This window comes from Rosa rugosa, chromosome 2 (genome assembly GCF_958449725.1).
Source record: "Rosa rugosa chromosome 2, drRosRugo1.1, whole genome shotgun sequence".
Taxonomy (NCBI): Eukaryota; Viridiplantae; Streptophyta; class Magnoliopsida; order Rosales; family Rosaceae; genus Rosa; species Rosa rugosa.
Window position 1 is genome coordinate 36,860,397 of NC_084821.1, and position 58,586 is coordinate 36,918,982.

Consider the following 58,586-nt stretch of genomic DNA (forward strand, 5'->3'; position numbering starts at 1 on the left):
CTGTGGAGATCAATAGGTCACGGGGGTGACCATGGCATCTATTAGTGAACCACGCCCTTGTACCGGGTAGGTGGAAACTAATAGCATTAAATCGTGAACCACGCCCTCGCGCCGGGTAGGTGGAAACGATCAGTTAGAGCTCTAGTCTGTCTGCCAAATGTTGAGTGACCTTATGAGGGTAACGGGGAGTGACTCATAAGTGTATAATATTTATATATATATATATATATATATATATATATATATTTATATATATATGAGAGTGAGAAAGTGAAGTGGTTTTGTGGTGATCATTGTAATTGTGATGTTTCTACATTTCTATACTTGAGTTAAAGGAAATGTATTTTATTAAATCAACAGTTCTTCTTGTTTACTCATACTGGCTGTAAAAAGCTTACCGGGTTTTGTGTTGTTGCAACTCCCGGTACACTATTCAAATTGTGTAGCGGGTAATCCTACAGGACAGGAGAACCAGGACGGTGATCGTGCGGTTAGAGCAATTGTTAGAGTTTTACAGCAATTGTACGTTGTGAGGTGTGTTATGCTCATTTGAGCTTTACAATATTGCTTGTGAGGGTGAATTGTAATAATGAACTCGAAGTTTCGAGATTTGGATTTTGTAATTGTAATTATTCATGTTTCGGATTTGAATTTATTATTCAAAATTCGGGGCGTGACAGAATCAATCTAAAGAAAAAGAAAGATAGAAAGAAGCATCCCACACACTTGTAACCAAAAGCTGGTCACTTGGTGGTTTGTTGGCTTTGCTTCAATTGCTAAGTCTGCGAGGTCCCAATATATATTGACTAGCATCAAAAGCAACAGCAAACACTTGTAACCAAGAAAAACAAAGAAGTATCTTACACACTGACAGATCTTTTGGCCACTAGTGACTGATATGAGCACCATCAACACTAGGCAATGTATATATTATTAGAGATTGAAGAAGAAGAGCAGGACAACACACCAGCAAAAAAATCATGACTTTGGAATCGACGCGTGGTCGTTCCTGACAAACCAATATTAAAGATGTAAGAAGAAGAGCAACATGAGTGTCCTCAGAATCTCTCCTCTGACGAGGATTTCTCCTATCTTATCGCTCTTGCAGGTCTTTCGTCTCCAAGGCCATGACAAATCTAGAAACCGAACCTCGACGACGGCGCGGAGGGGAGAGATAGAGGAGAGAGAAAGAGAGACGGCGCCGAGCCTCGACAAAGAGAGGAGAGAGACAGTGCTGAGGAATCAGAATCGAGTTTGAAGTTTCTGAAAGCTATCCGAAGGACGAAGTCCAAAAAGTTCGAGAGAGTTGCTTCGGCGAAGCTAAAAAGGTCGGACAAATCGGAGAAGGATGAGAGGAAGGGGGGAGAGAGAGATCTGAAGGAGATATGAAGGGGTTTATTTATTTTGGTTAAGGACAAAATTGTCATTTGGCTTTATATTGGGTAAGTGGGAATGAAAATTTGTTGCTGGGGTAAGTGAGATAATTTTAGCTGATTTTGGTGCTTTGGGTCAATAACCCTTTTTTTTGTTGTTGTTGTTGTTTTAGGTATTAAGAAAAATGTAGAATTTACTCCTTTCTCTGGGCCCACTTGCTGAGATTGTGGCTGCCAGGTCACCCTTAACGTCCAATTTGGATGTCTCAGAAAAATTAGGTCACGGCTGATTAAAATTGAGAGCTTGGGGGTGTTGCTGATCAAATTGAAAGGGGATTGACTAATATGATGTTAAGTGTAAACCACAGGGTGATAAACTGAAATTTGTTCTAAAAGTTAAGGGTACAACTAAATTATTTTTGTTTCTTATCCAATATGTGTGTAAGTGGAGTAAATGGCCTTTGAAACATTAATAATTTTGATGTTTAATGTACTTTCATTCAGCAAAATATATATGCATTTTCCTTTCCTTCCAGTTTTCTGATGAAATATATCTATTGATCAGGTACCCAGACGATGTCATTGATCGTCCCTGGTATCGTTGTTATGAAGATGGTTGGAAACAACTAAGTACTTCGTCCGTCATCGACATGGATGCGGTTTACCAACTCCCATCTCGTGTCATGAGTACCGCTGCCACGCCAAACGATATTTCAAGCAAATATCTGAATTTTTCCTTTACGCCTGTCATCGGTAAAAATGCATCATATTATATATATATATATATATATATATATATATATATATGCACTTTGTAGAAGTTGAAGAGTACAGCGCCAGCTAGTCTAGAGAGCTCACTATAACCATGAATGGAAAGCCTATTTCTAGTCCATTCGATCATCATTACTGAGCACAACAACGAGAACCACCACATTTGTTGCGGAAGGAGGAAAGTATTATTTTTCAATATCCACTCCGGGGACAACGTATCAACCGATCCTGAACGCCTTTGAGATTTATATGGCAAAAGAAATTCTAGTATCAGAAACAAACCAGCAAGACGGTACATAATTCTTCCCCGCACAATCTTTAATTTCGGTGTTTACGGTGAAGGATGTCATCGATGGTGCATGTCATCGATGAACACTAAAATACTCGCGTGAGATCATCCAATTGTCAAATGATATTCACTTTTTATTTTTATTTTTGACAAATTTGATTCTAAAATGATATTTCAAAATTAGACCAGTTTGGATCATTGGAACATATTGTTTGTCACGCAAACACTGCTAGAATCTCTTTTACTTCATTTATCAAAAGGGTAGAGATCATCTTAAGGGGGGTGTATTGTATTTGGATTTGTGTAGACTTTTTTTAAATGACAGACGTTTTGAAAAGTCCACAGACTCTTTAAAAAGTTGATAGACTGCTATTGATTTCTTAAAACCATTGATTTTAGCAACAGACTTTTTATTGATTCTTGAAAATCTATATACTTTATTATGAATGACTTCTATAGATTTTATAGTAAATAAAAGTAAAAAACAAAAAACACAACCAATGCAGTCCAAATGCAAAGCAAGATAATAACTCGTTGCCTCTTCAATGGTCAAGTATCTTCTAGTAGAACTTGACTCAAATGAATGATTATTACTCTGTCTAGCTAGTTTGTTCTCATTTCTAATCTCTCAATCAACTTAAAGATACAATATAGATCACTTGATGTTTATGGTTAATTATTCTCATCAATTTTGTTTTCACCTATTAACATATATCATAAAAATATTTATCAATGTCTTGATCTATAATCAATCAATCGAAATTCAATTGTTCAAGCTTTCCTTGAACCATGATATAAATTCAAATCTATGAGAATAATTAATAAGACAAAACGCAGTATTTCATAGCAACACTATTCAAGGTTTTAGGGGTAGACCACAATATTTGGGTCTTAGGGTTTCATAAATCATTTTTTATTGCTATTAGGGTTCCAAGTATCACAATTGAACAAAAAAAAAAATCACATTCAACAACTACAATGAACATGTTGGGTATCAAAAAATATTGATATCATGAAAGATTAGAGAAAAGATAAGAAGAAACAAGAAAGAGATAGATAACCAACCTCTTTGAGCACAGAGAGAAAACTTTGATAGATTTAAAAAAAAAAAAGAAAAAAAAAATCTTTGATAGACTTTTTCAAATCTTTGGTCTGGTGGCTAGAAAATTATTGGAATTTGATACGTACAGTTAACACTACAAAGTCCATGATTATCCTTGATTTTCTAATTCCATAAGTATGAATGAAATTTTGAATACCTCTGAACTTTTATTCATTTTTAAAAGTCCTAATTGAATACCCCTAGATTTTGGTGGAATTCATAAAGTCTTTAAAAATCCTAATCGAATACCCCAAGACTTTCATGGACTGCTGAAAGTCTATATTGAATACACCTAAACTTTTAAATTTCCATAGATTTCTTAAAAAGTTTCACTAATTCCATATACAATACACCCCCCTAAGAAAGGCTTTTACCACTTTTCACAGATACAATGTTTGTATGCGCGTGGTAGTTTACTTCCTTAATTACTCCCTATGGATATATATATAGTTTTATGATATCCTTGTATTTGTATCTAAAAATATTAGTTGAAGCAATTACGAACCTCAATTCAACTTAATTATAAAATCATTAAGAATTGGCAAGGAGATCCGTGCAACCCTCAAATTTACTTGTGGGAAGGTGTGAAGTGTAGCTATTCTGACAATGACTCACTATGCCAAAAAAGCAATCAGACGACAGAGGAGATCTGTCGTCTGATTAAAAAAATTTCTGTTGTCTAGTACGGTGCCGTCTCTTGGGGCATCAGACGACAGATTTCCTCTGTCGTCTTATTTATCAGACGACAGAAGGTTTTCAAGTCATCTGTTGTCTGTTAGACAATTCAGACAACAGTTATCTGTTATTTATAATGACTTACAACAACAGTTTTCTGTTGTTTGTTTCGTATTCTAATAACAATTAACTGTTATTTAAACTACCAACACAAAACAATTATTTGTTGTTGTACATTCATTTAAGATACAATTATATGTTGTTGTTTTTGTCTTGTGTCAACGAAAATTTATATATTTTTGTCGTTGTTTTTATTGTAAGGCCACAGTTTTCTGTTGTTTGAGTGGGAAAATAACTAACAATTAACTGTTAGTTAAACTACTAACACAAAACAATTATTTGTTGTTGTACATTCATTTAAAATACAATTATATGTCGTTGTTTTTATTTTGAGTCAACAGAAGTTTATATATTTTTGTCTTTGTTTTGATTGTGAGACCACAATTTTCTGTTGTTTGAGTGGGAATATAACAATAGATTTTTCCTAAATTCTGTTGTTCTTAAGTAGCTCCAACAACATATTTTGACTTTGATTTAGTGGTTGCATGGTATTTCAAATGTCACATTTATATTCCTATTAGGCAAAATGCCCGCGCGGTGCTGCGGGTATACTATTGATATGGTTGAATTTACATCGAAATTACGTTATAGATACATTAGATATAGTAAAACTACATTATACATTGTTCTACTTGTCTCAAAAATCTGGTGCCTTTGCCATACGAATCTGGATTAGCAGCGACATCATAAAAGGAATGGATGCTGCCACTATCTTGGTTTCCAGCCCAAAACTGGTTTTGGAAGTTGTCCTTTGCTCCAGCAGACATATCCTAGCATGAAATTGAAAAACCATTACCAAAAAATAAAAAATTCAAAGGCACTCAATGAAACACTTTTCTTCTCTCAAGCAAATGCATTTCTTTTGGTTACTTTGTCTAAGCCGGTAGAATGAATCTTCTGGAAAAGCTTTTCACTTTTGGTAGCAAAAGTAGCGAGGGAAATTGTACATTTGATTAAAAAAATGTTGCTCTTTGGTTTATGAAGTGACAAAATGTTCTGTATGCATATATATAGACCAGTACAAAATAATTTACTCTTCACACACTCATTCTCAATTTACACTATTCTAAGTAAACAAAAAGCATTAGTCAAAAAAAGTTCAATGCAATTACATCAGTTCATGGAGATGAGATGAATGACTTAAATACATACTTTTTTTCACAATGAGAACTAAGATTGATGAAAAGACAAAGCAAGCAATACATTAACTAAAGATAACAGGAAAAGAAACTATCCATACCTTCAGGCTGGGATTGGACACCTGCTTCTGATATCATATATATAGTAGAGTAGTCCTTATGCACCGCAGTCAGCAAACCTGTACACTGCAGTGGAAAAAACTTAAGATGATGTATAATGGGTCTATGGTTCAAAGACTATTGCAGTACATTTGTCTTAATCTATTTTTTTTTTTTCTTTTTCATCTGATGCACTTGCAAGAAAATTGAAAGGCTGAGAAATAAAAGAATAAAAGGAGTGTTTGACCAGGTTGCAAGACCAAGTAAGGTCATTTTAAATTGCAAGACCGATTTAGTTTAATCAATCCGTTTCAGTGACTCATGAAAAGAAATTCAAACAAATGTAACTAATCACAATACAAAAGCAAATGGCTAAGTCCAAGCAAATGTAACTACTGATTCATCTGCTGATTTATTTATCAAGAAATAGAATTAAAAAAAACAAAGGAAATACAATTGATAACTGCATATTGAGAGGGTATATATCCAAAACAGCATTGTAAATTTGTAATCCCAACAAAATGAATTTCAGCCAGATTATGACTGCAGTATCACTGACATTTTGTTTTACATTCCTTATATCACTATATTATCAGTTTATCATATACTTCAATCAAAATTTATGTTCTCTCTTTCATGCTTAAATGCATCTTCATACACAATTTGGAATGAACAACTAATAAAAAAACAAAAAGATCAAATTGCAATTTTGATCAGCTATCTAGTCACTTGGTCACAACTGCCATACAACTAAATTTAAATTCAGACACTGTACTAATTTCAAATTCAGACTACATAGCTACATAGTAAGTCATGATCATTAGTCTTTGATAACCACACAACTTGGGCAAGTTCAAACTAAATTGCTCAATGACGTAGACCCAAACTCAATTAGAACGAAACCTTGTGGTTTTCTAAACTCACCCCATCATTAACCAGAGCACTCTGCCGCATTCTTTCCATATGGTTTTGAATCGAACGGTTCAAAACGCAAGCCCTTCTGTTCTACCCATGCACCCAATTCATAACCAAATCAGAACCAAAACACATCCAATACCCAAAAGCCAAAACTCAAATCCAAATCTCACCAAAAACAGAGCAAGTAAACTCAATGTCCACATATTCTTAATTCTTCATTGAATGGTGCATGACAGGCCTAGAGCCATATGGGGCCGAGCAACTATCAACTTATTTAACTCTAAGAAATGCTTAAAGCCACAGAGCTCAGCTCTCGTTCATTTGTACTGGAAAACAACATTTTTCATTAGTTAAGATAGACTTCGGTCCCGTTTGAAATTGTTTTCGCTTTTAAAAAAATCTATTTTTGTCTAAAACTTTAAAGGGGCTTGATATCATTAGTGAATGAAGAAGTTTTGAAACAAAAGAGACATAACTCAATAACTGCCACCCCTATTGATGAATGCAGAGATCAGTTGTACCGAGAGTTTCACAGGTTATAAACAAAGAGTGGTATAAAAAACATTTTAGCCTATAAACAAAGTCATAGACCTCAATAAGTTGAAGGAGAGTGACATTCACACAATTCCTGACCCTCATCCAGCTTAATATGCAGATTGACAAAGATATTAAGAAAATGAAATAAAGCTTACCTTCTTTCAGCCAAATTGGAGGACACCACTGGCATCACACCAATGTCTTCATATCATCTGCAAGAGCATAAAAAACTGAAGTATAAAAGCCAGCACATAACCCCCCAAACTCAATATAAATCAGAGATGATAAATTCTTCCACATGAAGGTAGAGAAATTGTAAGTATCCAAGTAGTTCCTATGGAAGAAAACAGCTTTGGAAAGAAGCTTAGAGAACATATTGAAACTCAGGTGTTAAAGTGTGGCCCGATATAACATATTGAAACTCAGGTGTTAATATGTATGTACTCAGTTAGACTCTTTAGCTTCTAGATCATGTAACGCAGATATTGTACCATCTTCCTCATCATCTGTTCAGAAGTAAATAGCATATAAATGTATTATGGTGATTTTCTTTATCTGTAATCACATGACTCATACTAAAGAAGAATAAAATTGAAGGACGTAATAAAAAACCAAACTATATTACTTGCAGTAAGACACAATAATCAAGAAAACATTTTGACAACTGCAATGGGAATATGGAATAAGGTTAACATATATAACATACATTTCTTCAAACAGTCCAGCATATCAAGCTTGAACTGCATTATATGAAAGAATGAAAGATCAAATACCATGTTTAGATCTCAAGTTCTCAACTTGAATCCATCTGTTACCAAAATATAGGGATTTCATGTTCATGTTTACCAACCTACGATCAATAACTATATTAAGACTAAAATCAGATTGTGGAAGAATATATATAGAAGAGGCAATAACAAATATATTTACCTGGCCGGTAATTTTACTTTCTGGAGATCAAACCGGTCAATATCAAGTTCGAGACCCTGTAAACATGCAATTGTACATAAGACTATAAAAAAGTTTTCGTATTTTGTAATTTTCACTTCTCAGCACCCAAGTAGCATACAATATAGCTTCATATATACCTGATAAATTTTAAGCCCCTGAAAACTTCACCAGCAAGCCAATAGACACCAAGCTTATATGCTCAAACCTGAATTGCAAAGCCCCATGATAAATTGAGTTCGTCACTCCTGAGACATGTCAAAACATACATGTAAGCAAGAATGCTTCTTAAATGAATACATATAACTAATTCAAGCAATATATACTTAATTGTTAACGATAAAGAAGAAAACAAAACCCTCAACAAAGAACCAAAAGGGAAAAAGAAAAAAAAAACAGCCTTAGCAAACAAATAAAGAGGAAGTAGAATCACATCTATAATTATAACACTGTAAACAGCAAGTTCACATAGTGAGATGGCAACGGATCAATTCCTAAAACCTGGAATCAGAATTCAATAAAAAAAAAAATAAAAAATATATATATATATATATATATATATATAAAATAAAAAAACCAAAATCAATTGCTAAACCAATAATTGAAATTATCAAAGTAACAATCACCTTCTTGCAGTGATGTTGTTCTAGTGAGAAATCCAAACCTACAATCATGAAGACGTCAAGTTAAAGAGAGATCATTTATGTTAACCAAAGAAAGAGGTTTAATATATATATATATATATATATATATATATATATATATATATATATATATATATATATATATATATATATATATATAGAATCTATTTCCTACATTTCTATAGTACTTCAATTCCTGTCAGACATTAATTTGACATAGCTAGCGAGCTCATCGCTCAATCTCCTTGTTTCCAAGTCATTCCAACTCAATAGAAGAAACTCTCATCGAGCTTATTCGCTTTCTGTTTTCCTCTGATTTAAAGAACAAAAGATTCATCAATAATCAGAAAACAAAACTTAAATACCTGATTCACAGCAGCACAATCAAGTAAAACCAACTAACAACACCAAAAGAACAAGCCAAATACTCCTTTGCATAAAACCTACACAATAAGAACAAAATAATCATCACCATTCAAACAACAAAACACCCAAACATCTATAAAAACTGACAATCCAAACCTCAACAAAAACCACCCACTGAAAACCACAAAACCATACCCAAACACATAGAAACCAAAATCATTACCTCAACAAAACATAAAAGGGAAAAACTCACAAACAGTACCTGAACTTCAAGCCACTAATAACTTTCGTACCTCAAGTTCAAAAAATATCAAATTGGTACCTGAACTTCTGACCCCGACCCAATATCAGTATCTGGGAATAGTAAAATCGTTAACGGAGTTAATTTTTGAAGGGTAAATCTGCCATTTCACTGTTCATCATCTCCAAAACTCTACCCTCTCTCTGCAAACCCAGATTTTTCATTATCTTCTTCATACCTCACACACACAAACCCAAATCGACCAAATGAGAGGTGAGAGGTGAGAGGTGAGAGGAGTTGGTGGTGGATGAGACGGTGGCTATTGAAGAAGTGAAAGGTTGGTTGATAGTGGTGATGAGGTATGAAGAAGAAATCTGGTATTGCAGAGAGAGGGGAGAGTTTCGGAGATGATGAACAGTGAAATGACAGATTTACCATTCAAAAATTAACCCCGTTAACGATTTTACTGTTCCCAGGTACTGATATTGGGTCGGGGTCAGAAGTTCAGGTACCAATATGATATTTCTTGAACTTGAGGTACGAAAGTTATTAGTGGCCGATAGGTTAGGTACTGTTTGTGAGATTTTCCCAACATAAAAACCAAGATCAATTGAAACCCAACCACAACAAAATCCACCGATTCAAAACCACAAAACCACAAAACTACAAACATCAATAAAACATCACCTCCGATGAAAAACCTCTTCTCCTCCGATGCTTTTCTCTTATCTATAGATTTGGCACGGTAAACATCTAGAAGTCATGGAACTTCTGGAAGGGTCAGTGGAGGCTAAAAACAGAGCAAGTACACGGGTGGGTTACGATTCTCTGCTCTACGGATTTCTAGACTTTCTGTGGCAACCCGAAAAGAGATGTGTCGCTGCCCGTCATGCAACCGCCGTCGATCATCGATTCGTCAAGGAGATTAGGAGAGAAATCTGGGTGAGAGAGGACTGGGTTTCAGAAATTAGATTTGATTTGAGAGAGGGCCGATTTTTGAGAGGTATAGAGTTTCTGGTTGGCGGAAGAGAGTTTTAGACATAGAGGTTTGTGGGAATGAAAAACACGAAGCTGCTATGTTTTGTGTTATGTCAAAACAGATCGACTTCAAATAAAAAAAGTCAAACACTCCTTATTCAAACAACAGAATTTCTTAGCTCTGTTGTCTGAATAGTTTTACATTTACTGGTCACCGATAGGGTTTGGGCAATTAGGAGGGAAAAGACTTAATCTTGTTGGAGGGAAATCTAAACTTTTTGCTAAAAAAATTTTCATCTTTTCAGACGACATTTAAGTGTCGTCTGAGTCTGACCATATCTTCAAAATGAAACAAGCATGGTTTCTCATTGTATTCAGACAACACATTTAATTTATGTGTCGTCTGAATTTAGTCTGAAACACTCAGACGACAGAAAATGACTATTCTGTCGTCTGAACTCTGTTGTCTGATAGCTTTTTTGGCATAGTGACTCCGCACGAATAATATCCCTGTGAGTGTAGAGATATATATATACACACAAACACACACACACACACACACACACACACACACACACATATATATATATATATATATATTGTTTGCTCAGTTAAATCACTTACCGAAATAAGCTGCACGTACAACATGCCATCTGCAGGGATTTGTCATTGAGTGGATTAATTGGAGGGATATAGCTGCTTCTATAGCTAATCTTGTTAGATTCAATATGAAACATAAATATATAACTCAAGTATACTATCTCAAATGTTAGATCAATAAAATCATAAAACTAACTTGGTGGATTGCTGCCGTTATCCATTGATGATCTGCTGCCGTTATCTATTTGATCTTCTCCTAGATACACACCGTATCTCTCTTTATTGCTTGATGGGACAAACTCAATGAGAGCGTGTTTATGTTCTAGAAGGGATCAAATACAAATTCCACTTTATTTATAAAGCTGTTCGACACAGCAGTTACATGGCAGTTCCTTCCATCAAGGAACTGTCAAAATAACTTCCTAATAGATTTGTCTGGATAACCACACAATTGAATTTGAAATTCTTTAACAGATATTCTAATATGTAAACTTAATTCAATTACTTAAAAAGTTTATATATATTGGTTAATGTATTTACATTTGAATTCAAAATAGCTCATTTACATTAACTGACATACAACATATAATACCTAGTTCATATCTATTGCTGTGCAGTAGGTATGATCTTACAATCTCCCACTGAACTAGATATTATATGATGTATACCATGTAAATAACCTATTTCTTTATTGTGCACTTGAATTCAAAAATACTATCTGTTTTACAAAACCCTGTCAATTAAGATTTACTAAGCTGGATCATAGAAGAGAATGACAAATTAGCAAGTTGCCAGTCTTTTATAATGACATCATAGTAATCAAAATTACATGGATTACCTCAAGTGTGATCGATCATGCTTGTTATGTAGTAATCGACTTTCACAAGCATTGGTGATCCTGATGGAGTTATTCAAATTGCATATTTGCTGATGTGAAATCAGCAACATCTGAATGTATATACATGCTAAATTATGCAGTGATATATTTGAATAAAAAAATTTCATTCAAAATTGTATGAATGAACTTGATAATGACTGAGATGATTAATAACAATTAATGCATTACTAAATAGTTGCAATACATACTAGTAACTTAGTACTAACCGTCGATACTGCCTAAAACTCCCATATTTTCCACATGTTTGATGAACACAGAAACCGACAATGCTTTGGTCAATGGATATGCAAATTGCTCTTTTGTACCTATCCTAGTCCCCTCTACTTCATTGTCTCTCACACTTTCTCTCACAGAGAAATACTTAACATCAATGTTTCTAGATCCAAATAAAGTCCTTTTATTGTTCTTTGAAAAGAACACAGCAGCTGCATTGTCACAGTAAATGGTCAATGGCCTTTCAATTGAATTCACCACTTTCATTCTTGAAATAAAATTTCTTAACCACAAGGCATGTGCAGTAGCTTCATATATTGCAATGTATTCTGCTTGAAAAGTTGAAGTAGAAGTTAATGATTGCTTATTAGTCTTCCATGAAATGGCTCCGCCAGCAAACATGAAAATATATCCAGACGTTGATTTCAAGTCATCCAAGTCTTGTCTATATGAAGCATCTGTAAAACATTCCACTTTCAATTCTTGATCTTTGATCCTTTTGTATACCAGCATATGATATCTTTGATCCTTTTGTATACCAGCATATGATCTCTGGTAGATTTCAAATATCTCAAAACTTTCTTTCCAGCAACCCAATGTTCATGTCCAACATTTGATTGATATCTGGATAACATATTGACAACAAAACTTATATCTGGCCTGGTACAAACCTGTGCATACATGAGACTTCCAACCAATATAGTATAAGGTACATTCTCCATGGTTTTTCTATCTAGAACATTTTGAGGACATTGCCCTTTGTGCAGCTAATCACCTTTAGAAACAGGAGCACTTCCTGATCTGCATTTTTCTAGACCAAATCTCAGCAACATCTTATCTATGTAATTCTTTTGTGATAATTCCAGCATGCATTGATTTATGTTTCTGCTGATTTCTATACCAAGTACACAGTAAGCTTCCTCTATATCCTTCATGTCAAAGTTCTTCATCAAAAATTCTTTTGTGTCTTTCAGCAAACCAATATTGCTGCTGGCTAATAAGATATCATCCACATATAAAATTATAAATATGAAATGACTCCCACTAACCTTGTAGTACACACACTCATCTAATTTATTTTCTTCAAAGCCAAAATCTGAAATCACAGCAGCAAATTTTAAGAACCATTGTCTGGATGCTTGCTTGAGTCCATAGATGGACTTGTTGAGTTTGCAGATTTTCTTTTCTTCCTCAATGAACCCTTGCCATTTGCATCCCTTTTTTTTTTTTATAAACCCATTTGCAGCCAATTGGTTTCAAATCTGCAGTTCTTTCTACTAATGTCCAAACTCCATTCTGTGACATGCTTTGAAGTTCATCTTCCATTACTAACTTCCGTTTGTGGCTGTTATTAGATTGCATAGCTTCTTTCAATGAAACAAGATCATTTTCTTCCCCCAAATCAAACTCAATTGCAGTCAAATATAGATGATAATCACTGGATCATATTGCAGATTTTCTTGATCTTTCTGATCTCCTTAAGACTTTATGTGCTTCGATCTGCTGCTAGAATTTCTACATCTTCATTGTTATAATTGTCATCATTTGCATCATTTTGATTTCCAAAATTAACTGCTTGAGATTGATTTTCAACTTGTGCTGCTGGTATGAATGCTTCACCTTGTGCTGCTGGTATGAGTGCTTCACTAATCATCCGTGTTTTAGGTGGCACAAATTCTGGAAAAATGAACCAATCTTCCATGTTGTTATATATCTGATCAACACTGGTCCCCACATTCACATCTTCATTCTAATTAAACATTTCATCATAGAAGGTTACTCTATGTGCCTCAAAAATTCTGTTAATTCTTGAGCAGCAGTAAAATTTGAATCCTTTTGACTTCTCTGAATAACCAATAAAATATGAACTTATTGATTTTGAGTCAAGCTTGTCATTTTCTCCAATGTGTTAATTTGATTAATTAATGCTCATTAGAAAATGCATGGCTGGAATGAAATTAATCTAAATCAGTCATTCAACATATATTCCAGTTTGACTATATACTAGAATTATATGCATATCCCAAATGTTAATTCATATAGAATAAACATTTCAAATGAATCACATACAGATAGATAAATAAACATATATCATGTTCAAGATGCTGGTATCATTTGTGATACACTTATCTCTAACGATATATTTATGAATGTTCATTATCAAATATATGTTAAACTAGAAAGTCTAATCTTGATATCCAACCGCTTTGGAAGTTAGATTTTAATTTAAACTTTCAAGTTTTCTTTATATTTTCTTCTGTGAATGTATGTTCATACATATACATTACAGTTATTTTGATAGCATTGAATACATATGCAGAACACATTCAAAAGAAAATTTCATTTAGCCTATTGCATATATCAGTATAATCATGGCTACTTTGGCAGCAATATGAATCTACATGAAATATGCAGTAGTTTCTGAAGTTAGATACAATTTTCACATGTATACATATGTCACGCCCCGGATTTTGAATGATAAATTCAAATCCGAAACCTGAATAATTACAATTACAAAAAAACCAAATCTCGAAACTTCGAGTTCATTATTACAATTCACTCTCACAATATATTATAAAGCTCAAATGAGCATAACACACCTCACAACTTACAATTGTTGTAAAACTCTAACAATTGCTCTAACCGCACGATCACCGTCCTGGTTCTCCTGTCCTGTAGGATTACCCGCTACACAATTTGAATAGTGTACCGGGAGTTGCAACAACACAAAACCCGGTAAGCTTTTTACAGCCAGTATGAGTAAACAAGAAAGAACTGTTGATTTATTAGATTTCAAGACTACCACAAACCCACGTTACTTTCTCACTCTCATATATATATATAGACACTTATGAGTTACTCTCAATTTAGCTCATAAGATCACTCACTCTCATATATATATGTAGACACTTATGAGTTACTCTCAATTTAGCTCATAAGATCCCTCACTCTCATATATATATATAGACACTTATGAGTTACTCTCAAATTCGCTCATAAGATTTCCCAACATTTGGTAGACAGACTCATATATATATATAGACCCTTATGAGTTACTCTCAATTTCCCTCATAAGGTTACCATATATATATTGACACTTATGAGTTACTCTCAATTTCACTCATAAGGTCACTCCACATTTGGCAGACAGACTAGAGCTCTAACTGAACGTAACCACTCGTCCGGCCACAGACGTGATTACGATTTAATACTATTAATAACCACCAGCCCGGTACGAGAGCGTGATTCACTAATAGATGCCATGGTCACCTCGTGACCTAGTGATCTCCACAGATCACAACAATTTATTGTTCCTCAACAATAAAACTCAACACCTCTCACAATATATTGTTTCTCAACAATAAACTCAATACCTCTCACAATATATTGTTTCTCAACAATAAACTCAACACAACTCCAACAATACATATTATTTCACGTAATAATATATATACAGACATTCACACAGGAATGTCTAGTAACACCAACAATAGTTCATATGATTGCAACAAAATAAAGCAATTAATTGTATTGGGTTCGTAATATGAACCACGTGAGGTTTACTCACCTCGATAATCCCGCTGCGTCTTCAATTCAGCTCAAAATACGATCCACAATCGTCCACCAACTCAAACCGTCAATCACCTAGTCCAATAATGATCTTGACTTAGCAATCATTCATAAACCACACATATACGGAAATCCAACGGTCGGATTCTCACAAATCGCATTCCGAATCATTACTTCCCAATTTCAATCCAATTCAACCCAACTTTTCCTGGTTTGACCAGGATTGACCAATTTTGACCAATCGAGACTAATTCGATAATTAACTCAAATTACCGAACAATTTCTTAAAATTGTGATATCGATTTGACATATTAGGTGCACTACAATTTACTAAGGCCACCCAATATATATAAACCTTTCTTTTCTTTACTCACTAACATTTTTACAAAATGTTTATGCAGACCATTGTTATCACAATTTCTCAACTCCACGAACTAATTCAACTCCGTCGACAATTTAACTAACAACAATAATTTTCTACACACAAAGGCCATTTCATGCTTGTCCATAAATAACTAATTTTTCAACAATTAGTCAGTTAATATAACTAACTTGAATTCCTAATTTATAAGGATAGGATTCTCACCTTATTCCGAATCTTGCCAAGGTCATGAACTCGATGATTGCTGCACCTCATGGCCCTCATGCTCATGTAACTCAATCTGTCATCATGCCAAAATGAGTTTGCATCCAATTCCGGCAGCACAAGGGTAGCATCCATTTACATTATTACCATCATCACCACCCACATCATCATCATCATCACCTACATCATCATCACATTAACATCATCACATCATCAACATCAAAATCTGCAAGCTCCACCGAACTCTCACTCCCTCACTCTCATTTCTCAACTCCACAGATCCGAAGTCCTCCCAAAAATGCAGAACTCCTCAGCCACATCCAAATCAATAGCTTCCAAAGCAGCCAAAGCATTACTCTATAACTGGATTGGACCTCTGAACTGTCCCTCACTCACCCACAGTACTCAAACCCTTCTCAAACACCAAAACCTCAAATCTTTTACAAACAGGTCGACGAACTTCGAATCGGATCCTTCGAGCACGGACTGGAGCTCCTTGCTCTGGAGGACGAGGAAGTGAGTCAACTCGGTGGCCGACTAGACCGAGCAAGCAATCTCAGTGGAGAGAGAAGAGAATGGAGAAGGAAGAGAAGACAGGAAGGTGGTAGTGCGATCTGTATCGAGTGGTGCCGGTGCCTCAAGAATGGCCATAATTGTTTTCTTGCAAAAGTGACCTTCTGGGTAAGTCTCATCGCAATTAAAGCAAAGACTCTTTGCTCTTCTCTTTCTTTATTCTGCGGTAGACAACGCCTAATGGGCTGCTTGTTGCTGCTGCCCCCATGGAATCCAAGAAGAAGAAGCAGAAAAGTGATGAAAGGATGATTGCCACCGACACCCACTAACTCAAAATCAAATACCAAGTAATAAATATTGGATATTATTCTAGTGTTGCATGAACTGATGGATGAGAGAGTGAGAGGTAGTGCGCACCATGGGGAGAAAAGGAAAAGAAAGAAAAGAAAGAGGAGGGACCGGGGAAAGGGAAAGGAAAAGAAAAAAGAAAGAAGAAAATATAATTTTCTATTTCAAAAAGAATCCCTAATTTCAAATAATCGTAACTTAATCATACGAGCTCCGAAAATTGCATTCCACATATGCACGCGATCGTATCGACGAGCTCTACAACTTCCATGAAGGAAGTTTTCCAAAATTCCGTACGTAGAAAAGTCGATTTTTCTTGAATCGCACAATCCGAGCTTTTGTTAAAAAGAAAAGTTTCGGGACTTCGATAATTCAAAAAGATGAATTAATTAGAGTAATATTCGTGCAAAATCACTTTAATCATTTCGTACTAATTCATGAAACGAAAATGAAAATTGCGGGTATTACAATCTACCCTCCTTAAAGAAATTTCGTCCCGAAATTTGAGCGTAAGTCAATTCCTCTCGATTAAGGTTGACCTAACCATAGAATCTCCATCTTTTCCAAATCTGTAGTAATCTACAAAGCCTCAGCCCTTTGTATAAAAATACATTTCTATGGCCACTAAATCCTTTCATCACAATGTAAATTCACAAAACAACTGCTCAACATCACTCCACATCAATTACACAAAATCATCACATGGATCATCTCATAGATCCTCACATAGATCTTCACATAGATCTTCACATAGATCATCACATAGATCTTCACATAGATCATCACTCTGTACTGGCATACAAGCACAGTAATCACTCCCACAAAGTGTTTCGCTACTCAATTAGCATCACGGTAAATCTCCAAAGTAAAACTTAAGCATGCACCACTCTTCACAACCATAGAGATGCATCACTCAAAACAAATCATCCCCAAAAGCACGCCAATAAATTATGTCACCCAATGATGATGACTTGGGCTTGCTCAATCCTTGGGCTAAGCACTAGGGCTGGCCAATTGGGCCTGAAGAAATCGGACCATCCACATTTCGAACCGGCCCAAACCACTTTGGGTTTAACATTTGGGCCTACTATTCGGGCCGAACAATTGGGCTTACCATTTGGGCCTACCATTCGGGCCTACCATTCGGGCTTACTATTTGGGCTTACTATTTGGGCCTACCAATCGGCCCACCAACTTCCAGCTCGGCTACGGTATGAAATTGTACATACCGTATATACGTATGCATACCGTACAGATCGTATATGTCACGCCCCGAATTTTGAATGATAAATTCAAATCCGAAACATGAATTAAACCATTTAATCAAATAAACATTCTGAATTTTTTTTTTCAATATAACTTCACCACACGGTACACAAACTCCAAATCTCGAAACCTCGAGTTCATTATTACAATTCACTCTCACAAGCAATATTGTAAAGCTCTAAATGAGCATAACGCACCTCACAACTTACAATTGCTGTAAAACTCTAACAATTGCTCTAACCGCACGATCACCGTCCTGGTTCTCCTGTCCTGTAGGATTTCCCGCTACACAATTTGAATAGTGTACCGGGAGTTGCAACAACACAAAACCCGGTAAGCTTTTGACAGCTAGTATGAGTAAACAAGAAAGAACTGTTGATTTATTAAATTACAAGACCACCACAAACCCACGTTACTTTCTCACTCTCATATATATATATAGACACTTATGAGTTACTCTCAATTTAGCTCATAAGATCACTCACTCTCATATATATATATATATAGACACTTATGAGTTACTCTCAAATTCGCTCATAAGATTTCCCAACATTTGGTAGACAGACTCATATATATATATAGACCCTTATGAGTTACTCTCAATTTCCCTCATAAGGTTACCATATATATATTGACACTTATGAGTTACTCTCAAATTCACTCATAAGGTCACTCCACATTTGGCAGACAGACTAGAGCTCTAACTGAACGTAACCACTCGTCCGGCCACAGACGTGATTACGATTTAATACTATTAATAACCACCAGCCCGGTACGAGAGCGTGATTCACTAATAGATGCCATGGTCACCTCGTGACCTAGTGATCTCCACAGATCACAACAATTTATTGTTCCTCAACAATAAAACTCAACACCTCTCACAATATATTGTTTCTCAACAATAAACTCAATACCTCTCACAATATATTGTTTCTCAACAATAAACTCAACACAACTCCAACAATACATATTATTTCCCGTAATAATATATATACAGACATTCACACAGGAATGTCTAGTAATACCAACAATAGTTCATATGATTGCAACAAAATAAGCAATTAATTGTATTGGGTTCGTAATATGAACCACGTGAGGTTTACTCACCTCGATAATCCCGCTGCGTCTTCAATTCAGCTCAAAATACGATCCACAATCGTCCACCAACTCAAACCGTCAATCACCTAGTCAGATACGATCTTAACTTAGCAATCATTCATAAACAACACATATACGGAAATCCAACGGTCGGATTCTAATTTAATGATGATCCAACGGTCAGATCGAATTTATACGATGATCCAACGGTCGGATCCTAATTATACGATGATCCAACGGTCGGATCCTCACGGATCGCCCTTAGGATCATCCTCCAAAATTATCACAAAGATCCAATGGTCAGATCTTCTTGAATCACTCTAACAAACATCTCCATAAAATTATACGAAAATCTGACGGTCGGATTCTCACGAATCGCCTTCCGAATCATTGTTTTACATTTATACGAAGATCCAACGGTCGGATCTTCGCCCATGACCACACAAAGCCACTGGGACAGTCATAAGATCATCATATCCAAATTTGAAGTAAAACCGATGGTCAGATCCTCACAGATCGTAAACCGAAGATAAAACGTAAAAACGTTAAATAGTAACGTCAAAACATAAATTCACTATTTATCAACGTTTTCTAAAATGACCTTGTAATATATCAAAACGCTCGTAAGGATGCGTAGATCATCACCTAGATAATAAAAACTCAAAATATGGTCGAATACGCCGCCACAAGCGGCGGTCAGTGGGCGGTCAACGGCGGTCAACGCGGCGGTCAACCACCTCCTCTGGCCACCAAATTTCATCCACAGCATCATCTCAACATTTCCAATCACTTTCTCAACTGTGACAAAGTCAGAAAATACCTTGAAGTAGCCGAACAATTAAGCACTCCGATGTACAGTGAAATTTTCCAATTATGCTTTCTTCCTCCATGCTTCGATCTGGGTTATGAGACTTGGCGAGCATGAAGAGCGGCTTAAGGCGCTTCTAATGGACCTGGGTTTATGACTGGAGGTGGCCGGAAATCGGCGTTGACTAATTTGCTACAGTAAAAATGTTGGCTTCGATCTCCACATTTCCGGCCAAATCGTCGTAAACAACTCCCACATGCGTGATAAGGAGGAAGAGACGAGTCTATCGATGCTCGCAGCTCGCCATTTGGTGGTCTAGAGGTGGTGAAAGAGGAGGTTGCAGAAGAGAGAAAGAGAGAGTTGCAGAAGAGAGAGACTGAGAGAGCACGGGGGAAGGAGAGAGAAAAGAAAGAAAAGTTACCTGGCTACAGTAACATTTCAAATTTATACCAATCTACCATAAACAGTAACTTTCATATTTTGCTTATAACTTTCGCATACGAACTCCGATTTTTACGTACCACATATGCACGCACTCGGTTTAATGTCCTCTACAACTTTCATGAAGGAAGTTTTCCCAAATTCCCAATGTATAAAAAGTCAACTTTGTTGACCCCCTAAAAACGTTCGTTTTCGAAAATAAAACCGTTCGAACTAATTCCACAACTTCTCCAAGCTTCGTACTCGCTCCTACTATCGTGAAATCATTTCTAAAAATCCACGGAATTTAATTTGGATTTTCCAGGGTATTACAGTCTACCCTCCTTAAAGAAATTTCGTCCCGAAATTTGAGCGTAAGTCAATTCCTCTCGATTAAGGTTGACCTAACCATCGAATCTCCATCTTTCCCAAAGCTGTAGTAATCTACAAAGCCTCAACCCTTGTATAAAAATACATTCCTATAGCCACTAAATCCTTTCATCACAAACGTAAACGCACAACACAACTGTTCAACATCAATCCACATCAATTACACAAAATCATCACATGGATCATCTCATAGATCCTCACATAGATCTTCACATAGATCATCACATAGATCTTCACATAGATCATCACTCTGTACTGGCATACAAGCACAGTAAACACTCTCACAAAGTGTTTCGCTACTCAATTAGCATCACGGTAAATCTCCATAGTAAAACTTAAGATGCATCACTCAAAACAAATCATCCCCAAAAGCACGCCAATAAATTATGTCATCCAATGATGATGACTTGGGCTTGCTCAATCCTTGGGTTAAGCACTAGGGCTGGCCAATTGGGCCTGAAGAAATCGGACCATCCACATTTCGAACCGGCCCAAACCACTTTGGGTTTAACATTTGGGCCTACTATTCGGGCCGAACAATTGGGCTTACCATTTGGGCCTACCATTCGGGCTTACTATTTGGGCTTACTATTTGGGCTTACTATTTGGGCCTACCAATCGGCCCACCAACTTCCAGCTCGGCTACGGTATGAAATTGTACATACCGTATATACGTATGCATACCGTACAGATCGTGTATACGTATGCATACCGTACAACTGTATATACGTATGCATACTGTACAGACCGTATATACGTATGTATACCGTACATACCGTATATACGTCCGTATATCAAGCATATACGAGACCCAAAAATATTTGTAAGAGGTAGGGTTCGAACTCCCGACCTCAAACACGAAGGTTTTGCTCCCAACCACTGAAGCAAGAGCTGCCTTCATTAATATATGCTCACGTGTTATATTTATTATGTCATAAGTGACATAAATGAAATAACGGGGAAGGCAAGGTTCGAAACCTCAACCTGCCGCACGAAACCTTTGTCCCCCAACCACTGGAGCACAAGCTGTGCTTAATATAATGTGTACAATTTTATACTTATTATGTCATAAACGAACATAATAAAAATAAACGAGAGGCGAGGTTCGAACCTCAGACCTCTTGTACACGAACTGTACACTCAACCACTCGAGCACGGCTGCTCACGTTATTATCCATACCAATCCTTTTATTTAAACCAACTGTTTCAACTGTTTCAACAATTCGGCCCAAAACATCCAAGACTGTTGCAGAAACCCAGCCCAACGTATTCAAAACTGTTTCAGAAACTCGGCCCATCATGTCCAAAACTGTTTCTGAAACTCGGCCCATCAGGCCTCCACCCACAGCTACAGTGATGCCTTGATCCGAGACAGGCCCAAGTACGGCCCACTTGTGTCACGGCTTATCCCTTCCGTGATTTACGGCAGTCAAATCTGCTTTCGGCTAAAGCTGTCTGCCACAGCATCTCGAGGTTCGGCCTGTCCCCTTACACGCTCTCCACGCGCCAACAACTTTTCCGGGTTTTCGGATGACTTTAATCCAACGCGTGGATTCAAATTCTGAGATCGTTCATCCAACGGTGGAGATCTGCTCACCTTGTTCTATAAATAGGTGCATTCTGGGGAAAAACTGTTCACTCCAAAAGAAAAGAAATTTTCTTCCGAGCTCAAGCCTTTCTCTCTCAACTCTTCAGCCTTTCTCTTCTCAAATCCTTTCTTCATCAATTTCAATCCTTCTCTTCTGATCTTCTCTCCCATCTAGTTGATTCAATCCCATCTTTCCTCTGAACTTTCAGATCTTCAATCTTTTCCTCCAAATCTTCAATCCTTCTTTCTCAGATCTTTTCTTCCATTTGAAGATTCGATCTCATCTTTCCTCTGAGAATCTCAGATCTCCAATCACCAGTTCAACAACTCCAATCCTTCTAACAAAATCTCCCTCAAACACTAAACCATGTATTCCTCGATTTCCACATCCTCTCACCCCATGACCCAAGAGCCACGAACTCTGCAACTAATGGAGCTCCAAACCCCGCAACAAATGGAACCACAACAACAGCAACCAACAGAGGAGGGAGGAAACACCCAAGCAGCTGGAAGTAGTGCCAACATGGATTTCTGGCGAAGCCGTACCAGGTGGATTCCTACTCCAGAACAAATAAGAATCCTCAAGGATCTTTACTATGTCAAGGGATTTAAGTGCCCAACTACAGAGCAGATTCACGAGATCTGTCTCCAGCTGAACCAGTATGGGTATGTTGAGGGTAAGAACATTTACTTTTGGTTCCAGAACGTCAGGGCTCGAGAGAAGCAGATGAATAGGTGTAATCAGGCTGCTCCAGTGCCCATGAGAACTAGTTCTCTTGGTACTGGTAGATCCATTGATCTCAATTTTGGGTCCACTGGTTCTACTGGTGCTGGTGGATCCATCGACATCAATTTTGGGCCAGCTGGTGGATCCATTGACATCAATTTTGGGTCCACTAGTTCTACTGATGATGGTAGATCCATTGATCTCAACTTTGGTTCCACCTATTCTACTGGTAATGAAGGATTTCTTGATTTAAATTCTGTTTCATATTCTTCCTCACACTTCAACACTAATACTAGTACAACTCTTTTGGCACAACAGGAGGACAAACATCCCTGCAACAACGAGGAGGAGATCACCAGGAGGTTCAAACTCTTCCTCTGTTCCCCGTGCACGGCGAGGACGTCTTTGGTAACCTGAAGACTACTTCCGAGGAAGGTAGTGCACATGATTACTATTTCGGTGGCTCAGGCGGTTACAACCGTGGATCTCCAGTTTCTCTTGAGCTCAGCCTCAACCCATCCGGAGCTGCTGACTAGGCTTAGTACAGCATAGTCCTCGTTTTCCTTTTTCTTTTTTTTTTTTCTTTTTTTTTTGTAATATAAACTCAATAAGATGGTGTGCATGTTTTCTTTCCTGTTTGTTTAACCAACAACAACACCAAGGATCGAACCTTGGTCACCCAATACTATTTTCAAAACCATAAACAACTCTACTGCACACATCTTTCATAATGATGCAATAAAAACAATCACTCAAAAAGAATCCAACAATCAATTAAGTCGCATCGAGGTCTAGCTAGTATCCTCTGAGTCAAACCAAACACAACAATTTCATCGATAGGATTAGGGATTTATAAAGCTAAACACATCCTGAGTTAGCTAGGAAAAACCCACGTTTTTAGAGTTACTCTTACAACTCTTATAGAATCTCGATAATTCCATCTATCAATTGCTTCAACAAAAACTCACCACAATTCAATCCCTAACATTTAGCGATTCAGAAATCAAATCAAACTCCATATCACATAGTAATTCACTTGAACCACTATGGATACCTAACAAAATCACTAAAATCAATATCCGAAATTGCGTTTAACTATAACACCTAAAATCAATCACCAAAGGCACACACTCTCATCCAACATCATTCACAAGAACTGATTCTAACTCTCCCAATTAATTACACCAAAATCAACTCCATTGCAAAACTTTAAGTGTCCCGCCTACTTAAACTTAAAACACACAACAACTTCAAATTCACTGCAGCCCATCTCCATACTACGATCCAAAACTTAAGAAAACTAGTTCACCACACAAAGGCCACAAAATTCAATTTCATTCACTTGAACAAAACTATATTCACAAGTCACGGTCAGGTCATCAACCCATGGTGTTCAAATGAATAAATTTCAAATCCAGTTTTCCTTGTGAATCGTAACGTATCGTTCCAAAATGATGCAAGCAACATCAACCACGTATATAAGACACATCTCGCGAACTCAATTCAAATTCAGAATCACCAAAACTACTACTAATTCTAATTCTACCAACAATCTTGATTCTGAAGGAATTATAGTACTCAACGACAACCCAAAACAATGGTCTCTCCTCTCTAACCATCGAGCACAAAATAAAATTCTTGTCTCGCACCTTAAACCCTGCTTAACAACTTACAAGCACAAGGAAGAAGTAACCGCAATAATTCCTTCCCTAACCGCAACACTACTCACAACTCCACATGAGTCAAGAATCTATTCAAGAACATTAGTATATCCAACTTAAAAAGGCAAAATTACCATCGATTAATACTCGTATCCACATTACAGACGAGCATAGGTCCAGACCATGCCTTCAACCAAACACTTCAACAATCAAAAGAACCTCATTTCCATAAAACAATCCTCGTTGACTTAACAGAGTTGAATCAAGAGGTTCCTATTCCTCAAGGATTGTAACTCGCGGCCACTGAACTTATTCTCATACGAACCTACAAGACAACTGTAAGGTTCTAAGTACAACCCCTTCGAATATCCATCACCTAAGGAGTATAGTATGCTTGGCTAATACTTGTATAACACTTAAAACACAGTATAAGTCAAATACAAATTCATATTAACCAAGTCAATACTATAGGGAATGTATTCACGTTCCCTAAACGACCTAGCGGCCTAAACAACTCCCAACACTCACGCATACCCAATGACTTAGCCAATACCAAAGAGCACACGATGGGGATCCGCTGCAGACGGGCCATCACTCGGAAGGTATTGACACATCACCAAATATGCACCTTACGCTCTGATACCAAACTGTCACGCCCCGAATTTTGAATGATAAATTCAAATCCGAAACATGAATTAAACCATTTAATCAAATAAACATTCTGAATTTTTTTTTTCAATATAACTTCACCACACGGTACACAAACTCCAAATCTCGAAACCTCGAGTTCATTATTACAATTCACTCTCACAAGCAATATTGTAAAGCTCTAAATGAGCATAACGCACCTCACAACTTACAATTGCTGTAAAACTCTAACAATTGCTCTAACCGCACGATCACCGTCCTGGTTCTCCTGTCCTGTAGGATTTCCCGCTACACAATTTGAATAGTGTACCGGGAGTTGCAACAACACAAAACCCGGTAAGCTTTTGACAGCTAGTATGAGTAAACAAGAAAGAACTGTTGATTTATTAAATTACAAGACCACCACAAACCCACGTTACTTTCTCACTCTCATATATATATATAGACACTTATGAGTTACTCTCAATTTAGCTCATAAGATCACTCACTCTCATATATATATATATATAGACACTTATGAGTTACTCTCAAATTCGCTCATAAGATTTCCCAACATTTGGTAGACAGACTCATATATATATATAGACCCTTATGAGTTACTCTCAATTTCCCTCATAAGGTTACCATATATATATTGACACTTATGAGTTACTCTCAAATTCACTCATAAGGTCACTCCACATTTGGCAGACAGACTAGAGCTCTAACTGAACGTAACCACTCGTCCGGCCACAGACGTGATTACGATTTAATACTATTAATAACCACCAGCCCGGTACGAGAGCGTGATTCACTAATAGATGCCATGGTCACCTCGTGACCTAGTGATCTCCACAGATCACAACAATTTATTGTTCCTCAACAATAAAACTCAACACCTCTCACAATATATTGTTTCTCAACAATAAACTCAATACCTCTCACAATATATTGTTTCTCAACAATAAACTCAACACAACTCCAACAATACATATTATTTCCCGTAATAATATATATACAGACATTCACACAGGAATGTCTAGTAATACCAACAATAGTTCATATGATTGCAACAAAATAAGCAATTAATTGTATTGGGTTCGTAATATGAACCACGTGAGGTTTACTCACCTCGATAATCCCGCTGCGTCTTCAATTCAGCTCAAAATACGATCCACAATCGTCCACCAACTCAAACCGTCAATCACCTAGTCAGATACGATCTTAACTTAGCAATCATTCATAAACAACACATATACGGAAATCCAACGGTCGGATTCTAATTTAATGATGATCCAACGGTCAGATCGAATTTATACGATGATCCAACGGTCGGATCCTAATTATACGATGATCCAACGGTCGGATCCTCACGGATCGCCCTTAGGATCATCCTCCAAAATTATCACAAAGATCCAATGGTCAGATCTTCTTGAATCACTCTAACAAACATCTCCATAAAATTATACGAAAATCTGACGGTCGGATTCTCACGAATCGCCTTCCGAATCATTGTTTTACATTTATACGAAGATCCAACGGTCGGATCTTCGCCCATGACCACACAAAGCCACTGGGACAGTCATAAGATCATCATATCCAAATTTGAAGTAAAACCGATGGTCAGATCCTCACAGATCGTAAACCGAAGATAAAACGTAAAAACGTTAAATAGTAACGTCAAAACATAAATTCACTATTTATCAACGTTTTCTAAAATGACCTTGTAATATATCAAAACGCTCGTAAGGATGCGTAGATCATCACCTAGATAATAAAAACTCAAAATATGGTCGAATACGCCGCCACAAGCGGCGGTCAGTGGGCGGTCAACGGCGGTCAACGCGGCGGTCAACCACCTCCTCTGGCCACCAAATTTCATCCACAGCATCATCTCAACATTTCCAATCACTTTCTCAACTGTGACAAAGTCAGAAAATACCTTGAAGTAGCCGAACAATTAAGCACTCCGATGTACAGTGAAATTTTCCAATTATGCTTTCTTCCTCCATGCTTCGATCTGGGTTATGAGACTTGGCGAGCATGAAGAGCGGCTTAAGGCGCTTCTAATGGACCTGGGTTTATGACTGGAGGTGGCCGGAAATCGGCGTTGACTAATTTGCTACAGTAAAAATGTTGGCTTCGATCTCCACATTTCCGGCCAAATCGTCGTAAACAACTCCCACATGCGTGATAAGGAGGAAGAGACGAGTCTATCGATGCTCGCAGCTCGCCATTTGGTGGTCTAGAGGTGGTGAAAGAGGAGGTTGCAGAAGAGAGAAAGAGAGAGTTGCAGAAGAGAGAGACTGAGAGAGCACGGGGGAAGGAGAGAGAAAAGAAAGAAAAGTTACCTGGCTACAGTAACATTTCAAATTTATACCAATCTACCATAAACAGTAACTTTCATATTTTGCTTATAACTTTCGCATACGAACTCCGATTTTTACGTACCACATATGCACGCACTCGGTTTAATGTCCTCTACAACTTTCATGAAGGAAGTTTTCCCAAATTCCCAATGTATAAAAAGTCAACTTTGTTGACCCCCTAAAAACGTTCGTTTTCGAAAATAAAACCGTTCGAACTAATTCCACAACTTCTCCAAGCTTCGTACTCGCTCCTACTATCGTGAAATCATTTCTAAAAATCCACGGAATTTAATTTGGATTTTCCAGGGTATTACAGTATATACGTATGCATACCGTACAACTGTATATTCGTATGCATACCGTACAGACCGTATATACGTATGTATACCGTACATACCGTATATACGTCGTATATCATGCATATACGAGATCCAAAAATATTTGTAAGAGGTAGGGTTCGAACTCCCGACCTCAAACACGAAGGTTTTGCTCCCAACCACTGAAGCAAGAGCTGCCTTCATTAATATATGCTCACGTGTTATATTTATTATGTCATAAGCGACATAAATAAAATAACGGGGGAGGCAAGGTTCGAAACCTCAACCTGCCGCACGAAACCTTTGTCCCCCAACCACTGGAGCACAAGCTGTGCTTAATATAATGTGTACAAATTTTATACTTATTATGTCATAAACGAACATAATAAAAATAAACGAGAGGCGAGGTTCGAACCTCAGACCTCTTGTACACGAACTGTACACTCAACCACTCGAGCACGGCTGCTCACGTTATTATCCATACCAATCCTTTTATTTAAACCAACTGTTTCAACTGTTTCAACAATTCGGCCCAAAACATCCAAGACTGTTGCAGAAACCCAGCCCAACGTATCCAAAACTGTTTCAGAAACTCGGCCCATCATGTCCAAAACTGTTTCTGAAACTCGGCCCATCAGGCCTCCACCCACAGCTACAGTGATGCCTTGATCCGAGACAGGCCCAAGTACGGCCCACTTGTGTCACGGCTTATCCCTTCCGTGATTTACGGCAGTCAAATCTGCTTTCGGCTAAAGCTGTCTGCCACAGCATCTCGAGGTTCGGCCTGTCCCCTTACGCGCTCTCCACGCGCCAACAACTTTTCCGGGTTTTCGGATGACTTTAATCCAACGCGTGGATTCAAATTCTGAGATCGTTCATCCAACGGTGGAGATCTGCTCACCTTGTTCTATAAATAGGTGCATTCTGGGGAAAAACTGTTCACTCCAAAAGAAAAGAAATTTTCTTCCGAGCTCAAGCCTTTCTCTCTCAACTCTTCAGCCTTTCTCTTCTCAAATCCCCAGTTTTTCACTCTCAGATCTTCAATCTTTTCCTCCAAATCCTTAATCCTTCTTTCTCAGATCTTTTCTTCCCTTTGAAGATTCGATCTCATCTTTCCTCTGAGAATCTCAGATCTCCAATCACCAGTTCAACAACTCCAATCCTTCTAACAAAATCTCCCTCAAACACTAAACCATGTATTCCTCGATTTCCACATCCTCTCACCCCATGACCCAAGAGCCACGAACTCTGCAACTAATGGAGCTCCAAACCCCGCAACAAATGGAACCACAACAACAGCAACCAACAGAGGAGGGAGGAAACACCCAAGCAGCTGGAAGTAGTGCCAACATGGATTTCTGGCGAAGCCGTACCAGGTGGATTCCTACTCCAGAACAAATAAGAATCCTCAAGGATCTTTACTATGTCAAGGGATTTAAGTGCCCAACTACAGAGCAGATTCACGAGATCTGTCTCCAGCTGAACCAGTATGGGTATGTTGAGGGTAAGAACATTTACTTTTGGTTCCAGAACGTCAGGGCTCGAGAGAAGCAGATGAATAGGTGTAATCAGGCTGCTCCAGTGCCCATGAGAACTAGTTCTCTTGGTACTGGTAGATCCATTGATCTCAATTTTGGGTCCACTGGTTCTACTGGTGCTGGTGGATCCATCGACATCAATTTTGGGCCAGCTGGTGGATCCATTGACATCAATTTTGGGTCCACTAGTTCTACTGATGATGGTAGATCCATTGATCTCAACTTTGGTTCCACCTATTCTACTGGTAATGAAGGATTTCTTGATTTAAATTCTGTTTCATATTCTTCCTCACACTTCAACACTAATACTAGTACAACTCTTTTGGCACAACAGGAGGACAAACATCCCTGCAACAACGAGGAGGAGATCACCAGGAGGTTCAAACTCTTCCTCTGTTCCCCGTGCACGGCGAGGACGTCTTTGGTAACCTGAAGGCTACTTCCGAGGAAGGTAGCGCTTTTGGTTACTATTCTGGTGGCTCAGGCGGTTACCACAGTGGCTCAAACGTTTCTCTTGAGCTCAGCCTCAATCCATCCGGAGCTGCTGACTAGGCTTAGTATAGCATAGTCCTCGCTTTTTTTTTCTTTTTTTTTTTTCTTTTTTTTTTTGTAATATAAACTCAATAAGATGGTGTGCATGTTTTCTTTCCTGTTTGTTTAACCAACAACAACACCAAGGATCGAACCTTGGTCACCCAATACTGTTTTCAAAACCATAAACAACTCTACTGCACACATCTTTCATAATGATGCAATAAAAACAATCACTCAAAAAGAATCCAACAATCAATTAAGTCGCATCGAGGTCTAGCTAGTATCCTCTGAGTCAAACCAAACACAACAATTTCATCGATAGGATTAGGGATTTATAAAGCTAAACACATCCTGAGTTAGCTAGGAAAAACCCACGTTTTTAGAGTTACTCTTACAACTCTTATAGAATCTCGATAATTCCATCTATCAATTGCTTCAACAAAAACTCACCACAATTCAATCCCTAACATTTAGCGATTCAGAAATCGAATCAAACTCCATATCACATAGTAATTCACTTGAACCACTATGGATACCTAACAAAGTCACTAAAATCAATATCTGAAATTGCGTTTAACTATATCACCTAAAATCAATCACCAAAGGCAAACCCTTGCCTGACTCTAACATGTCCTCCATGCTTCTTCCTGCACCATACATAGGCCTCAAAATTCAATTTCATTCACTTGAACAAAACTATATTCACAAGTCTGCTATAGACATCAGGGAAAAACCCATACTTTTACTCATAACTTTTCCTTCTAAAAGTTCATCACGTAGTGTATATAAAATCACCACACAACCTTCTTAGTCTACACTAAGAATTCAATCTCACACAAGGTCAGCATAATTGCCTCAGAGTCACTTTAATCACGTATCACATGTCAATTACCAAAACTCCACTAAGACGTCTCTTTATAAAACAAGATATCTAATCCTTGATACGTACACCTCATCTAAACATCTGTACGTCCAACTTAAGAAGACAAAATTTATAACAATTCATACTCGTATCCACACTAGGTACGTGCATAGGTCCACACCATGTCTTCAACCAAACACTTCAACAATCAAAAGAACCTCATTTCCATAAAACAATCCTCGTTGACTTAACAGAGTTGAATCAAGAGGTTCCTATTCCTCAAGGATTGTAACTCGCGGCCACTGAACTTATTCCAATACGAACCTACAAGACAACTGTAAGGTTCTAAGTACAACCCCTTCGAATCTCCATCACCTAAGGAGTATAGTATGCTTGGCTAAGACATGTATAACACTTAAAACACAGTATAAGTCAAATACAAATTCATATTAACCAAGTCAATACTATAGGGAAGGTATTCACGTTCCCTAAACGACCTAGCGGCCTAAACAACTCCCAACACTCACGCATACCCAATGACTTAGCCAATACCGAAGAGCACACGATGGGGATCCGCTGCAGACGGGCCATCACTCGGAAGGTATTGACACATCACCAAATATGCACCTTACGCTCTGATACCAAACTGTCACGCCCCGGATTTTGAATGATAAATTCAAATCCGAAACCTGAATAATTACAATTACAAAAAAACCAAATCTCGAAACTTCGAGTTCATTATTACAATTCACTCTCACAATATATTATAAAGCTCAAATGAGCATAACACACCTCACAACTTACAATTGTTGTAAAACTCTAACAATTGCTCTAACCGCACGATCACCGTCCTGGTTCTCCTGTCCTGTAGGATTACCCGCTACACAATTTGAATAGTGTACCGGGAGTTGCAACAACACAAAACCCGGTAAGCTTTTTACAGCCAGTATGAGTAAACAAGAAAGAACTGTTGATTTATTAGATTTCAAGACTACCACAAACCCACGTTACTTTCTCACTCTCATATATATATATAGACACTTATGAGTTACTCTCAATTTAGCTCATAAGATCACTCACTCTCATATATATATGTAGACACTTATGAGTTACTCTCAATTTAGCTCATAAGATCCCTCACTCTCATATATATATATAGACACTTATGAGTTACTCTCAAATTCGCTCATAAGATTTCCCAACATTTGGTAGACAGACTCATATATATATATAGACCCTTATGAGTTACTCTCAATTTCCCTCATAAGGTTACCATATATATATTGACACTTATGAGTTACTCTCAATTTCACTCATAAGGTCACTCCACATTTGGCAGACAGACTAGAGCTCTAACTGAACGTAACCACTCGTCCGGCCACAGACGTGATTACGATTTAATACTATTAATAACCACCAGCCCGGTACGAGAGCGTGATTCACTAATAGATGCCATGGTCACCTCGTGACCTAGTGATCTCCACAGATCACAACAATTTATTGTTCCTCAACAATAAAACTCAACACCTCTCACAATATATTGTTTCTCAACAATAAACTCAATACCTCTCACAATATATTGTTTCTCAACAATAAACTCAACACAACTCCAACAATACATATTATTTCACGTAATAATATATATACAGACATTCACACAGGAATGTCTAGTAACACCAACAATAGTTCATATGATTGCAACAAAATAAAGCAATTAATTGTATTGGGTTCGTAATATGAACCACGTGAGGTTTACTCACCTCGATAATCCCGCTGCGTCTTCAATTCAGCTCAAAATACGATCCACAATCGTCCACCAACTCAAACCGTCAATCACCTAGTCCAATAATGATCTTGACTTAGCAATCATTCATAAACCACACATATACGGAAATCCAACGGTCGGATTCTCACAAATCGCATTCCGAATCATTACTTCCCAATTTCAATCCAATTCAACCCAACTTTTCCTGGTTTGACCAGGATTGACCAATTTTGACCAATCGAGACTAATTCGATAATTAACTCAAATTACCGAACAATTTCTTAAAATTGTGATATCGATTTGACATATTAGGTGCACTACAATTTACTAAGGCCACCCAATATATATAAACCTTTCTTTTCTTTACTCACTAACATTTTTACAAAATGTTTATGCAGACCATTGTTATCACAATTTCTCAACTCCACGAACTAATTCAACTCCGTCGACAATTTAACTAACAACAATAATTTTCTACACACAAAGGCCATTTCATGCTTGTCCATAAATAACTAATTTTTCAACAATTAGTCAGTTAATATAACTAACTTGAATTCCTAATTTATAAGGATAGGATTCTCACCTTATTCCGAATCTTGCCAAGGTCATGAACTCGATGATTGCTGCACCTCATGGCCCTCATGCTCATGTAACTCAATCTGTCATCATGCCAAAATGAGTTTGCATCCAATTCCGGCAGCACAAGGGTAGCATCCATTTACATTATTACCATCATCACCACCCACATCATCATCATCATCACCTACATCATCATCACATTAACATCATCACATCATCAACATCAAAATCTGCAAGCTCCACCGAACTCTCACTCCCTCACTCTCATTTCTCAACTCCACAGATCCGAAGTCCTCCCAAAAATGCAGAACTCCTCAGCCACATCCAAATCAATAGCTTCCAAAGCAGCCAAAGCATTACTCTATAACTGGATTGGACCTCTGAACTGTCCCTCACTCACCCACAGTACTCAAACCCTTCTCAAACACCAAAACCTCAAATCTTTTACAAACAGGTCGACGAACTTCGAATCGGATCCTTCGAGCACGGACTGGAGCTCCTTGCTCTGGAGGACGAGGAAGTGAGTCAACTCGGTGGCCGACTAGACCGAGCAAGCAATCTCAGTGGAGAGAGAAGAGAATGGAGAAGGAAGAGAAGACAGGAAGGTGGTAGTGCGATCTGTATCGAGTGGTGCCGGTGCCTCAAGAATGGCCATAATTGTTTTCTTGCAAAAGTGACCTTCTGGGTAAGTCTCATCGCAATTAAAGCAAAGACTCTTTGCTCTTCTCTTTCTTTATTCTGCGGTAGACAACGCCTAATGGGCTGCTTGTTGCTGCTGCCCCCATGGAATCCAAGAAGAAGAAGCAGAAAAGTGATGAAAGGATGATTGCCACCGACACCCACTAACTCAAAATCAAATACCAAGTAATAAATATTGGATATTATTCTAGTGTTGCATGAACTGATGGATGAGAGAGTGAGAGGTAGTGCGCACCATGGGGAGAAAAGGAAAAGAAAGAAAAGAAAGAGGAGGGACCGGGGAAAGGGAAAGGAAAAGAAAAAAGAAAGAAGAAAATATAATTTTCTATTTCAAAAAGAATCCCTAATTTCAAATAATCGTAACTTAATCATACGAGCTCCGAAAATTGCATTCCACATATGCACGCGATCGTATCGACGAGCTCTACAACTTCCATGAAGGAAGTTTTCCAAAATTCCGTACGTAGAAAAGTCGATTTTTCTTGAATCGCACAATCCGAGCTTTTGTTAAAAAGAAAAGTTTCGGGACTTCGATAATTCAAAAAGATGAATTAATTAGAGTAATATTCGTGCAAAATCACTTTAATCATTTCGTACTAATTCATGAAACGAAAATGAAAATTGCGGGTATTACAACATATTACAAATAATCAATATATAATGCGATAAAAACAATATCCAGTTTATAAAAATAACAGCAGTAAAATTTATTATCGCTTTGTATTTAATTGATATGCATATTTATTTATATGAACAACAACATATCATCATATCAAGTCCCAGAATATATATAAATTTACATTATAATAAACATCGATCTAAATCTCAGCATAGTTGCTATGATACCAATTGTTAGATTCAATATGAAACATAAACTTATAACTCAAGTATACTATCTCAAATGTTAGATCAATGTTATGAAATAAAATCATAAAACTAACTTGGTGGATTGCTGCCGTTATCCATTGGTGATCTGCTGCCGTTATCTATTTGATCTTCTCCTAGATACACACCGTATCTCTCTTTCACTACACCAATTTTGTTATCAGACAACGGCAAAAAACCGTTGTGTGATTTGATGTATAACCGTTGTAGAGTGAGCCGTTGTCTGATGAAAAATCAGACAACGGTGGAACACAGTTGTGTGATAAACACACAGACAACAGGTATGTGTTATAACTGTTGTTTGATAGCTCGGCAGATGGCTCGGCAGATGCCAAGCGCGCAGCTGCGTAGCAGTTTAGGGGCGTCTTCAGACAACAGTGCCAGTTTGCAACCGTTGTATGTTAATCATGTCAGACAACATTTTTTTATTTTGTCTGTTGTCTGATTGCTCTTCAAACTTCAGTTCTTAGACTATATCTGTTGTGTGATTAAATTTAGGACAACAGAGTTCAATTGCTTCTGTTGTGTGATTAACTTGTAGGACAACAGAGTTCAATTAATTCTGTTGTGTGATTAGCTATTAAGACAACAGAGTTCAATTAATTCTGTTGTCTGAGTATTAATCAGAAGACACTGATTCGTTAAAAACCGATGTGTGATATATTGATTACAATGTGTTTTTCTCCCATTTTTGGTCATTCAGACAACAGGCAGTGATCATTAGCTTTGGTCTATTGTGTGATCATTTGAACATTCCATTCCTAAATTAGATTGTGCATTCATTTGGTCTATTTACGAAATGAACAGTACTCTATCAAATATAAACATTGCAAACCATCAAATGATTCATATAACCATTACTTTAAACTTCAAAAGCAAAAGGGATGCATTTCCCAATCATTGAAACCAACATTTTACACAAGAAAAGCATTCTAGTGCATGCCCATCTACTCGGGACATCAAAAAGCTGATACACATATATGGTTCCAAAATATGCCACACATGGTGAATGACAATGTACCAGCAGAGAAGCACAAAAAAGATGCTTTCCTTATCTAAAATGTACCAGCAACAAGTGTGCTACTTCATGACTCGTGCACATATGTGTTGACAACAAACTTCCCCCACTCATTTCGCACTTGATCAATATCTACCTGGGTGTATTGGCTACTGCCTCTCCTCTCCCACTGAAATCAGTTCATTATATCAAAAGGATCAGTTAATCATTTTGGTGAATAAGGCATAGATATAATAACACACTTAATAGAAATTGAGTCAAGTGACTATTTATAGCTATATATGTTGATACCTTGGAAGGAAACAATGACATGTCTTTATCCTCAATGATATCTCTCATGTATCGCATGATAAAGTACCCGCACTCCTTGTTGTTAGGTTGGGGAGGAATGCCCTAAACACAAGCAAATGAATTAACAAGTGAAAACTTGGCATGGAAAACTGTTTTTTGAAAACCACAAGTGGTGAAACTTACAGCCAAATTTTTCCAATGGACTGAACTCCGACTCTGCTTATTCTTTTCAGAAATATACATACGCATAGCACTACACCAAAACAACAATATGATCAATGATGTACCATAATGCAAGGGAGGAAAACAAGTGTATTAAACAGATTTCATAAAATTGTTGCATTTCAATCAATATGTAAACGAGGGACTTACGTATCCACGATAGACATCCAATCTCCTGTGGGTAAGCGTCTTTTCAGCGGGTCCATAAAATAGTCAGTTCCTTTCTCCGGATCAACAAGTGTCAACACCCAATGATCACTACATGCATACAAAATGTCATATATCTTGAACACTAATTTGTTATATATGTTCAGACACAGTAGATATGAAAGTTTGCAAACATTCATTAACTTACCCCGAGTTATATGGCAGCATGAACATCTGCCCTGGTTTAGCAGTTACAAGCCTATCTTTGATGTGTTGGGCCTTGACAGTTCCATTCCCACACCCCACAGCACCAATAAGTGAAGGGTCAACAAACGCAACCATGTCCAGCATTTTATAAGCCTTCAACTTATCATAGAGGTACCTAATAACAAACATTTGCACCAACTCATTGGGTTTCAGCAACTATACTCCTTATCAAGGCATTACGGACAAAGCATATATGTATATATAAATATATATATATATATATATATATATATATATATAAATATATATATATATATTTATATAATATCAGTTGAAGGACTTTTTCTACCTTTGATACACAGCAATGCAAGTTCCAGTTACTTCCCTCATGCTTGCAAGTCGCCTAACATCTTTTCCCAATATAAATGTCTTGCGAGAATATCCAAACACTTCAGGCTCCATGTAGAAGTTGATTGTATTCCCATCTTTGAATGCATCCTCACCCCACAAACATAACATCTTCAATGAAGCTGGCAACGATGGTGCCAATTTGGCCAAGCCAAATTCAATCTCCGAGTCCTCTTCCCCTATCTCTTTCCTGTTCTTCTTCTTATCAGCTTTATCCTTGGTAGGTTTCTAGAATAAGAAAATAAATGTAAGGTACAAATCATAAATATAAGCTGCATATCTACAATTAAGTGAATTTCTATAAACAAATGAATGTTATCAAAGTAGCTACAGGTTGAATTATACACAGTTCTTACCTTGACTGCAGATTTTATGACTAGGTGTTTAGGCCATGCGACCCAACTCCCCATAGCCTGCTTCACTGTTTCAATTTCATCTTTCACAGGAAATGACACTTTTGCTTTCTCCTCAAGCGCGGCATAGATGGAAACACGCACATTACCATCCCCTAGTGGAGTGCCATGAACGAGTTGGGAAGGATCCTCGCACTCCATAACAGTGGCATAAGCAACAATATGTTCAACAGAACCTATTGCCAACTTGCAATCAACCTCAGCTACGTTTGACTAAAAAATGAACCAAAAAACAAGATTTATAGTGATCAACTTACAAAAAGTAGCTTCTAAATTCTTCAGTGTTTTGAAGCACGCAGAGATGAGCTTGCTGAAATTCTTTGCCATAAACAGACTCAACAGTTGCACCAGAGGTAGGCTTGTCAGCTGTGATGTTTTCTTTTGGGATGCCAACAGTCCTATCATCAAAGAAAAGTTCACCTAAAAACTCAAGCGCCTCTTCAGCTATGTAACACTCAGCAATGCACCCTTCCGGATGCGTTTTATTCCTAATATAGCCCTTACAAACCTTCATATATCTTTCGAAAGGATACATCCATCGGAAGCAAACCGGTCCACATAGCTCAACTTCTCTAACCAAGTGGACTGTTAAATGAATCATTATGTCAAAGAAAGATGGCGGAAAGTACTTCTCAAGCTCACACAAAGTTTCGACCAGATCACTTTGGATTTTGGGAAGCCTTGAAGCATCTATAGTCTTGCTGCAAATTTCATTAAAAAAAAGGCAAAGCCTGATTACTGCAACCCTGACCGGTTTTTCCAACACCCCTCGGATAGCAATTGGGAGCAGCTGTTGCATTAATGCATGACAATCATGGGATTTAAGTCCAATCAGCCTCAAATCATCCATTGAAACAAGGTTTGAAATGTTTGAAGAGTAGTTTTCAGGAACCTTCATGCCATGAAATGATCCACACATACATCTTTTTTCATCTAATGTTAGGTTCCAGCTTGCCAATGGCAAGCGCTTCTTTTTCGGACCATCTAGATTTGGGTGCAATCCACATCTTATACCCATTTCCACCAAGTCCAAACGAGTTTTCAAGCCGTCTTTGGTTTTTCCTGGAATGTTCAACAACGTCCCTATTAGACTATCACACACATTTTTTTCAATGTGCATGACATCAAGGCAGTGCCTAACAGGGAGATACTTCCAATATTCAAGCTCAAAGAATATCGACTTCTTCTTCCAACATGGCCTAGTTTCATCCTCAGCCCCCTATAAGCAGGAGCAGGTTTTTTTTTTCCAAACGGCCAATGTGGAACTTCAGCCTCCACCCTACTCAACAATTCTTCTCCAGTCAATGGCACTGGAGCTGCTGCATGTTCTGGCTGGTTATTGAAAGCAGCCCTTAGCTTTCGGTAAGGATGGTGTCTTCCTAAAAATCGCCGATGAATGGTGTAAGCCATCTTTCCCCCGTGAACTAGCCTTGTAGGTTTTGTTTTATCAAGGCAAATCGGACATGCATTGTAGCCTTTGACTATACTCCCTGAAAGGTTACCATACGCTGGAAAATCATTGATTGTCCAGAATAGTAGAGCCCTAAGAGTAAAAGTTTCATTTTTGATGGCATCGTAAACTCCATTCACCCCTTCCCATAGCAGCTTTAAGTCATCTATTAATGGTTCAAGGTAAACATCGATGTCGTTTCCTGGTTGTTTAGGGCCCGATATCAATAAGGTAAGCATCATGTGTTTCCTCTTCATTACCAACCATGGAGGTAGATTATAGGTTACCAAAATAACGGGCCAACAACTATACTTGCTGCTTAAGGAGCTAAAGGGATTGAACCCATTTGATGACAATGCAAGTCGTAGGTTTCGTGGCTCATTACCAAAATCTGCCCATTTTTCATCTACCAACTTCCAAGCCGCAGAATCTGCAGGATGGCGAATTAAGCCATCCTTGTTTCTCTCGGTGGCATGCCAAGTTAAGGCCTTTGATGTTTCAGTTGATTGAAACATTCTTTTGAACCTAGGAATAGGAGGGAAATACCATAACACTTTTGCGGGGACTCCCTCTCTTTCTTTCTTGTTTTTGCATATTTTCCACCTAGATGTACCACATTTAGGACAAATAGTGTCATCGGCATATTGTTTTCTGTACAGAATACAGTCATTAGGGCAGGCATGTATTTTGGTGTAATCCATTCCTAATGCACTCAAACTCTTCTTTGCTTCGTACACAGAGGAAGGTATCTCGTTTCCTTCCGGCAGATACTCAGCAAAGGCAATCAACCAGTCCGAGTAAGCCGAATCACTCATCCCATGCTTGGCTTTCAAGTTGTAAAGCCTCACAAGCACATTCATCTTGGTGTGCCTATTGCAACCAGGGTACAAGGGTTTGTTGGCATCGTCAACAAATTTCTTGAATTCATTACACTCACTCGAAAGCTCCTCATCCTCATCACCTTCCAACTCCACACCACTATCTAATTGTACTTCATAATCTGCCCTCATGTTACCCTGTACAGAGTCAGATTCAATTGGCTCTGATTCAAGACTTTCACTATCCGTATATGATCCCGACTCCACTACAACCTCCCCATGTTCTGTCCATTTCACATAATCTGTGTTAATCCCATTTACAAACAAGTGATCCTTTATCACTTGTGCAGAAAAATCTTTCACATTTCCACACTTTGTGCAAGGACAACAAATACGGTTAGGGTCTCTAGCATTTCCCAAAGCAAACTGACAAAACTCTGCCACCCCTAACTTATATTCATGAGATCTCCTATCAGCATGCACCCATGACCTATCCATCTACATTAAACAAACACCACAAACCAAAACTACGTCATCGAGCAACAAAACCCCAATCACATATCCTGCATGCATTCACTAAGTTCCATAAACTCTACCAATTCAAACTCTGGTACTCTTAATCACTGACAGCAGTTTATTTACATATATACATGTCCAATATCAGGCAATGAAAAAAAAATATCAACATATATTCAGGCTAAGCAAATTCAATAACAAGGACAAAACAGAATAGCATAATATATAAAGAAAAACAAATTTGTCTGACATTTAGGGTAAGAAAATCCAATAACAAGACAGAACAGTATACCACAATATATGAAGAAAAACAAATCGATACAAATTTAGGCTAAGCAAATCCAAAAACAAAAATGCAAAAAAAAAAAAAAAAATATTAAAGGAGGTCCATGAACAAACACATATCATATTCTCCATTGGGAAAAGCTATGCTAAAACAACATCCAAACATTTCTCCAATAAGAACATTAACTGCAGATGTAGTATATATGAACCAAACCAGTCCTATACACATTCCACCTGAACAAATCCAATGATACCATGATATATATTAAGCATAGAACAATAGATTTCAACAAATTAAAGATTCAAAACAAATTTAATAGCAGTCCACAAATTCAACAGTGAAGCTCACAGTACTCACCAATCCAGCTCCAGCAATGAATACAAACAATAGCAGTGAAGCTCAGTGCACGAGTCCAACTCACTCTACAGCTTCTTCCAACTCCACCAGATATGCCTTAATTGTGCGGCTGCTGAGAATAATAAACAAGGCCATCAGATTTAGGAAGAAAGGTCAACAACTCCTACCTTCCATAATGCATGACTAGACAAGACCTAAATGAAATTTGTTCAAAAAACCACTAGCGCTTACTACTCAAAGGCTATAGTTTTTTTGTAACCTATTGGCATTCTTGAATAAAGACTAGAATCTGCAGGATTTGGAAGCTTGTACAACATGTTTTGTTAAATGCTGGCAATTCTAGATATTAGTAGTGTTGCTAAGCTGTTGTTTCTTTAAATGAGGACTTTGAAAATACTTTTAGTCAAGGTCCCTAACGGCCTTGGGAGGGAGTAGAGTTTAAGTGGCTTAAATTTAACATTTGAAGTCACAATATTGAACTTTCAAAAGCAACAACATTGACCCTAGACTGAAACAGTTTCAATGTATAGTCTATGAGACCACTCTTGGTAACCGGATGACAGTTCTACATCTTTTATGTCTTCTAAGTTCAGTAATCTAATTATGTCTCGACAAGTTAAAACAAATTTGCATCATGTTCAACATTGCAGCACATGATCACACTATCCTCATGCATCTTTCACAACAGTAGATGATAAACACATAACATCACTGAAACATTTGTAGAGTCAAAATGTGGGGTAACTAACTAGCACTTGAATGCATGCATAAAACAACCATTCACTTAATTTCATTTTTTTTTACCCTTCTGTTGGTATTTGAGTCTTTTGACATTCTCCTCTTCCACCCTATCAATTCCCAAGAGGGATAAAACTCTTCATATGATTGTAGGAAGAAAGGTCTTAAGCACATATACCATAGGACTCCCTTCTTCCATAAAAACTAGCTTTTACCACATTATTTCCTCCCGTTAATAATAATCACATCACTTTCTATAAGCAAGATTAGCATGAAAAAATTCATTGCAAGCCAATAAAACTCATTCTTCCCTGTCCCCACAAGAAGAAACTGAAAAAAAAAAAAAAAAAAACTCAGAAAACTAGTTCCAACCAAATAGATACATGTTTTTAAAGTGCATATTCACAACTTGCTTTTCGTACACTATCATACCTGAGGTGAAAAACAAATATATCCAAACTTCAAAACGATATTTGTACACAAAAAAACAATTAGGCCTGTTTTGAAATGCTGTCCTTGACTTATGGAATACTAATTGAAGAAAAATCACCACATTTTCGGTTTGGAAAGTAAGATTCACATTCAACATTCAAGCAATACAAGCCAATGGAAACTGAAAGTCACCATGATACTCCACACTTTCAATATTGTAACCGAACCCTCTATTTTTCCATGAATTTACAATCACTTTACTGCACAGAATAAACATCTTCAATCAAGGCAAATGCAAAAAGAACACTGAATCTACTAAGCCTAAACTAAATTCACTTTCTGGGATCTAACAATATCATGAAAAGATCAAATCATATTCCAAACACTAACACCATCAACTCACCACCAATTTAGATAATCTAAATTGTAAGTCTAAACCAATCAAATACTATTTTGTTCCCTGGACTCTAATCAAACAGAGTTGCTATTTGTTACGACATTACTTGAGCAATTTACTTATGTCAAAAACCTTATCTCCAATTTGACAAATCAGTTATCCAATTTCCTAAAGCAACAGTCTTTACCGTTGAAAAAAAATCCCCAAAAAACCCTAAAATCAAAATCAGGAAATCCAAACATAGTAGAATGGGGCGAACAGACCAAATCTAGAGAAGGAGAATTCGTGGGAAACCATTCACACAATCACAGTAACTACATCATTTTTTTTCTTTGTGGGCATGCTTGTTTTTGCTTTCTTAGTTCAATACAATCACATAACTAATGAAAATAAGCATGAATTAGATGAATTTAGATGACCCATATTCGAGAGGTGGAATTGGAATCTTACCTGAACCCACAAGCTTCGACAGATCACAGTGGAGGTTAAATCTGGTAGGATTCGCCGTCAAACTGCTCACTATAGACGGGTTCGTGGCCGGAGCACCATTAATAGCGAGTGACGGATAGAAAACAGAAAGAGAGAGAGAGAGAGATCTGCTCAGTGGTTTCAAGTGGGCTGCGCAAGAACAACAAGGTCAGTGCTTCGTGGTGATTTTGCTTAGAATCAAACCTCCAAGCGGCTTCCTATTTGGTTTGCAGCTGAGGGGAGATGAGAGAGGGAATGGGTTGGCATGGCTTCTCAGAGATAGACCTAATCGAGATGCATGTGTTTTGATGACGGATGGTGTTTTCATGAGAGAGCCATGGTCTTTTGATGAGAGAACGAGTGATGGTTTTTGATGAAGTTGAGAAGAGAGCTACTCGACGAGAGGAAACGGCTGTTTTGACAAAGTGTTAGACGCGTGGGGAGAGCAAATCCAATAAACCTAGCTAGCTAGCTAATTAATTAAGTTGTGGCGGGCTTTTAATTTTTGCTTTATGAATCAGACAACATAAAGATGAAGTTTTGTTGTCTGATTGTGAACAAATTAAATCTCAGCTAAGGTTCCAAAGAGGGAAAAGTTCCCGCTATAATATGCTACCAAAGTAACATGCTAGCCAATGCTCATTTACACAACGGAAACAACTCATTTGGTTGTCTGATTATCAATTTGGTGCTATATTTCAATCAAAACTCGGAGGTTTTTGGGGGGCTCGAGTGCCATTTTGGGCCAAATAAAGGCACATTCAATATTTCCCACTTCATCACACAACAAAAAGTCAAAAACCGTTGTATCATGCTTTGCATGGTACTCTCATACAACAGATATAACTATACTGTTGTGCTATATAGTACCAATTTGGAGCCAAATTTGAGTCGATCTGGGAGGGAAATCTGCCGCTATTTTTTTTTATGATTCAGACAACAGATTATTCTTGTAACCGTTGTGCAATGACCTTCTAAACAAAAACTTCAGAATTTTAACCACCTTATACAACGTAAGTTTACTAAACATGTTGTGTGATTCACTTTTCTTCATCACACAACACATTTTTTTTTTTCGTTGTGCAAAAAGTGTTGTCTGATAACAAAATTGGTGTAGTGTTTATTGCTTGATGGGACAAACTCAATGAGAGCGTTTTTATGTTCTAGCAGGGATCAAATACAAATTCCACTTTATTTATAAAGCTGTTCAACACAGCAGTTACATGGCAGTTCCTTCCATCAAGGAACTGTCAAAATAACTTCCGAATAGATTTGTCTGGATAACCACACAATTGAATTTGAAATTCTTTAATAGATATTCTAATATATAAAATTAATTCGATTACTTAAAAAGTTTATATATATTGGTTAATGTATTTACATTTGAATTCAAAATATCTCATTTACATTAACTGATGCATACAACATATAATAGCTAGTTCATATCTATTGCTGTGCAGTAGGTATGATCTTACAAATCTTACAATGATACAGACTTCGTAAGTATATTCATCTTTGATATGTACATGTCAATTCTGGGTTTCTCTTATGTAGACAACTTGGACATGCCATATGGTGAAAGTTCAATCGACACAATTAATCTCTATCTAATTTTAATGGATTTGAGCTGCCATATATGATCTAAGGGATTTATCAAACAACAACTTATCCAGACAAATTGGCATCTAGCTCCCACACCGTATCCATTTATAAGCTCCATTTTTTGAAATCAATTCCAATCGGTGCTGTTACCATCCAGCTAGTCACAACAAAGTCGTTCCTGGGTCACGTCTTCGATCGATTTTGGGCCTGGTGTTCACTCTATCAAGAGGGCTATTACTGCTGGAAATCCAAAACACAAACTTGCCCTCACAACTTTAAAAGCCGGTGCTTGCTTCCCAGTCGTCGTTTTCAACCTTTGGGCTCAATGCCGAGAAGTCCTCTCTCTCTCTCTCTCTCCGACGATTGAGCATCATGGAAATCCCTGCTGCTTCTGCGGTGGAGAAGGTGCCGGCGACGGCGACGAGCTCATCGTCAATGTTGTCGACGATCAGAGCCTACTTTATGCCCCTGATTCTCTTCATCGTCGCCATGTACTTCCAGCTCTCTGTTATTCCCCGCTTGCAATTATGAATTAAGGTGCTGGGTTTCTGTGGTGGGTGTTATCTTCCTTTCTCTTGTTTAATTGTTTTCATTTCTACTGAAAAGTTGTGATCTTGGTAAAGGTTTTTATGTAAAGTTGGGATCTTTGGTTGTGATGGGATTGATGGCTTTGTAGGTACGGTGTTATTATGGATGGGATAAGCTTTAGGGATTTGTGGGGTGGAAGAAACCAGAAAATTTGTGGGGTTGTATTGTTGGGAGGATTTGATTGAATTTATTTGGTGAGATCTGTGCTTTTAGTGAGCTGGGGTTGGTTGTTGTTCAATTGGGTATTTTTGTTTGGTGGAGTTTGACTATAGGCATTGAAGAGTTTGTGGGTTTTGAGGGGAGCTATGATTAATGGAGGCTTTTGGAGGCAAGCCTCGAAATTTGTATGGTCCGGTGGTGCTAGATTTGAAGGCGGTTGGGAAGAAGAGTTTGGAGTAGGATTTGAATGATTGAACATGCACACCACGTACCCATGGTTTTGCAAAAGGAAAAAATAATAGTTTATCTGTACATGAGCTCATTATCTAATGCCACAGCATGGTATACTTATCATTGTCTAATGCTACACATTATACTTGTCCGCCAATGCTCAAGTAACACACATAGCCACAAATTGATTTGCACGTGCTCCACTACATATTGATTTGTACATGCTCCGCTACATATTTAAGAATGTGGGTGATATTGTGATGCCCCGGAAATTCGTATTTATTTTCCGAGGATTTTCCGGAATTTAAATTGTGGTTATTGGACGGTTTCGTGGTTCGTGGACGGAGCGGAAGTGTTTCGGGCGAATAATTAAGTAAAGAATATGGTTTTAGTGGGGTTGCAAGGGTTGAATTTTTATATGTTGGGATTCTCCGAAAACTTCCTTCACGAAAGTTGTAGAGCGCGTCGATACGAGTTCGTGGACATGTGGAACGCGAGAATTGGAGTTTGTATGAGAAAGTTATGGCCATTGGAAGGAATTTCCATTTTGGTATAAATAGAAGTTTCCCAAGTTGGAAACTTACTATTTTCATTATTTCCTTTTCCGGAAGCCATCTCCCCTCTCTCTCTCTTCTCTCTCGACTGATACCTTCGGTATCAAAGTTTTTCGACTGACCTGACCCGAACCCGGCCGACCCGACCCGGCTTTTCAGGCGATCTCTGGCCGTGAAATTTGGTCAGCTGGTTCGTCTCCTCCGTCTGGTCGTCCCTGTGGTGTCCTCTTGCGGCGATTCTCGGTGGAGGAAGTGCAGCAAGGCGGTGCAGTTGAGGATTTCAGACCCGGTCGGAAATCCTTGTTCCGACGTCGGCGAGGCTTCAAGCCGAGCTTGGGGAGCTTAGAGCAACCTCCTTGATCGATCCTTGGTGGTTGTTTGGATCGATTCACGTGAAACTTGGTTCAACTCGGATTGAACAGTAATCCACGGCTTGTGAGGTAGTTTTCGATCCCTTATGCTTGTTTTCTGACTTCGAGCTAATTATGAGAATTCACAAGCATGCTTAGATGAAGCTTTTTGATGTTGGAAGTTTTGTGAAATATTGAGTTTTTGGCCGGCGGCTGTGCGGCGGTGTTCCGGCCATGTAAGGGACTGTTTCTGGTATTATATATGCTCTACTCGTTGATACGACCGTTTCGATATATAATATGCAAATTTTGGAGTTCGAATGGAATTGTTGTGATTTTTACTGTTTCATATCGGTGAATTTATTCGATCCGTGAGGATCTGGGCGTTCGATCGACTTGTGGTTTGGACATATCGATCATGGAAGTATTCCGGAGACATTTGGTGGTCTCGGATGTGGTTTTGCCTTAATTGGCGTCACTTTGGGAATTTTGGTTCGATTTAGAGTTTCGAACGTTATCCTTTGTGATTCATTAACTAAATCAGAGCTGTAATTCCTTAGGTACGTGACGAGGTATTCTTTGGACAGCTAATTTGGGTGGTTTGGCTGCCTTGTTCTGTATTGAAGACACAGCGGGAGTTTCAAGGTGAGTAAATATCGCGATATGTGTTATGAGCCTAGTTACCATATTGTCTTGGAGTTATGGGATTAACTGTGACTATAAATGGTATTAATGACATTTCTGAGTGGATGACTATGTGTGTATATATATATATTATGGGGTATATATATATATACATATGTATTCATGTATTAGTGGCATTTCTGAGTGGATGACTATGTGTGTACATATATATATTATGGGATATATATATATATATATATATACTTATGTATTCATGTATTAGTGGCTTTGTGGTGAATCTTTGTGATGATTGTCATGTAAGGCTTTTGTAGGAGTATCTGTGTGATGAGTTGGATGATTGCTACCTGGGTGATGACTGATGAAATTGTGTATTGAGTTGTGATTGAAGGATATCATGTGTTGAGATACCATGGGTCTAGTATGACCGTCTTAAATGAGACTTAAGATATGGTAGCTTGTGTAGGAATATCTGTGTGATGAATCGATGACATCAATATGATGAATCTTTGTGATGATTGTCATGTAAAGCTTCTGTAGAAATATCTGTGTAGCTTGTGTAGGAATATTTGTGTGATGATTGCTATCTATGTGATGACTAGCAATGAATCTATGTGATGACCGGCGATATCTGTGTGATGAATATGTGTGAGGATCTCTATCTGTGTGATGACTGGCGATATCTGTGTGATGATTAGTTGGATGATCGCTATCTGTGTGATGACTGGTGATATCTGTGTGATGATTAGTTGGATGATGGCTATCTGTGTGATGATCGGTGAAATCTGTGTGATGATCAGTGGGATGATAGCTCGGTAGCGGAGCTGAATTGTTATTAAGTTAACAATAATCGAGAAGACTATTGTGATGGTCGGGGCTACCTACAGACGTCAGAGTGTGGGATTTCGATGACTACTTTGACTTGAATTTCTTGACTTAATGTGACCTCCTAAACTAAATTATATGCAGGGGTTACTGTGAATTGTTTTGCTTGTTTTGAATTGTGATTGCCTTGTTTTCTTCTTGATTTGATTGATTGTTGGCTTGATTTATCTTGAAGACCATAGTGGTGATGATTGTGCACTGTGTGAGGATAGAAAGGTGATTCATTGTTTTCACCTTTGATGTCATGTTGATGACAAAGGCTCCTAGTGGGGAGGGAATGAGCGTGGTTTGGGATTCGCCGTAGGGCGTTAGAATGGCATCAAACATTGCTTGAGGAAGTCTTGTTTGATTGAATTTGTGTAATGGGACGCTAGTGGAGAATCTAAGCATGAGGCTGTAGTCACCAGTTGACTTATGTAGGCACGATATGGAAGATTATGGAATTGATGGCCGTAGGTGTGAGCTATGTGTATATCGTGTCTAGGTTGAGGTGACTTAAGAAATGTGTTGTGCTTTGTGGTTTTGAGTTTACTCATACGAGCTTCATAAGCTTACCGGGTTTGTTGTGTGGCAACCCGGTGCACTATTCAATGAAATTGTGTAGGGGTTAATCCTGCAGGTCAGGGTAATCGTGGCTGAAGCTTAGGTGGCGTGCTGGCAGCATTACGGTAGGAAGCCCATTTTGTGACTTTACCGTGTTATGACTTCCGCTTGTAGTGAACTCTGAGGAGTATTTACGTTTTATCTTGTTGTTGACAAATTAATTCGTAAGCTTATGTAATATATGACTCTGTGGGCGGGTCAATATTGATATAGTGGGTTCAGGGCATCAATATGTATGTTGTATAAGGGAAAAAGTTTCCAGGTATTTGGTATTGATGGCTGAACGTTCACACATGTATAATTATGGGGTTATATATCGATTTTTATTTGTGTTAAAAATCAGGGGCGTGACAGATATTCAGAGCCATTTTGTCATTTTATTCACTACCTAGGCATGCAAGATGTCTCTAGAGCAAGTATGCTTAGTTTTCATTCATATGCATTGGATCATCAAGATAGACACAAATATGCATGTCTTGATTCTCCATTGGGTTTGGATGAGCATGACTACAGCGAGTGCAGTAGCAGGATTGGACGAGTGCAGTAGCCGGATTAGGCGATGACGAGTGCAGTAGCAGAACACGAGTACAAGTGTAGTAGCAGAACTGGACGAGTATGAGTGCAGCGAGTGCAGTAGCAGGATTAGGCGATGACGAGTGCAGTAGCAGAACACGAGTACAAGTACAGTAGCAGAACTGGACAAGTATGAGTGCAGCGAGTGCAGTAGTAGGATCGGACGAGTGCAGTAGCAGGATTAGGCGATGACGAGTGCAGTAGCAGAATACGAGTATAAGTACAGTAGCAGAACTTGACAAGTATGAGTGCAGCGAGTGCAGTAGCAGGATTGGACGAGTGTAGTAGCAGGATTAGGCGATGACGAGTGCAGTAGCAGAACACGAGTACAAGTGCAGTAGCAAGTAGTAGGATTTGAACAAAAAAGAGTTTGTATTAAAGAAAATAATTAAGATTTAGTTATCCATGCATGAAGGTTAGAATTGTAAATGTCTTATTGACATATGGCAACAAAGTAACATAAAAAGATTATTCTCAAGAAAAAAAAAAGTAACTTAAAGAGATTAGAAGTCAAAAAAAGTAATTAAAGGTGAAAAAGTAAATTTACTCATGGCATGTGGCAAGTGGGGATTAGATTGTCCTTATTTGTAAGATTTAATCCTTATAAAGGGATTAGAAGTCAAAAGAAGTAGTTAAGGGTAAAAAAGTAAATTAACTCATGACATGTGGCAAGTGGAAAGCACATTGTCCTTATTTGTAAAATTTAGTCCTTATATGTTTAATTTAATATTTGAAGGATGTATTTGTTAAGTCATCTTTTGTCAATAACTTATATGTAATTTGTTATAAAATTTATAGCCTCAATCTGATGTGGCATGCCATGTCAAGCACACACATCACCTATTTGTTACATCATGTCATGTAATTCTTGAGAAAAATATCATCTTATCCTTCTCAAAAATCTAATGGCTCTAAATTATTTCATTTGTTTTTCTTTTTCTTCTTTTCGTTAGACTCATACTTAGATTTAAACAACAAATCTCATCAAGGGTGGGGAAAGGTTGAGTTTAAAATAAATAAATGAAAGAAGATTTAAAGAACAATTTTTTTTTTTTTTGAAAGATGAATTTTATTTAAACAAATCAACGAGTACACTCATTTAGAATGACATCCCTTATAAAGTTGGGAGCAGAACCAAACCAAGTTTGGCTAAAACTGTTAGATGCTTAATTTACTAGCTAGTTTATGGGCTACCTTATTCGCCTCACATGAAGCAAAATTAATTTGAAACTCCACATAAGTACGCAGGAGCTCCTTGACATCTTCAATTAGAAAGCCATGCATACAGAGGTCTCCTTCTTCTTGTTTCAGTGCAGCTGCTAGCATAGAACAATCAGTTTCGAATATGACCCGGTTATAGTTTAAACCTATGGCCATTCTTACTGCTTCGGACATGGCCTGTAGCTCAGCATGGAATGGCGTTGTGTTGGTCAGTAATGGTCGAGTGGTTGCTGCTTTAAACTGCCCCCTCGAGTCTCTAAACACTTTGGCCAGATTGTGTTTTGAGCTGCCCCATCTATGTTGCATTTTACCATCCCTCTGGTGGCTTTTTCCAATCTTTATTTCTTGTGGTCTGATGTTGCTCACTGCTATTAGCTTTCACAAAGTCTTCCAACCATCCCATGGTCATCAACACTACATCATGAGGATGTTGTTTGCTTCCTTCCCAAACCTGTGTATTTCTATTCTTCCATATGCCCCAAATTAGCATCATGACCTTTGTAAAAGCCTCCTTTCCTACACTGTCCACTAGGTGGAGTAGCCAATCTTTCAACTTCGTAATGTTTGTTGGTGGTAGAGGGATAGCAGTTACTGCCCACCTTCTTAGGCATAATTACATCTAAGAAAGACATGCATGTTATCTTCGGCCCCAACTGCACAGATTGGGCATGTTAAGTCACCCATGTATCCTTTTGAGCTCAAGCATATCCAATTTCGCAATATATTCTCACATGACCTCCAGACTTGCAAAGCTACCTTGTTTGGGACTTTGGCGTTCCATATAGCTGACCATAATTTAGCATATACATCTGGGGCTAGTGGGGGAGCAAGTACCAGACCCAAGGCCATGTCTCTTGCAACATAATATGCACTCTCTGTAATGAAGAAACCTGTGTTATTAAAATGCCAAACCAACCTATCCCTTGGGGCTCTTCTACTAAGTGGAATGCTTAGTATTAGATCTCGGTCTGCTGGTGAGAACCACTGCTCAATTTTTCCAACATCCCAACGCATGGTTTGTGGGCAAATTAGTTCACATACCTGTTTAGGAGTATCTCTTGGTTGGGGCGACATAGGGCAGCGAGGGTAAGAGTCAGGTAACCATCGATCCCTCTATATATTAATACTCTGATCATTGCCTACTTGCCATCGTAGTTCTTGTGATAATACTGCCCTACCTTCCCAAATACTTCTCCAGGGGAATGAAGGTTGATCTCCTAATTCTGCATGTAAGAAAATCACCATTGAGAAAGTAGATAGTTTTGTAAAGTCTTGCAACGAGTGAGTTCGGATTTCTTACTATATGCCAACCTTGTCTTGGAAAGAAGGTTGATCTCCTAATTCTGCAAGTAAGAAATCCCCATCGGGAAAGTAGATAGTTTTGTAAAGTCTTACAATGAGTGAGTTCGGATTTCTCACTATACGCCAACCTTGTTTTGCTTGCATACCTAAATTAAACCAATGCAGATTTTTAAATCCCATACCACTGACTTGTTACACATTTTACGCAAGTGTACGTATTATTGTTAAGATAGGGAAATATTAAGCCCGAAATTATCGTACCATGGGATTAGTGTCTAACTCACAATCCTTGGGTAATCGGAAATAAAGACACTAAGCAAACAAAGAAAAAGAAAAAATAAATAAATAAAAATGGTACTAAGGCACCAACTGTTAGCAATGCTCGGCTTTGGTTTGCACCGAAGCCTAATCAAAGCTATGAGTCTAGTGATGACTATTTACAATGAAGTAGAAAGTGTCACTGAAAATGTAATTTGCATTTCTAATAACTAAAGTGCAAGAATTTAAATGGAGACTTTAATTAACAACTAAATTAAATAAAGGAAAGAAAAGTAAAAAATGAAAATAAATATGGGATTGGTAGTTAGGGATGAATCCTAACCCTTATTCAATGCTCTAGATGCTAATTTGATTTACATGCCATTTACTAAATATGGTAGAAGCCGTATCCAAGGCTTTTCAAGGCTCAAGGGCCGAAATTCTCTTTCATGGTATTTCTACTCCAGTTCAAGGGCCGTAGAAACTCACTTAGCATGAATTAGAGCCGGTTCAAGGGTCACTAACTCACATCAAGAGGTCTAGAGATCGAGGAATTAGGCAACTAATTAAGCTCACTATAACCGCGATCAAGCTAATCATGTAGAGAATCATGCTTATATCTCCCACGATTATTAAATCAGGGTTCTACCTCTAAAATCTAAGGATGTCATCCCCTAAATTTCAATCTAGAATATTAAAACATATACCTAAGAGTTGACAATTCCTAAACATGCATAATCAATTATCACTAAACACAAGCATCCAATAATTAACAAATTCTATATATAAATTAAATTAAGCATCCATTACATTAAATTTGGGCGAGGGCACACAACCCTAACCCCCAACAAGAGAATTACTCACAACCCATAATTATGAACATCAAAGATACAAAATTCAAAGAGAAAAGAGTATAGAAGTGTAGGAGAAAAAAATGGTACCACAATTAGTTAGGAAGCTAACATGACTATCCTTGAACTACAACTCCCACAAATACTTAAATCTTGAATCCTGTAGATTTTGATGGATCTTTGAAACTTTGTGTGAATAGTTCTCCAAATGCCAAAAAAAGTAAAGAAAACAAGAAAAATGGAAGGGGAGCAGTGGAAGGGCACCAGCCCTCCCCACTGTTTACGGCTACTGTGCTGTGAAGGTGTGTGATAAAAAGGATGAATCCATCAATTAAAAGGAGCGGCTGGTTGTGAAGGGAGAGATTGGATGAGTAATGGACGGCTGGGATTAAAGAAGAGAAAGAAATGGTTCGTCTATGTGGCTAGGATTGAAGAAGGAAAATCTAGTCGGGCCCTTTCTAATGCCTCATTGCTCGCAACTCGCCGTTGGAGTACCTCTCGGAGGATGCGATTTTGGTTTGTCATATTCTCGGTTTCTAGGCGAGCTGCCCGTGTCTCCATTAGGTCACGCATCGCTATCTCAAGTGCGGTGGTTGCGTCTGTGGTCATGATCGAACGTTCAGTTTGACCATATATAGTTGACCAATGTTGACTTTTTGTCGATAATTCCAATTAGCTCTATTTTTGCACAACTTCTTTCGAAATCCACAACTCGGTTTATTTACTACAAAATAAATAAATAAAGATTAATTACATATTAATTGACTTGAAGATTAGCTTAATTCTAATATTTAGAATGCAATTATGCGCATAGAAATACGTGTAATCAACCACCATCTTTCTTGAATACACATAGTCTATCCCAAGACCTCCAATGAATTTTCTGCTTTTCTTTCGAATCACCCCACCAAAATCCTACACACAATTGTTGTAACACTTAACACAAGCCAATGGGTAATTTATAGCAGTTTATCACATAGTTTGGTACTGCCTGTGCCACTGCTTTGATTAAAATTTCTTTACCAGCTCAGCTCAGTAACTTTGCCCTCTAACTAACTACTTTATTAGTCAGTTTTTCTTTCAGATAGCTGAAGGCTGCTGTCTTTGTTCTCCTCACATATGTAGGTAGTCACAAGTATTTGTCATGTTTGTCAACTGTTTGTACACCCAACAAACTGGCCAACTGATGTTGCACATTAAGATCAACATTTTTACTGAAAGCTACTCCACTCTTCTACAGTTAATCTTTTGTCCTGAAGCTAATTCATACGTGTGCAGTACATTACAAAAATGTTAACATTCTTCTTCTGTAGCTGTGTCAAATAAGAAACTGTCATCTGCAAAAAGAAGATGATGTAGACGTGGTGCAGTAGGTGCTAGAACAATACCCTGAATCCACCGAGGATAACCCTTCTGCACATAAGATAAATAAATAAGGTGACAAAGGGTCACCTTCTCTGATACTTCTCAATGGTCTAACATAGCCTCTGACTTCACCATTCACCAAGAAAGAGTAACTGACAGTTTGAATACTAGCCATAACCAAATCCACCCACTCTGTTGCAAAACCTAATTTCAGAAGGATAGCCTGTAGGAAGGGTCATTCTAGTCTACCATATGCCTTACTGATATCTAGCTTCAAAGAAAAGTGACCATCACCTCCTCTTCAATTATTATGCAAATGGTGTGCTACTTCCGTTGCCACCAAAATGTTATCTAAAATTAAACGATCCGGCACAAAAGCACTCTGCAGTGGTGATATAACATCACCTAAAATTTTTTTCAACCTATTTGCCAACACTTTTGAATAGATTCTGTATAGCATGTTACATAAAGCTATAGGTCTTAAATCCGACATATGTTTTGGACTCTTGACCTCGGGGATAAGTGTAATATGTGTAAAGTTGACCTCTTTAAGCAACACTCCAGAGGATAGAAAATGTCTCATTGCCGTGCACACATCTAGACCTATTGTACTCCAGTATTTCTGAAAGAAGAATGGGGACATTCCATCCAGGCCAAGTGCCATAGATGGGTGCAATGGAACAAGGTTGTACGAAATTCTTCGTTAGAGTATGGAGCTAAGAGCTTGTCATTCATGCTAGCTTCTAGTAACTTTCTATTGAACAATATTGAGAATAAGCTCTAGTGCTCGTGCATTAACTCCTTTAGTGCGAAATAGCCCTTGATAATAGTCACTGATTACTTTTTCAGTGTCAAGGGAATCACTTACTCACTGATTGTTTGCATCAAACAACCCCAAGATCATGTTTCTTTGTTTTCGATTCGAGGCTCGTTTATGGAAATATGCAATGTTTCTATCTCCCCCTTTTAACCATAAGGCTCGAGAACGTTGAATCTATACAGTCTCCTCTTGTGTGAGTAGCTCTTGGATCTTTGCTCGCAACTTTTGTTTTTCATTATGGTCTGCTCTGCTAAAAATAGCACGCAATTTAAAACCCTTTTTGTTTTCAAGTTGTAGTAGTGAAAGTAAGGGATCGTTCTATGCCAAGGATCAAGGGTTCACCTTCAATTTATGTAACCTACAAAACAAAGAAAACTAGAATGTTAAACTACAGTATGAAACAAATTGAAAAACACAATTGGGGGAAATTGTTGATTAATTATGCTGAAAATAAAGTAAGAACAAAAGATGAATCTAAGGTAAAGTTTGTGAATATGATGATGAGCAGTTAGGAGTTCGTTATCCACCACCAAACACAATCCAAGTTCCAATTTTTCTTCCTATGTTTATTACTAAGTCATGAGAAAGAGATTGACCAAGTTACAAAGCTAGAAGCAAGCTAAGTACCTTATATTACTTCCCTATAATGTTCTAACAAGAACAAGCGCCGTTATTAGAACCTTTTGGAAACATGCAACATAGAGATCACAAGCGGCTCCTACATTTAGCAAGTTCTAAAGCATTAAGCACATATGGAAGGATGTCAATCTAAGTTTACAAACTAGTACAATAAGCGTGTCTAGTTGCATTCCTCATCTTTGGTACACACCTAGGCGAGAGGCTTACTACTTCGGTTAAAATCACAAAACTATTAGGTGAATTGCTATTTAACCTAGCACCAATTACATGCATATCCTATATGTTTGCAACCACATAAAACATACATATAAAAGATTCATCTAATCCAGAACCAAAGAACAATCTCATTGACAAAGTAACTAAAACATAGAAATTTATTGTGAAACTTGAACCATAGTTTAGGGCTTCAAACTAGCCCCTAACACAAAAGTAATTCGCTACTCATTGTTCTAAGGTAAACACACAGTAACATATTTAAAATAAAAGGACAAAGTCGCAGAAAAAGAGAGTGAAGAGGCACGGTGGATGTTGCTTGAAGATGGATGCTCGCGGTGGTGGCAGATGACGACTTTGGCAGCTTCTTTTCCTTATGCTTGTATGGAGCTTCGAAAATCAGAGAGCTAGGGGTGTTTTGAGGCATGAAATCTGTATGATATGGTCTGCCAATGATGCTAAGAAGCCTCCTATTTTTATGGTTTACAAGCCCCTAGCTTTCCTCCTCAAAACCGGGTTGAGTTCTCCTTATTCTTCTCCAATTCCACTTGCTTAGCTGCCACACAATCTTCTGAACCTTCCTTAAGTCTTTCTAACCATCTCTTGATAAGTATAATGCAGAAAAAATCCAATAATATTCATCCCAAAATCTGCCAAGAATATCTTCAGAAAATATAGCCTTTAATTCACTTTCCTTTCTCAACTAGGATTGATTTTCCTCTCCATGTTTGACAAGGGTTCCTGGCAGATTCGAAGATAATATTCTGCCACATAATACTTCTGATGTCACTCTTCAAAAACGTACAAAAACCTTCTAGAAAGCTTCTTGAAACGTGGCCCAACAACGGTCTTGAAAATGCTTCGCAGCTAGACTTGTCAGAAATTCCAGATTTTCCTTATCCTCTGCTCATCTTTGCAGCATCATAACTTATGCATTCCACCACCTTTATGGATGATTCTTGATTTTGACCTGCTCTACTGCATATCTTCTTCAAGTCTGGGTGGACAGCTTCATGAGTTTCCTCATTTAATTCCAGTAAAGAAGTCCTTGAAAAAGCTTCCTGAAAAGCTGATGGAAACCAACTTTGAGCACAGCCTCCGGTTTCCTCTTTATCATTCTGGACCAACTCTTTGCCTATAGTTATATTAGAACATGTGGTCTTCAAATATTTCCAGGCCTTCCTTCATAACTCCACTCGAAAGTTCTTCAAAACAGCTTCCCAAAACAGAAGAAAATAAGGCAGATTCTAATACTCTGTTTTCTTCTTCTCTACAATTGTTTTGCACGGAAACTTTCTCCGTCTTCTCTTGAGTTTTATGACCAATGAATGATCAGACTCCATCATTTGCATCACTACTTCATGTGAAGGGCCTTGATTGCCCCATTGTAGCTCTCTTTTCTCCTTAACTACTTCTCAAAGTACCTAAGAAACTAACAAAGTTAAATTGATCTTTTTAAGGAATAGACTAAGCAAAAGTATAAAGGTTTGAACTATAAATTCGTTGCATTTTATGCTCCTATCATGGTCGCCTGCGTCATAGAGTTTACATACGTAGCAGTTCGTCTAACCGAGCCCGGACTGCTCGCATCTCTACTTGTTGAAACAAAAAAGTTTGTTTCTGCCATCCTGTGAGCTCTTTCCCGGTGTGTTTAATGTGTTGGCAAACCTAATGCACTGGGTCCCTATTCACCTCCTGCAGCCATCCCCATTGAATTACCTCTTTACATTCATTGTGAGTTGCCCAGTACTGCTCGAATCTGAAAGGAGACTTTTGCTTACCGGAACAAGGTAGTGGAGCCTCACTAATGTCTACCAAGAGAGGGCTGTGATTTGAAGAAATTGGGGGTAGATGGGATTTGTGACGACGGGAAAAGGCCTCGTAGTTCTACAGTCCACAAACTTGTATCTAGTCTCTCCTTTGTTTGATAGTCAGACCATGTATACGGGCTACTATAGTATCTCATTTCAATCAGGGAACTGTCCATCATTGCTTATCTGAAAGCTTGAATTTGGGCATGTCGTCTAGCTACACCCCTTGTCTTTTATGAGTTGTTGGCTATTTCATTGAAATTTCCTACAATCAACCATGGTAGCGTTGATTGGGCTGCAAGTTGCCTCATTAAATCCTAAGTCTGATGGCGGTCTGTTGTTTGTGCATAGCCATAAATTCCTGTAAAGGGCCATTCATCTGCCGCTCCACTCACGCCAATAACTGCATCTACATAGCGTGCAGAGAAGTTTCGGATTCATGCTTGTGCATCATTCATCCACAAGAACGTTATACCTTAACTGTCATCTCTTTTAGGCCAACCTAGGCAGTTATCAAACCCAACCTTGATACGGAGGGTTTCCAAATGTTTCTTGTCACATAAGGTCTCTGAAAAAAAAATATTTGGTTTTCTATCAGTGCTCTTCTTCTTGAGTTGCTCACTATTCCTCGACAGTTCCATGCCAAAATGTGTAGAACTATCATCACTGATCACCGGCGATCTCGTCCCC

The 58,586-nt window shown here is 37.9% G+C and overlaps 2 protein-coding genes and 4 long non-coding RNA genes across 6 annotated transcripts; all 6 read right to left on the minus strand.

Moving 5' to 3' along the window:
- Window positions 1-4,775: 4,775 nt before the first annotated feature.
- Window positions 4,776-6,699, minus strand: LOC133733902 (uncharacterized). Its single transcript, XR_009857968.1, has 3 exons — window positions 6,493-6,699; window positions 5,571-5,655; window positions 4,776-5,100 (listed from the first exon to the last, which is right to left on the minus strand). It is a non-coding gene; the product is annotated as an uncharacterized LOC133733902 (long non-coding RNA).
- A 1,031-nt stretch (window positions 6,700-7,730) lies between these two features.
- LOC133731580 (uncharacterized) lies at window positions 7,731-8,204 on the minus strand. Its single transcript, XR_009856723.1, has 3 exons — window positions 8,112-8,204; window positions 7,954-8,009; window positions 7,731-7,763 (listed from the first exon to the last, which is right to left on the minus strand). It is a non-coding gene; the product is annotated as an uncharacterized LOC133731580 (long non-coding RNA).
- Window positions 8,205-18,298: 10,094 nt separating this feature from the next.
- LOC133728726 (uncharacterized) lies at window positions 18,299-20,482 on the minus strand. The gene is made up of 3 exons (XR_009855972.1): window positions 20,113-20,482; window positions 19,302-19,378; window positions 18,299-18,479 (listed from the first exon to the last, which is right to left on the minus strand). It is a non-coding gene; the product is annotated as an uncharacterized LOC133728726 (long non-coding RNA).
- A 5,159-nt stretch (window positions 20,483-25,641) lies between these two features.
- On the minus strand, window positions 25,642-27,825 carry LOC133734495 (uncharacterized). Its single transcript, XR_009858348.1, has 3 exons — window positions 27,456-27,825; window positions 26,645-26,721; window positions 25,642-25,822 (listed from the first exon to the last, which is right to left on the minus strand). It is a non-coding gene; the product is annotated as an uncharacterized LOC133734495 (long non-coding RNA).
- Window positions 27,826-36,926: 9,101 nt separating this feature from the next.
- LOC133731626 (uncharacterized) lies at window positions 36,927-37,510 on the minus strand. Its single transcript, XM_062159000.1, has 2 exons — window positions 37,296-37,510; window positions 36,927-37,121 (listed from the first exon to the last, which is right to left on the minus strand). Exons 1-2 carry the CDS (start codon window positions 37,463-37,465, stop codon window positions 36,944-36,946), a joined length of 348 nt encoding a protein of 115 aa, XP_062014984.1. The 5' UTR covers window positions 37,466-37,510; the 3' UTR covers window positions 36,927-36,943.
- A 130-nt stretch (window positions 37,511-37,640) lies between these two features.
- LOC133730701 (uncharacterized) lies at window positions 37,641-40,533 on the minus strand. The gene is made up of 4 exons (XM_062158246.1): window positions 38,919-40,533; window positions 38,063-38,829; window positions 37,711-37,980; window positions 37,641-37,652 (listed from the first exon to the last, which is right to left on the minus strand). Exons 1-4 carry the CDS (start codon window positions 40,531-40,533, stop codon window positions 37,641-37,643), a joined length of 2,664 nt encoding a protein of 887 aa, XP_062014230.1.
- Window positions 40,534-58,586: the final 18,053 nt, after the last annotated feature.

What these genes read in the sequence shown, in the direction of transcription:
- LOC133731626 (XM_062159000.1), bottom strand. Translation starts at nt 37,465, where the DNA reads ATGTTATGTTTGTGGGGTGAGGATGCATTCAAAGATGGGAATACAATC. An exon ending in TGCATTGCTGTGTATCAAAG is followed by an intron (nt 37,122 to 37,295) that starts GTAGAAAAAGTC and finishes GTTTGTTATTAG; the next exon opens with GTACCTCTATGATAAGTTGA.
- LOC133730701 (XM_062158246.1), bottom strand. Translation starts at nt 40,533, where the DNA reads ATGGATAGGTCATGGGTGCATGCTGATAGGAGATCTCATGAATATAAG. An exon ending in TTTGAGCTTGAATATTGGAA is followed by an intron (nt 38,830 to 38,918) that starts GTATCTCCCTGT and finishes TGAACATTCCAG; the next exon opens with GAAAAACCAAAGACGGCTTG. An exon ending in TTCAGCAAGCTCATCTCTGC is followed by an intron (nt 37,981 to 38,062) that starts GTGCTTCAAAAC and finishes TTCATTTTTTAG; the next exon opens with TCAAACGTAGCTGAGGTTGA.